The following is a 72,089-nucleotide window of genomic DNA, read 5'->3' on the forward strand; positions in this document are numbered from 1 at the left end:
AGAAAAAACAAAGTCTAGGTACTACACTCCCAACTACATCCTTTATGATTCTGGTAAATGATATAGGACTACTTGACCATTCATCCTTGACCCCTGTTGATTGTGAGCGAAATGTGGAGAGTACTTTGCCATTTCAGCATTCTCGAGACACAAAAACTGTCTCTTCTCCTAGTGGAATTTATGCCACTCCAAACTCTTCCTCTTCTCTTAATGTCATACCCCCGTATTTACCTCCTAAGAGGTTGCTACAATTAGTACTCCCAACCAGTGGAATTGAATGTTACTCAGTGACTAACTCACCTTAGTTATTTGTTTATTCTCTGTTTTATAATGGTAGTACTCCGTTTTATTCGCCGAGTCCTACTTGGAACTATCACTCTCATTTCCCTTTTCTATTCCATCCACCAACTACCCTTCTCTTTCCCCACATGTCCACTTTAAAAATGGAAATAGATGATGAGTATAAAGTACTCCTCTGTCCCACAGATAGGGTTTATACTCTCAACTCATTATTGGATCCTTTCAGACCAAAAAACATTCTTTTTGACCCTATTATTAAAAAAATAGAATTATTTGTCCCAAGGGAAATGATTAATGAACAAGAACTAAAAACCTACGATGAGTACTAAGCTACTCACTCCTACGTCTCTCTTAAATCCCTTATGGCCAGCTCTCCAAAGAACAAAATCACTCCTTCCACCGGCCATCACCAGAAAAATCCAGCTCATGAATGGCCGAAGCTGAAAGGTCATGAGGGAGCTTCGGCCTCTTTTACTTGTGAAAGCCCTAGAACTCCTTCTAACTTGAAGGACACACCACCTAACTCACCAGCCTCCATAGAATCTTTCAACACCGCACCCTCATCAATCTCTTTTGACTCCATTACTCCCCTACTCAACTTGAGCAAACTGGACATTCAATCTAGTGAAGAATCGTCAGACTTTGAGCTGGAATTCTACTCTCATGAGGAGAAGAAAGTGCTCTTTAAAAAGAGGAAGGGGAGAAGATTTACAGAGGAAGGGCCAAGAAAGAAGGTTTGGAGCCCTAATTTGGAGGGTGATTTAAAGTTCGTGCTTAATCCGGAGGAAGTGGGGGTGAAGAGAGCTCTGAATTTGGAAGGAATGGCAGAAGCAAAGGGGAATAGGAGCAGCCTAGACAAGGTTGAAAGGATGTGTGATAAGGTGAGATATGGTTTAAGCAAGGAAGATGACCTTTGGGAGAAGTTCATGGAGACGGAGGAAGGGGGAAATTCAGCTACGAGGATTCAAGTTCTGAGAATAGCAGCCAAAGAGGATACAATCAACTCAGATGAGGAGGTAACTAGCAAAGAGGAAGCCCAGAACGAGGCAAGGAAGGAATGTGATGATGGTGCGGCTGGCCTACAGCCTCTGGAAGGAAAATGAGCATTCTCAGTTGGAACTGCAGGGGAGCTAATGACAGAAGCTCTCTAATTTCCCTAGTAGTTAAATTAGTTGCGGCAAGGTTTAACGTAGATCTTATTTTCTTGTGTGAAACTAAATGTAATTATGACTCTCTAACTCCAATTTTTAGTAGATGGGGTTTTAATGGTAGTACGGGATGCGATGCAGTTGCCAGCAAAGGAGTTTTGTTCCTTTTTTGGTCAGATAGGGTTATAGAAGCCCACCCCTTCGTACTTTTGTGTAATATAATTTTAGTAGGAGGCTTTAACTATTATGTTGCGTGTGTCTACGGCAACCCATATGTGGCTGAACGTTCTAGCGTTTGGACCAAATTGCATGATCTCATGACAACCTATCATGGTAACATTGTGCTAGTAGGAGACTTCAATCAAATAGAGTCTCTAAAGCAAAAAATAGGAGGCTGTCGATTCATTCCTGAAATGAATTTGTAAATTAGACAATAGAAAACAAGTTAATTAAAATCCCAAGTACGGGATTAAAATTTACATGGTTTAATAATAGAGTGGAAGGACCAATTTACGAACAATTAGACAGAGCCTATGGAAACGATGGTTGGAAAACTATGTTTCCCGATGCCATTGCATGGAATTTTCCAATTATGTTCTCTGATCATGCTCCAGTAGTCCTCCAGCTCCACAAGACGAGAGGATTAAAGCGTACGACATATAAGATGGAAGCTTGGTGCATGAAGTAGGAAGAAGTAAGGAAGATGGTAGAAGACATTCGGAAGCAGGGTGTCCAAGGCTCACCACTGTATAAAATAAAAAGAAAATTTCTCAATCCAGATAAGATTTAAAGCAATGGTGTTTGGACTTCAAGCATAGACATAATAATTGGAATTGGCAAGTTATTCAGGAGCATTTTGAAGCCCATCAAAAGCAACAGGATCAAGACCTAACATCCATACCATCAGAAATAACAGCTAGAAAACAACTCGAAGAGGAAACCATCCAAAAGTGGTGGAATTAGAGACAGAGGGAAAAAATCGAAATGGGATGAGTATGGTGATCAATCTACAGCTTTTTTCTTCAAGAGTGTTAAACAAAGGACGGTAAAATGGAAATAAGAGCTGTAAAAAAGTCCAATGATGTTAGGATCACTAATGCCGAAGAAATAAAAGCCCAATTTCAAGCTCATTTTCAAGATTTATATAATAGGCTCCCAATTTCAGAAGAACAAGCCCATCAACGTTTGGGCCTCATAGATAAATGGTTGAGGGATGTCCCGTCTCTAAGCCCGGCAAATAAAGACTGGCTTTCAAAGCCTTTTACAGAGTTAGAAATCAAAGAAGCTGTTTTTGCTCCAAATCCTCTCAAGTCGCCAGGTCCAGATGGGGCTCCACCAATGTTCTTCCAAGAAAACTAGACTTCTATCAGTTCAGATATTATCAAAGCAGTCCAACATTTCTTCAGAACTGGAAACTTATTAAGAGAATGTAACAAGACGTTCATAACTCTTATCCCAAAGAAGAAGCAACCCTCGAGGTTGGATGAATTTTGACCAATTAGCTTATGCAATTCCGTGTACAAGATCATTTCGAAATTCTTGGTGAACAGACTCAAGAAGATTCTTCCGGAAATAATTGGTGAATTCCAAAATGCTTTTTTACCGGGTAGGATTATGATGGACAACTGCTACATAGCACATGAGATCTTAAGTCAGGTAAAAGCAAGAAGGAAAGGAGGCATCTTTGAGGCCATCCTAAAGATAGATTTAAGAAAGGCTTATGATCGAGTCTATTGGGACCTGGTGGACCGCATCTTAATTAAAATGGAATTCCCAGTTGAATGGAGAAATTGGATTCAAAACTATATTCAAACAATTACCTATGCGCTTCTAGTGAATGGAGAAGCATGAGATTTCTTCACGCCAAAAGCTAGCCTGAGACAGGGAGACCCCATATATTTTCATCTTGGTCATTGACAGGGTAAAGTCGTACCCCCTAATCAAAAGTAAATACCTAAATCCTCTAACTAAAGTAGATAGGGAAGTAGGGTCGAACTCCACAGGGAAACAAGTCTTTTTACTCCTAATTCTTTATTATTATCTAAATTATCTAAGTAACCAATATTTTTGGGAATAAATTCTATACTACGAAGAATAAGTTTAGGGAGAAAAGGAACAATAATATGAAAGCCTAGGGTCACAGGTTCACCAATAATTAATATTCCGGGATAAAACATAATAATTAATAATTAACATTGCACAAATAACATGATTAACAGGCTCTCGCAATTTATTAATCAACATAGATCTAACAGGCTCTCGCAATTTACTAGATCTAAGTTCCTATTGAAAATAGCCTTTAATATTAAATTAACATCTGCTCTATTCTTCAATTCAATATTGCTAAACATTCACAATCAAATTACATCTGCTCGATTCATAATCTAATTGCAAAGAATTAAAACAATTCAATAAGAAATTATCATGCAATACCAATAATCAATAATAACAAATTATCCCTTCATATTAATTATGGATCCCCATAAACCCTAGAATGAAACTACTCACACATAATCCTAACTAAACTAATCAAACAAATAAAATAAGACATAATCAAAGAAGTAAATTAAATAGCTGAAATTAAAGGAGAAGAAATTGTTACCAAAGGAAATCTGGATTAATGGAAGTAATTAAGAACAAGAGTTGAGAGATAATTTTAGAGAGAGAAATATCCTAAGTAGAGAGAGAAAATCTAAAAAGAAGGTAAATTAAAATTTCGTACATAATTCGTACTTAAATATTCCTCAAAACAAAAATTAAAACTAAACTAATCAGGTCTGAGAAAAACACGCGCCCGATCGGGCTAGAGGCCACCCGATCGGGCGCGCCTTTTTCTTCGTGCCCCTTCTCAGTAGCGCCGCCCGATCGAGCTAGATGCTCGCACGATCGGGCGCGCCTTAGGCCACGCACCAGCACCATGCATGCCACGCCCGATCGTGCTAATCCTTGCCCGATCGGGCCCTTGATTCACTTCGAGGCTCGGACTTCGATTGGGCTTGATTCCTCGGCCCAATCCGAATTTCCTCTCCGGGTCTTGAATACTCGGTCCTAGTACCTCAGTATCCCGATAACCGAGCTCTTAATCACTGGCTCAATGACTCTAACCGGCCTTGGGCTTCAAACATGGTCGTGCTCTTCTAATTCCCGTAGTCGCTCCATGAAAAACCCGAGAAAATGCTCAAAAGGTGCAATTCCCTACAAAACTCAACAAAGACTACGAAAACACTAGAAAACACTAATTAGTAATAAAAGTGGCTCGAAAGAGCCAAAAACACTACTAATTATGACCAAAGGACGGGGGTAAATTACTATATAAAATGGACATATCAGTCATGGAAGTGCTTTCAAGAAAGCTGATATGACTACTAAGAGAAGGAGACATTCGAGGCATCAAGATATCAAGAAGGGCTCCTGAAATAAATCACCACTTTTTTGCAGATGACGCTCTACTCTATTTCAAGGCAACTCCGTCTTCATGCAAAACAATAAAAAAAGTATTGGTTTAATTCTGTCTCATCTCCGGAGAAGTGGTCAATGCACAGAAAACATTCATCATCTTTAGCTCAAATACCCAATCAAGATTCATTAGAATCTTAAGACAACCACTAAAGGTAAAGAACTCTACAGAGCTAGGAAAATACCTAGGCTGCCCTATGGATGTAGATGGAAGATCAAGCACAAAATTCAACAACATCCTAGATAAAATTCAACAGAAAATCACCTCGTGGAAGTTCTCAATGTTAAACCAAGCAGGTAAGTTAGTTTTAATTAATGGTATCTTGGTAGCTCTAGCTCAACATGTTCTTTCCTTGTAATAGTGGCCAAGGACTATAATTAAGAAAGCCAACAGTCTCCTACTAAGATTCTGGTGGAGTTCAAAGCATGGGAATAGGGCAATTTGTTGGAGAAGACAAGAAGTTCTCCAGTTGCATAAAAATGAAGGAGGCCTTGGGCTAAAAAGCGTGGAGCACATCAACTCTAGCCTGCTCATGAGACAGGGATGGAGATTGTACAAGAATCCAAGTCTTTTATCAAGTAGAGTTTTTGCGGCTGAGTATGGTGGGGATCCAATTTGTTTCAATTTAGAGGAAAAAAACCCTTTTTTTAATGGGCATATTAGGCAATGTTTCATGTAAGAACCGCTGCCTTTCATCATGAAAGGCACCAAGCGTTTAGGTACTGGTGTCTTTGTGGTTTTTATACTAGAAATAGTCTATTGCAAAAATTAAGAAACTAAAATTTGTATTAGCAACTGACTAGTTAGTAGCAAAAAATTAATTTTAGTAGTTGTTAATCATTCACAAAAATATTGGTCTCCGTAGTCGCTAATCCACTGCAAAATACTGTAGTCTTAAATCTTTCGCTAATATTTTGTGATGGGCAATGAATCAGTTGCTAAAATCTTACAGTTAGTCCTTAAATGACAGTTGCAAATTAGTCACTAATATTTTGCGACAGAGAATGATTTAGTTGCTAAAATTTTAAAGTTAGTTGCTAAATGGCAGTTGCAAAGTTGTTGCAAATTTGTCGCTAAATTTGTGACTATAACAAAATTAGTCGCAAAAATGGCTTTGCGACGAGGTCTTTAGCAACTAACCAAAGTAGTTGCAAATCCGTCGCAAATCCAATTTTGCGACAGATTTGCAACTAATTTGACCGTCGCTAATCCTCCTTTTTCTTGTAGTGAGAATTTTATCATGGATCATATAATTTATATTGATGCTTTAAGCATGGGAAAGGAGCTATGTAAGTGTCTATGTACACGAGGAATAAATTATAAGTTAGTGCCTTAGTGCACTTAAGGTTTTTTTAACAACGAGGGATAGAATTTGTAGCGCTTAATGCGTTTAAGGTGTCATTGGCACCGGGGTAGAATTAAAAAGGGTTCAACATTAAATATAATGTGGTCACTAATTATTTAAGAATTAAATTGGTATATTTGATTGTTTGAATAATTATTGTTGATTGAATGATTACGGTTTGAGAGTCATCACTAAGTTTAATAATCTGTAAATAACGTTAAGTGAAACAGATTATGCACCAAAACTCTAGAAACGTATATACCTTGAGTATGAACATATGGGGGAGTTATGTGAATTTATATTTGATCATAACTTCTTCTAGAGTACAGGACGCTGTACATTTCTTTTACTATTATGATGCGCAAGAATTCCGCCACTTACAAGTGGTTATTGATGCTGGCATGGTTAGCTCCCATGTCAGCCAACATAGATTAAACAAGTTTAGGATAAATATATTGATTGTATGTTAGTCAAAAAGCGCACATGAATATGAGAAGAATAAAGTAGAGGCCTATTTTTAAGGCAGGTTTAATCTCTTTTAGGTTGGATTTGTACCTTCATCCCCGAATATCCAATCACGATTCCAGACCAATATAGAGTATGCGATCTCATAGATCGTGAAGGGGTGTAACCTTCACCCTGTGAACGGTTTACAAGTTTCTAAAACTTGTTGGCGACTCTTTTGTTCTAGCTTCCTTCCCTTTGGACGCCACCATACTTAAGTGTATGATCATAGTGGGGCTCAAGTGTGGGTTGCTTAAAATATTCCCTACACGCTATCTCTAGCAACGCATCCAAATCACTTGCGCGTAGCAGGCGCTTGTGACCTTAAATGCGCGCACAACCTGCTGCGGCAAAATACTCAAAACCTTAAACGCATTCATTCCCTATAAATAGATGCTTAATACGAAGCTTAAACACACAGAAAGCAACCCAAAAAACTGGCAAGAACTTTGTGACCTTGTGTACTACAAACTCTCTTGTCCTAAATACTCACCCCTCTTATTACTTGTCCTTACAGTGGAGGTTCCCGAACAAGAAGGAGTCCATAAGTATTCTAAACAAAGATTTGGCAAAGAAAAGTGGTTAGTTTTCCGAGCACTTAGATAAATCACCTTCTTTTTTTATTGTTTAAATAACTTTAAATCAATTAATTAGTGTTGTTTGATCACTTTAAATAAACTTTTAATTAACTGATTTCACATAGTATCTTGTGTTAGTTAAAGACTAGAATTGAATAATTAATTGTTGTTCTATCACATAAGCCAAGGCGAATCTTGTTTACTTTTGTTCTTTTCACGAACTTGAATTAAATAAAGAATAACGAATTTGCAATGTAATTCCTACGTGATTAATGCTTGTAAATAAAATCAACTAACTTAGCTTTAGGTATCATGTTGCATATATTGTTTGATGATTAAATTGTGAAAAAGGAAGAACTAATAGAGGCCGCAATAGGGCTAGAATAGAGATTCCCCCTATAGGGAACGTTATTTTAGTACCCTCGCTCCCAAACTCATTTCTGGTATAAGTAGACAAATTTGGGTATGGGTAAACTTATGATTCATGCTAAATATCCCTTGAACTCTACTTGGGAGAAAGGCATGAACGAGGTCTATGAGTTTTCCCAAAACTCATTGGCATGAGTTTTCCTAAAACTCATTGGCATTAGTTTTCCTAAAACTCATTGGTGTCTCCTTACTAGTTTCTTAAAAAAAAAAACGTAATGATAGGATCAACTCTAATTCAAGGTCTCCCAAACAGTCAGGAATTCATGTCCTAATACACCTTTAAAAGTGTAAAGTCCTAGGCTTTTAAAGGGCCATGGGCATAAAGGAGAAGGATCCCCTACGATGGGCACACCCTCCATACATCTGACAAGCAACATCATCAAGGTTGTGGAGGTATAAAATTAGTTTGAAATTAAGCACGCATTTGTAGATTGAAGCATGAATGGTGAACAACAATGGAGGAGAGAGAAAATGGAAGAAGACGAAAATGGAGAAGAGGGGGTTATACTCTGAGACTGAGTGTAGAGAGTGGCAAAAGTTTTGGTTAGTAAAGAAAAATTGGACCGTAAAAAGATAAAACCAATGCAGCGAAAAGACAAGGTATGCATACCCATGTGCACATGTAATTTAAATAGAGGGTAAAAGCGTCCTGTTGCGTAGATAAGGAAATGAAAGGTAAAATTTAAGGGCAATTTTGACATAATAATGTTTATAAGGATTTCATAAATTTTGGGGTTCTTCTTACGAGTATTTGTGTCTCCGTGCTTTTGTTTATAAGAATTTTAGAAGTTTTAAGGTTCTTCTTATTTGTATCTCGGTGCTTTTATAGATTAGGGGTAAGAGTTTGTCAGGAAAAAAAAAAATTTAGGGATATGAGTACAATAAATTTAGAATAATAATATTAATAATTTATTATAGTTGTATATTTGTATTACACAAATATTGAAATATATATATATATATATATATATATATATATATATATATATATATATATATATATATATATATATATGTCACTCCTAAAATCCATTTAGTACTCTCTTAATTAGGGGTGAACATGGTCTAGTTTGGTGCGGTTTGGTTACTTTTCAAACCAAACCAAACCATATTAGTATTGAAACCAAACTAAATCAAACCAAACCATAATAATACGGTTTGGTGCGGTTAATTTATGATGAGACGATATTTTTTCCTAAAAATTGTCAAATAATACTTAGTAAATTTATAATAAAGTTTAATTAACTAGCTCAAAGGGATTAAATTGTACTACAAAGTTATAATAAAAATAACTATCTACTAATAATCAAGTACTAACATAGTAACACTTATTGTTTTCTTTTGATTTTCATATTTTTTTTGGTTTTTTTTATTTTATAATAAATAATAATTATTTTAATTTATTTTAAAATTATATAAATATATTAAAATACGGTATACTGGTTTGCGGTTTGATTTGGTTTATAATTTTTAAAAAACCAAACCAAACCATAGACCGTATTTACAAAAAAAATCGAAACCAAACCGTATTTTTATAAACTGTAAACCAAACCAAACCATAAAATTAATTACGTTCTTAATTATTTGATTGATGATTATTGATAATAAAATTAATTTAAGAAATCCCTTAATTACAGGAGTAGTACACTTGTCCTAAATTACTCTTATAAAAAACAAATCTTACCTATGGGCGGACAATTGGACAAGAGTGTACTTGAACATAAACATAGGAGTGTTCATATAAATCTATCCAAGTATATCCATTTTAATTACTGACATAGTGACACCCATCAATATCCAGACAAATAAATCTAAACGGATAAGTCTCCATATTTAGCACCCCATACCACGTCAACACTCCATCATACTTACCCTTTTGACCCAATCACCCCTCAATCATTACCTTTCAACCCCTCTGATTCCATCAAACCAATCACCCCCATCATATCCCCATATTCCCCAACACACGGAATAAAACCTCCAATAATTCATATATACATACACCCATCATTTTCATCTAACTAATCACTTCTTTATTTTGTTTTAATTGCTAAAACAAAAGAAAAACAAAAAGAAAAGGAAGGAAGATATTTTAGAAGGTGATTTGATTTGATTTTATCAAGAATGGAGGTGCAGTTGAAGAAAAGAGAGAATGGTAATGTTTTTGAGAGAGAAGGAAAAATGATGGAGTCATCGAGTCCAGAGGCGAAATTAGGGATGACAGTGGAGGATATTTGGGATAATCTAGAAGCTCAACTTAGTCCTACTGATAAACTTAATGCTTGTTTTGAGAGTATTCCTGTTTCTTCCTTTCCTCTTGCTCAAGCTTCCAAAGGTTTGTTGCTTTATATATATATATATATATATATATATATATATATATATATATATATATATATATATATATATATATATATATATGATTTTTGATGTTTGATTATGTTTATGAGTGCTTGATGAATTATAATTAAAACGTTGTTCGATGATAATTAATTAGATGGAATTATTTAATTTGATGATGATTGATACTACATATTATAATTTCAGTTATTTTAGGTTTAGATCATGAAAATTAATATTGTTATGAATTTTGGGTTTTATTTTGTTGATTAAATTTTGCGATTTTATATATTAATCCCCCGATCACTTTCCAACAATACATTTATTAGGGGACAAATGAAAATTTTATTTCCTCTGTTTTAAAAAAACAAATGATAATTGTATTCCGTAAAAGTTGAAATAATACAAGTATTACATAGTGTATTGAGACGATTCTAACATAAATTCACGTAACTTATGTTATAATTTTTATATATTGTGAAGAAAAATGATTATTGGCACTTAAATAATTGGAGCAAATATATATATATATAAATAACTAATCAGTCTACTTTCTCCGCTCTCTTTTAGTTGCAACATGTTTACATTTGCATTATTCACATTTTTTTTTTTTTTATTTCTTTTAGTGTGTTCTTGTCATATTTGTTTCGGTTATACTTTTGACTTATTGAGAAGTGTAAAATTCAAATCGTTGTGATGAAAAAAATAAAATAAAATGGAAGTACAATATTTGTTCCATTGTTGTTTGTTTTGTAAAAGTGATGGGTTTGGATCAAAAAGTTTTAGTTAGTCTCATCAATTTGATTAATACTTCTTTCATTCTATTAATATTGCAACAATGAACTTTTTACACTATTTATCACTCTTGTTTGATCGTATAATATGATCTATATGTTAAGCAAAATATAGTCGTGTTGAAATCTCGTTGTATTTGTCTCATAAAATGCTTTTACAGATATAGATATTTAGCATATAAAATGTGCTTTGAGATGCGTAATTTCATCGTTGTTGGAATATTACTAGAATGGAGGATGTATTATGCAGTAGTTCTGATGTTTACTGATTGAACATGCCATGATAGTACTATTTGGCCTATATGAAAGACATTCTTTACGTATTGCGCTTGGTTATTCAGAAATTTGCGATCTATTTATGTTCCAGTATGTCGAGCCAGTGTCCTAATTAATTATGTGTTATGCAGTTGAAATAAAGTCGAACTGTAGTTTGGCTGAAGCTGTTAGCATACTTTCTCAGCATAAACTTCTTAGCGCGCCTGTTGTCGATGTTGAAGCGGCAGATGATGCTACTTGGATTGAGAGATATATTGGGATTGTGGAGTTTGCCGGAATAGCTGTTTGGATACTGCATCAGCTCAGCTAACCTCGTAGGCTCTTAGCTCAATCTCTGAAACTTAAGCTGTTTTTAGAAACGATCTGCGAAAAATGGATTAGTTATTGAGCTGCAATCTCGCTACATGTTACAACTTGTTTTGATTCATTTATATCTGAATTTTGTATGCTATGTGCATTTGGTTGCTTCAAAACTGTCTAATTGTCCTTTTTTCTTGGCATTGTTCATCAGTTTAATTTTTCTTCCACACGTTCGAGTATCATGACTTGCTACCGTATACCAATGTGAGGTGAACGTCTGTAGTGTTATCCTGTAGTTTTTTTGCTTGTTGCTAAGAAATATCGGGCTTGAAAAGTCGTTTAATTTTTCATTAATTAGTTTTGATAGACACAGTTCGATTGTTTTCATCTGTTTCTATTCAACCCTCCCTTTAGAATTACTATAGTGATCTGGGAAGGGATGTTGCCTATACATGTAACCTTGCTAATTGAGAAGTTGTTATTCTAAGTTATAGTAGTTTGTATATGTTATGTCCGGTCTGCCCCTTTAGATTTACTTTAGGGGCTCCAGGAAAAGGACGCTATGTAGCCTTGTTAATTGAGTTGTTTTTCTTCTTATTTGTAAGTCAAAGTAGTTTGTCTTTGTGCTGTTGTTGAGCCCATGAGCAAACCCACATGTGAGTGAAAGTGTTGTCCCACATTGAAAGAGTGAAAAAGTGAAGAGGTATATTGGGATGTGTATTCCATATTGCTGAAAAGAGAAAGTTGTGTCCACTTTATTATAAGGCTAAAGGGCTACTCTCCTCATTCCCATATGCTTTTGAGGTAGAACCTCCTTAGTTGTATAAAGTGGACGCTTGTGGCGGATGTAGCCAAGGCCTATTTATCAAATGTGTCCATTTTCAGCAATTGTATGTAAGCTGACTGTTACTTTTGATTTTGAATTAAGAACATAGCAGAAATCAAATTTATGGGGATAAGCAGTGATTTTAAAGTGGTTGTACCTTGCTCTCCAAAAAAAAAAAAAAAAAGAAAAAAAAAGGATTGAGGTTTTACTGTGTTCTGACAATATACTACTACTAATGAATTTTGAACTCTATTGATATTCTCTTGAGGTTTATAATGCTTTTCTGGCAGTCAGAAGATGATGAGTCAAACCGAGTTTTACCATCCCCAAAGAGTAATAGCAGTGCAGCTGCAGTTAACACAAATGGAGTAAATAGGGTCAAAAAACTAGAAAGAACCATGAGCCCAAGATCTGCTGCAATGACTTCTGGAAACTTCTTTGGGGCACTTACTGCTTCGGAGCTATATAAGACAACAACGGTGAATCTTTTTAATTTTCTTTTTTATACTTCATGCAAATGTCAGTATAATTCTTGCATCAACTAACCTTTATATAAACAGGTTCGAGATATTTCAGGGTCATTTCGGTGGGCTCCATTTCTAGCCTTACAAGATACAAACTCTATGTTGACTGTCCTGCTGCTGCTCTCAAAGTACAAAATGAAAGGTGTTCCTGTTGTTGGTGGTGCAAAGGTTGAGAATATAATAACTCAGTCTGCTGTTATTCACATGCTAGCTGAGTGTGCCGGGCTTCATTGGTTTGAAAACTTTGGAACCCGAAACCTCACTGAAATTGGTCTTCCACTGATGAGTCCGAAGGAAGTAGTCAAGGTTTGTGGTTCTTTCCTGGCTATTTTTCTACATAAAGCAAAAGGCAGTGTTGTAAATTTCTTGTTAGATAAAAATCTCTGTTCTTTAGTTTGCAGTATCATTAAATGGGTGCAAGCTAAGTACAGGGTAGTATTTATTTTGAATCTCTGAAACCGTTTCTTTTGTCAAAGGCACTAATTTGGAATACTAGGCTCCAATTTTGCATGCCGTTTGTTGTGATAAATTTTGAGAAAAGTGTCTCGGCTCTCTGAAATACCAGCACACACTACACCCCCACCCCCTCAAAAAAACACATTCCTAATTTCCTAGCTTTCAAGGCATTCTTTTAATTGACTTGCTGTTTCTATCTTCTTCTAGGTCTATGAGGATGAACCGGTTCTTCAGGCCTTTAAACTGATGAGGCTAAAGGGTGTTGGAGGGATTCCTGTTGTTGAACGCGATGGGGCTAAAGCAGTTGGTAATATTAGCATAAGGGATGTTCAATTTCTTTTGACTGCTCCAGAGATATACAAGGATTGCAGGTCTGTTATTACCCTTTGTCCCCACTGCTTCATTTAAGTTGGCTGTACATGAAAATCTATTAGGAAATGTGACAAATTTAACGTGTATCCCAGAATAGTACGAGTGTAATTCTGGACTGAGGGAATATGTCTGCTGTTTTAAGATCCTATGTAGTAAGAGCAAAAAAAACATGTGGCGATCTTAGTTTAGAATTCACCTAAAATAAGGCTTAGTCATACAACTAGAGACACCAATGAATATATATGATATGTTTGCATAAACTCGTGTTTGGCACATAAGATTATCATAAATCGAACATTTTCTTCTTAAATTTTAATGTCATAATAATTATTGTTGCAGATCAATCACAGCTAAGGACTTCTTACTTGCTTCAAAGAAATACAGAGAAGAGCACCATGAAGGATCATCACCTCCACTAAGTGGGATGATTACATGCAAAAAGGATGACACTCTCAAGAAAGTTATCCTCACCCTTGACTCTCTAAACATCCATCGTATCTACGTGGTTGATGAAGGCGGATGTCTTGAAGGTGTCATTACGCTAAGGGACATAATCTCGAGGCTTGTACATGAGCCTCGCAACTACTTTGGTGATTTCTTTGATGGAGTGATACCAATGCCAGCTAACAGTAGAGTATGAGTGACCAACCTCTTAACATGCATGTTTTCTCGATCAGATTCTGAACTCAGATCATCATCAGCTAACGGGATAGAATGATATATATGAATGACAATAATGTAAGTGGTGGTACCAGAAATGATAAATCTAGGTCTCTGGAAAGTGGCCATTGTATTTAGCTAAGCTAAGGGTTCATATCATTGGCACCCCTGTTGTATTATATGCGTAATAATAGATGGATGCTACCTAACTGATCCATGATATGAGCATTCTTGTATGCCTTTTCTTTTGTAAGTTATGGTGGAGTTTTTTTTGTTTTTTTTTTTTTTTTTTTTTTTTGACAAAGAGCAACACAAAAAACAAACAAAAAACTAGAAAGAAAGAAAAAGAGAATGACGATTTCTAGCTGAAACAGCTAACTCATGAGCAGGCCTAATAAAATCCCTGGAAGCTTTCTGGATAGAACAGGCCGAGAAGAGAGGTATGATATCCTCAATCTGCTGAAAGATCCAACTAGCAAAGATGTCCTTTGAGCAATGATCCCGGAGACTAAAGAGGACACCCAAACAGTCTGTATGAATTCGAATCTGATCAAAACCGTGATTTTGCGCCATCCTCAAAGCTAGGAGACAGGCAAACAACTCTGCTTGAATAGCCGAAAGAGCAAAACATGCCTGAGCACCACCCCCAAGACACTGGAGAGATCCAGCCTGATAAAAGCACCAACCCGTACCAGCTCTGCAATCTGCAGACTGCCAAGCCCCGTCAAAGAGTAGATCAACAACAGCCTGTTCAGAAAAAGAACCTCGTAGAATAATCAAAAGTGGGCGATGATGAAACCCAGGAGGAGAAGAAATAACCCCAGCATCCAAATCTCTAGCCGAGGAACTTCGAGACCTCCATTCTTGGGCAATCCTGAATACACAAAGGGGATCAGGAACTAATCCCCAAAATCGAACACTGTTCCTACAGCACCAAATAGCCCAAGTAAAGGCCAAAATAGAATCCAGAGTACTCCAATCTCCATGAGCCAAAGAGTGAGTAATCAGAGTGGAAAACCAATGGCTAAACGAGGAGAAATTCTCCGGAGGAAGAAGAATACCCAAAGGACCACAACTCCAAAGACGACGAGTAAACGGACAGTGTAAAAATAAATGATCTATCGTCTCCTGAGAAGTATGACAAAAAGCACACAAAGGATCAACAGGGATACCTTTGGTACATAATAAGGCTGCCACAGGGATGACTCCATATAACAACTTCCAAACAAACATCTTCCACTTAGGTAAAATGGGAAAGGCCCAGAACTTCTTCCACCACGAGGACAGAATATAATTCCCATCATAAATTACGGGGAACGAACCCTGAATGAGAGCAGCATAGGCGGACTTAGTAGAGAAATTCCCATCCCTAGTAAATTTCCAATAGACGAAATCATCCATTAACTGAGTCGGCCGCTCCAAACTCAGAATTTTAGCCGCAGTGAAGGAATCAAACAATCTATGAACCTGAGAAGAATCCCAAGTGTTAGAGTTTGAATGGATAAGAGAGGACACCAGAAGCGGAAGAACCGTTCCAGCAAGAGAATCCTTAGGGGACACAACAGAATCCGGAACCCAAGAATCCTCAAAAATTCGAACCTTGGTACCATTACCAATTTTCCAAGTAAGACCAGACTGAAGAGAGTGGAACCCATGCAGCAAACTATTACCCGCCCAAGAAGGACGAGAGAGCCTCGAACTAGAATGACGATCCAGGATAGAAGGATACCGCGCTTGAAAAATACGAGAAATAAGAAGTTGAGGATTATGCATGACCCGCCAAACCTGCTTTGCCAACATCGCAGAGTTGAAAATACCCAGATGACGAAGACCAAGACCCCCAAGCCCCTTAGGCCTATAAAGGAGAGAAGAGGGAGCCAAAGCAATACCTTTAGAGTGGGAAGAAGATCTCCACCAAAATCGAAGTAGAAGATTGTTGATTTTGTCTATGACTGTAGAAGGAATCTTAAACACAGACAAAATATGGTTGAAGGAGGCCACAAGCATAGAATTGATAATGACCAATTTCGCAACAGACGAAAGATGAAGGGAAGTGAGTCCACTCAACCGATTAATAACTTTGTCCACTAAAGGCTGAAAAGCTTTACATTTGTGTCTGCCAACATCAACCAGAAGACCCAAATAAGAGCCAATAGAGGATTCCACCCGCACATGTATAGAAGCAGCTAAGTAATCCCGATAATCAGCCGGAACGTTAGAACTAAAGCGAATGAAGGACTTTTAAAGATTGATCATATGACCAGAAATATCACAAAAATTGTGAAGCACTTTATTAACCTCTAAACAGGTATCAGGCGAAGGCTGAAAAAAGATAAGGGCATCATCCGCAAAAAACAAATGTGAGACCGAAGGAGAGCGCCTGCAGACCTTAATACCTCGAAACAAACGATCAGATTCTGCTTTACGAATCATGGCTGAAAAAACCTCCATACACAGAACAAATAAATATGAAGATAAAGGATCACCCTGACGCAACCCCCTAACTGGACGAAAAGCTTTCGTAGGATTACCATTGACCAAAACCTGATAAGAAACAGTAGAAACACACTGCTGAATTATATGAATCCAACTCGGAGGAAACCCAAAGGCCTTAAGAACTTGCCATAGAAAATCCCAACTGATCCTATCATAGGCTTTATTCATATCGACTTTCAGAGCCGCTCCCATAGTACGACCTCGCAACTTATCCATATAGGAGAGAATTTCATGCGCAACAAGACTATTGTCAACTTGCCATAGCCGACCTGGAACAAAGGCATTTTGAAAATCGGAGACTAGCTGAGGGAGAATATTCCGAAGCCGAATCGAAATACACTTAGCGATACATTTATAAAGAACATTGCAGAGACCAATTGGACGAAACTGAGAAACGAACTCCAAATGATCCACCTTAGAAATAAGAGTGATGAAGGTCCTATTCCATTCTCTAAGCATATGGCCATGATAGAAAAAATATTGCACTGCTTCAATAACTGATTGACCCACAGTAGACCAATGCGAGCGAAAGAAAGCAGAAGAAAAACCATCTGGACCCGGAGTCTTCGACTCATCAATCTAAAACATAGAAGCTTTGATTTCTTCTGCCGAAACAGGCTGCAATAGATGAAAACAGTCCATATCTGAAATTTGAGGTAAGTTTAAATCATTCCAATCAAAATCCGAAGGAAAAACTTGAGACTGAGGGGAACAGAATAGCTGAGAATTATAATTTTGGATCATTATACTAATACCCTGTTGATCATGAGTCCAAAACCCACTTGAATCCTTGAGACCATGAATCAAATTCTTTCTTTTTTCGAGCCTGAGCATAAGAAAAAAGTAAGTGAGAATGAGATTCACCAAACTTATCCCATTTGACCTTCGCCCTTTGTTTCCAATAAAGGTAAGCGGCATGGGATTGAGCAATTTTTTCCTCCCGGATAGAGATGAAGAGGTGACGATGGAGTCTTGAATCCAAATTCTGTGCCAAAGGATCCAAAGAAGCATGAAGTTCTTTCCAATTAATACCCCATGATTTTTTATTATTAACACACCACGAAAGTAATTTCGACCGAACTTGTTCCAACTTCCTCGAGACAACAAACATCGGAGAACCTGGAAGCATCATAGCCCAGATAACAGTAATAATCCTAAAGACATCCTTCGACTGTAAACACCAATTATCAATGCGGTATGGACGTTTAGAAACAGGAGGGGAGTTTTCATGATAAACAATAACCGCATGATCTGAGAAAAGGATGGATTGATGGAGCAAAAAGGCATTCGGATGATCAATCATCCATTTTTGAGAAGCATAGGCTTTATCCAAACGCTCAAACGATGCATCCCCAGAAGAACAACCATTAGTCCAATTATAGGAAGGACCGGAAAAGGGAACATCTAAAAGATTATTTTCTATTTTCCATTCCTGAAAAGCATTTAACCCGGCTATATGTGCAGAACCCCCTACCTTATCTGAAAAATATTCTACCTGATTAAAGTCAGCAATAAGTAGAATATCTGAATAAACTTGCAAAATGTGAGAAATCTCCTCCCAAACAGCAGCTCGTCCCGAAGGATGAGGTGATCCATACACAAACAGGATATGCTTTATTTCACTAGTAGTTGGAGTACAAATTTCACACAAAATTACATTAGTAGAAACCAAAAGAGGAACTACTCTAAGCGGAGAAAACCAAAATACAACCAAACCTCCGCTGAGACCCTGGGAATTAACACCACAAAAACCATCAAACCTCAAAGGGGCTAACTTTGTAACAGTAGTATCTACATCAACTAACGATTCCATAATAAACATAATATTTATAGAGAGAGAGCGGACAAGAGACAGCAAATACGGAACTTTAGGGGAGTCCGCCGAACCTAATCCCCTACAATTCCATGCTCCAACATTCACGACCCTTTAGGTGACCTTTGAGGAGGAGCCACCGATTCCTGATCAGATTGAGCTGGAGAAGAGGTAACCGAAACTGATTTCCCATGAATTCCCTTTCGTCTTTTAAGAGAAGTGAAACAGCACAAAGTTTGTTTTTAGTTGTTAAAACATAATTTCACTGTTGTATTATTATCACCAATAAAACTAATTTTTTTTTTTTTTTAGGAAAATCACCAATATAACTAATCGTATCGAGTTAATTCATAATAACTTCTTACTCCTCCCGTCCCCGATTGATAGTCACTTTTGAAGAAAAATTACGGGAATTAAGGAGAATTAAAGAAAGTACATTGAAAAAATAAATTTACATTGGTGTGCAAAAGAGTAGAGAGAGAAAGTAATTAAAGTACATGGGAAAGTAAAATTTACATGGGTAAATTAAATTTGCATAAATATTTTTGCAAATGTTAGAGAATTTTGGTAAAAAAATAATATTTATGATACTAGAAAAAAGCAAATGTGAGTAACATTTTGAGTCGATTCCGGCTTCATGCACGCGAGTTGCAGCCTGCAATCCGAACTGAGGACGGGTTTTTGGGGTTAGCTCACCAAAAATGGAAAAAGTGACTATCAATCGGGGAAGGAGGGAGTATTAATAAGTGAGTAGCTAAGCATCGGGAAAATGCTAGTCAATAACTCTAAACCACTACAGAAGTACATGCTTTCCCTCATGACTTAAATGCTATATTATAAACAAAGTTTGTATATCAATCTTATTAGTTGAGGTTGGCTCCTAAGCTATCACCAAATTTTGACAATTGCTAGTAAATTAGAGTTTGTATATATATATATATATATATATATATAGGTGCACGGTATACCTTTCACGGTATACCCAACTAACTCAAGGTTAGTTTTTGCTCTTCATTTGTTGATTAAATGAAAAACAATTATCAATATGAGAACAAAATACTTATAAATGTATGGTACGCCTGGGTGTATAAAGAAAGCGATAATGATTTAATTTATTTGTACCATGGATTTTACTTGAAATTCTGATTTGGACCAAATGATCTGCTTGATTATGTAAGAATTTGGATTTGCATTTAGGCTGAATCAAAGCATTCACATAATTAAAATCCAATTTAATAAATTACAATCTCAAATGATATCATTTCATATTCTCACATGAAGTAAAAAAAAATAATAAAAAAAACCCAATTTCTCTTTCTTAGAGCTCTGTTTCCCATTCCCTGATTTTTTTCTTCGTCCTCCATTGAAGTAGCTTGTGAGCTCTCTCCTAAGGCTAAGTTTGGGATCTTTCTCTCAGCTCCTATATGGTAGCATACTCTAAAACCTCCATTAAAGCGACTTCTGAGCTTTTTCTCCTCCATCGAATTTTACTCTAGATTTTCCATTGAAACAGCGTGTGAGCTTTTTCTCCTCCAAATATCAACTTCTACGTTATATATTCTTTTGTTTTTGAATGTCAATTTGCCGACTACCAACCACAATGACCTCTAACACTTGCCGACTTCACCTTCATAACCTTCTTCATTTCTACAATCCACCCCTACAAGAATGGTATGTTCATCATTTCAATGGCAACATCAGGCGCTTGGTTGAAAATTTAGGTTGATTAATGCCGATTCCTCACATGTTTGGATCAACAATTTAGAAAATTTGGATGAACATACGAGAAGGAGAGAGATTGAGGGAGAGAAGTAATGTAAGAGAAAAGCGAGGAAAAGAGAATGGTCTGGAGAAGTGGAGATATACATGGAATATAAATTTAAAATGATCAATTTGAAATTCTTAGATTTTTTTCCAGATAGAAAATTTGAAAGTGAATGTGGATATTTCAAATTCCATACTATTTAAAATGAAATGCTTAAATCCAAACAATACATAAAATTATTAGCTTGAAATCTTCATGCTTGGGGGTTGTTAGGCTATTGGAAGTCATCTTCATTTGCCTTTGAATATACAACTTTTAAAAAATTATTAAAAAAATGGCTATATCAAGGTTACAAGTAAAATTGTGACTTTTTAAAATGAATGACTAGTTCACAATAGAAAAATGAGAGAAATTGGTATGTAATATAGATATATAGTGGAAAGACTTGTCATGAACATGAGATATGACCTTGATGTACAAAATGATATGGCCTACTCATTCACTCCATAGGATAACATCATTGCTATAGAAGTCAAAAGTTGACTAGACCCAAATCGAACTTGTTCATTACCTATCATGTTTGAACTCGAGATAATAGTTTTGGGTTTTATGATGGTGAGCACCGTGCAGAACCAAAACCCGCCCAAACCGCATGCATCATTAATGCAGCTAAACAAACAAACATGCAATTAACAAAGTGATAAACACATAAAGAGGGAGAGAAAGAAAGAAGGGAGAATACATTCTTACCCTCGTAGCGTGCTTCACACGAGCCCAAGCACGACCCCTGAAAAGCTCAAGACATGCACTCGCGAATCCTCCTACTTTGCATACCCACACGCTCGAACCTGACTTCTATCTCGTAGCTTAACCGAGCCAAAATTAGAGTTTTACGAATTTAAAGGTTTTCTCACGCTTTTGGGCGATGCCTTATTAAGTTCTACTCAAATTGTGTAAATTTCCAACACCCAAGGTTGGTATTTAGAGGCAAAACATTGCCAAAAACCTCAATCATCTTTCCAAGTGGGAAAAATGGTAAAATGAGAAAATAAGCAATTAATTTAATTCTACCATAAACAATAAGTCAATGACAAGTGTCAATCCAAGGGAGGGGTTAGGTAAGGATCACAAGCCCTCCTCTTAGAGAGCAAGAAAGCCTCCCAAAACCGGTCATACATGTGCATGGCATGCCCCAGCCATGGGCCTCAAGGCCTGCCGCGTTAGCAGCCTTGGCCTACACCTGAGCCTGCCCTCCCAAGCCCAGCATGCTGCTGGGTTTGTCGTGCTGCGAACTGGCCTCACTATTTGGCAGCGCACGCAAGCATGCTGGCTTGGACACTTGTTGTGTGCTTGCGGGCTGGCGCTGCTAGCTAGCTTGCTCGGCTAACTCGCCCAGCCTGCACACATGTGTGGATGCTAGGCTTGCGGCCGAGGTAACCACATGGCTAGTAGCCTTGCTAGCCTAGCATGCCTAGCTAGGCCAACGCGAGGCTAGGACTTTGTGCATTAACTTGTCATTTGACTTATTTTCTCATCTTCCCAATTCATTGAAACGACTTGGTGTTCAACGCTTGGCTTTGACACTCTAAGATCGGAATCCGACGTCTGAGTTTGTATAATCCTTATCGACTAATCCATCAGATTAATTCATCCCTTTTGTTGGGTTACACGATTGGGTTTGACCCGTAGGGTCCAGTCAAGAGCAAGCTGTAAGATTAATTATATATTAATCTTACGGATCGAAAGCGGCCTCCAACTAGGCATTCCGATCATTTAATTTCACTGAACAATAAACTTTCCAAATTAATTTCGAACCCTCTATATCGGAATAATACACTTGTTCGAAGGACACCATTCCTTTCAAATGGTGACTTGATCTCAATATGACCTAAAACTAGCCCAATTTCTTAGGATTCTTGACCCGAACATGAGTCGACCCAAATAAAACTCATAAATTATTGACCTAAATGAAACTTGTTTGAAACCCGAGAATGACGCCAAACCAGAATTCAACTCTCCTTATTACTGACCCGATTTAAATTCAACTCAACTTACTACATATCACAAGAGCAAAATTGATTACAAGAGCACCATACAATTTGTAGTCCCAAAGTATAAAGTCTATAACACTTTATCTACTATTTTATCATGCATGAGTCAAGTTAAGAGTCAAAGAAATTAATAAATTAAAATGTAAACAGAAAATAGTTTTATTTAGACACAAAAGGAATATGAGTATGTATGAGAATTGAAATTTGTAGAAAGAAGGAAAAAAAAAGTTAAGTAGGGTAATGGCCTAATGGGATGGGAAAAATAAATTTAATCTAAAGGGATATTTTTTATTTTAAAAAAATAACAAAAACAAATTGTGCAGTTATAAAAAGTAATTGAATAAGACAAATGTGTTGCACTTATTTAGAAGCAAAAATACATAAATAAGGGTTAAACTTGAAGAACTACTAATTCCTCCCTTTTCACAATATCTCAGCAGGAGTTATCCCCTACAACTAGCCCCTCAAGAGATGGCGTGAGGCTCTTTTCATGCCAGTTGTTCTGAGCGTGTGGCCTTATCAGCCTTAACTCAACGGGTCGTCTGACTGAAATAACCTGCACACCCCTAGCCCCTCAAGTCTCTAGGGTGTTGATGCGCCCTGGAGGCTTGGGAGGTCAGGTAATGCTGTTGATGAGTCTGCTGCCCTATCGCGTGCATGGTGACCTTTGCTCTAGCCTTGAGAAGTGAAGAGCTCGCAGAGAGGAATTTTGATCACTCCCGTCGAAGTCTTAGAAATGACGAGGTTGCAAAGAGGAATTTTGATCGTTCCCGCCGAAGTCTGAGAAATGACGAGCTTGCAGAGAGGATTTTCTATCACTTCCGCTGAAGTCTGAGAAATGACGAGCTTGCAGAGAGGATTTTTGATCACTCCCGCTGAAGTCTGAGAAATGACGAGCTTGCAGAGAGGATTTTCGATCACTCCCGCTGAAGTGCTATCTTCTTAGATGGGTTTAAGGAATTTTTTTTTTTTGGGGCGGGGATCACATTTGCATGAATGGGATACATGTTGGCAATCCGGGCTGTCAGTTTGATTTTACTAAAGTGACATGGCGGTTTGGCTTTTCCTTTAGTCTAACTGCCCATTTACTCCGTATTAATTTCACTGTCCCCCTCTTTAATTTATTTCTTTTCACGCCTCCAATTTTTCATCTTCCCTCTTTATTATTTCGGCATTTCAAAATTTTTGCTCTTTGCTCTTCCTCTATCAAGCGTCCTTGATCCTCCATTGTTGTGGTAAGTTCCTGCTTCTTCATCTTTGTTTTTGCTTTAATATTCGCTTTACTTGCTTTTTTCTTCTTTGATTTTTTCTCTTTTGCTGACTTCTTCCTTCTTTGTTCTTCTTAATTGCAGACTTGAATTTTCGTTTTGTTTGGGCTTTTGTCTCCGCCATTGTTGTTGTACTCTGTTGCTTCTGCAACTTTTTTTCTAAAGGTACTTACTTTGTACCTTTTGTTGTTTGTATTTACCTAATTTTGCTTCTTTTTACTTTTTCTTCGCAAGATTGTGCCTTTTGATTCTTTCCAATTGTGGATGTTCCCATTTTTTCTCTTTTGTTGCTGTATTTGCATTCTTGGCTTTTTCCTACTTATTCCTTCATTGCCTCTAAACTGATTCGTTGGTTTTCTCGTGCCCCATTGCTTTTTATTTCCTTTGCGGGCCTGCGTTCCTTTGTAGATTTCATAATGTCTGACGCCTCTGATAGTCAGAATATGAGTGAGCCTCAAACGGCCACAGGGTCGGATTCCTCCTCTTCCCGATCTTCTCCTTCAGGTGAGCGCCCTGCGCACGCTTCTTCTTTTTCTCCTACTCCATTACAAACTGTTTTGCCTTCCGACCTTCTTCCCGCTGCGAGCGGGATGGGTACTGCTACGACCTCTGCTGCTGTGTCTGGGTCAGACAGTAGTCGTCCCGCTGAGGGTAGTGCGTTTCACCCTTTCCGGCGTAGACCCCGTCCTGATTTCTTTGATCCTTACTGTGAGCGGGTGCTTACGCTGGATGGGGTTCCCTTGTCCCATCTTACTCGTCTGAGGATGCGCGCAATGCGCCATCAAATCTTGGCTGATGCTGTTAAGGCCAATCCCCCTGATGTGTCTCTTATTAGCCCCATTCCCCATGTTCAGCCTTTAAACAGTTTTGCTTGGCTTAATGACATAGCTGACATGCATCGGTTTGATCATTATGTAGTGCGTGGTGGGAATACTAGGACTCCAACACCTTCTCCCTCCCCAGAAGTTCAATCAAGTAGGATAGATGAATCTCCTGGTGATCGCTCATACTTTGACTGTCAGCCTACTTATGTTGTTGAGCCCGTAACGGAGGGCAAAACTGAGTTCTTCCTTGACGACAAGTGTTATGGGCCTAAGAGCTGTGTGCTAGATTCCAATTGGCGTAAGGACGCTGAGAGGCTGGATCTGGCTGTTGTAGGGCAGAAATTTTACGGTTTTGGGGAGGGCTACGAGCTGGTTCTGCCAGCTAATGGTGCTAAGTTATCGGCTCCCCTTGCAGGTCACATTGTTGTGTTTGCCTCGCAGCTTGACTTGGGTCTGAGGTTTCCTTTAGACCCTACTTTAGAGAAGTTGCTGCGGGCTTTTAACATCTGTATATCTCTGATTCATCCTGCGTCCCTACACACTCTGATTTGCTTGCTATGGTTCCTGAGGTTTCGGAGGTACCCTGAGTCTCTCCATTTGTTCAAGTCTCTCACGAGTCTGAAGAGATCAGCCTCTAGGACTGAGTCAGGGTGGTACTATGTTGCTCCCAAAGGGAGTAGAGTCTTGTCCTACCCAAAACTTGGGTGTTTCAGGGACTGGACTGATAAGTTTTTCTAGGTGAAGGTGCCTTCCAACTTTGCTGCTCCTCACAACTTCAGAGAGATTCGCACCAACATGGCTGGGGTCACAGCTTCTCCTTCTGAACCTGCTCGTGAGACGGAGGCATTTTAGACTCTGCAGGGAGCGGGGACTGGTGACTCCAAGTTTCCCAAGGTTTGGATGCCTAACTCCATTTACATTGTGTGTAATGAGCAGCTTTCTACCATGCGTTTGTGCCATACACATGAGTCTGGTAAGCTCTTGATGTCTTTTTTTTTTTCTCCTAATTTCGTTCTTTTTTTTTTATATATTCTTGACTTTTTGTCACTTTGTATTTTTAGGCTGTGACAAGTTGGACAAAAGCATGCTCGGGCTGGCTAATAACTGGAAGGACCCCTTAACTGCAACTCCTGAGAACCCTCCTCAGCTCTTTGATACGCTGGAGGTGTATGCGGGCTCCCTGAAGGGTGAGGTGCGTTTGGCTCCCGCTGAGCTGCGGGTTGTTGTTGGTACCGCGACCACTGGTGAGCGTGCTGGGTCCATCCGCGCTGAGCCAGAGCCCTCGTCTTCTACTGTTGGGAGCAGGCGTGAGACTCGCCCTGTTCCTCGAAAGGTGGCTTCAGATTCTGAGGCGTTAGTGGCGCCTACTGCTTCCTTTGAGAAGCAGTCTGTCGCGGCTTCCGGCCGGGTGGCACCTCAGACTTCTGCTACCAAGAGGCAATGTGAACAAGCTTTTGAAGAACCAAAAGCTACTTCTACTGTTGATACCATTGCTGCGAAGGACGTTGCAGTCCCTTCTGCTGCAGCTACTGATTTTTAGCTCCCTGATGAATCTGCCATGGAGTTTCCAAGGATCCCGCCGCGTCCCTATGGGCTGAGGGGGCGGCTCCGAAGTGCCACCCGGGGTGGGCTCTCTCGGGCTACAGGCTCTCTCCAGCAGGATCGTCCAGTGATTGACCTAGAGGATGATCCTGTGTCTTCTCCCCCTGATAGGGATGAGCCTGAGGCGAAAAAGGCTCGCATCTCTCCTGGCCTAGACCCTTTTGCTTCCACTTCTGCCAACACTGGGCACCCAGGTGGGAACGTAGGTGGGGGAGACACTTAGAATTCCATTGAGCTTAATCGTTGCGTTCACCAGTTCCTGGGTGATGCCGTTGAGAATCCTCTTTCTGCGTCCTCTCTTTCTGCTGGAGGTACTTTCCGTCCTACTAGGGCCATTGAGTTTGCTGAAGTCCCAATTGACATCCATCTGCGCCCTATACTCTGCCCTTCTGGAGTTGAGAAAACTCCTTTTCGGCATTTGATGAATGTGAGGGCTGATGAGTCTTTATATGTAGACGACCCTCAGAAGGGTGGTACTCTGGGATACCGTCTGACTCAGGGGGTTAGTCTCCCTGTTGATTCTACGCGCAGCTCAGTCAGCCTTCCAGTGGCCACTGCCTGCCATGACTTGCAGAGGGTTAGTCTCTACTTTTAGTTTTTCTTTTTCTTGTTTCAGCTTTTCTTTGCTTGTGTTGCAGTTGTTGTCTTGTCTTACTTATTATCATGCTTTACTTTTCATTGTTAACTTCTTCTGTTAGCTCCTACTTTGGCTAACTCTTCCTCTCTGCTTTTACTGCAGCTTGTTATGTCTGTGGGTGATTTGTCTAATGCTTTGCTGTCAGTGGAGAAGGAGTACCAGAACCAAGGCATAACCCTTTTCCAGAAGACTCTGGAGGCTCAGCAGGCTCAGGCTGAGAAGGATGCTATGGCCAATGAGGTGACTCCTCTGAGAGAGAAGGCGGATGCCTTGCAGCTCCAATTGGGAGAATTTCAGCTCACTTAGACCAAGCTGAAGGGCTGCCAAGAGCAGTTGGGGACTTCTCAGTCCAGGGTGAAGACGTTAGAGGCGGAGGTGGCGGACTTGCAGGCTACGCACGCTACTACGCTGCAGGTTGCTAGGAGGGAGGCGCTCAAGTCTTTTGCGCTTTCTCCTGCTTTTGCCAAACTCCTTGCTGATCGCCATGATGGAGGGTGGAAAGCTGCGGCTCGATGCGTTAGCAGTTTGTATGGTGAGGGTGAAGAGAAGCAAGCTCGCTTTAACGTCTTTTGGGCCAAGGTTGAAGATGCAGGTGAAGCTGGTTTGTTCGATCTCCCTGCTGACCACCCTCGCGCTGCGGGCTGCAAGATTCCCAATCAGACTGTGCTGAACTTAGAGGTGCCTCTCTGTCCTGATGTTGCTGCAACTATTGGAGTGGAGTCTCTGACCGATGATCAATAAAGGTTATGGCGGCTGTCACCCTCCTACTCCAGTGGTTCCTCTGAGTTTCCCTCACCCAGATCTGTTGTAACTAGGTAGTTTTTGTTACTATCTTTAGGGTGTATAGCTGCCAAAGATTTATATTTCTCTGTGTATCTTCAGAATACTTTGTCTTTTGTTGCTGGGTCTGCCCAGCTTATCCTGAATTTGTGATTTACCAATATTGTTTGCTGAGTGTTTCCTTGTCCTGGTGGACGAGGTCTCAGCTTTATTTGCCTTGTATATGACTTGCTGAATGTTTACTCTGCCTTGGTGGGCAGGGGTTCAGCCTTATAATGTATGCTCTTTATGGTCTTCTCCTGCTGCCTTATTTTGTTACTCATTTCGTTGTTTGCACATTCGCCCATAATCTAATATCACTTAGCAGTATCCAAGTCTTGTTGCAGCATTTTTGCTATATTTGGTGGGGCCTCGTAGGTTGGGCCTCCCTATCCTTTCGATTTGGTTCTTTAGCGCTTTCTTGTTCCTTTTGCGTTCCGCTGCGTTTTAGTAGGGATTTTGTTATATTTTATCCTCCCTTTTCCGCCTGCTTCAAGTGTTTGTGCATTGCATACTTCATTTGGCTTTGGCTAAAGGTTTCGTCTGCATGCTGGTTGGTACACTTAGTTTAGCGCTATTTGGCTTACTCTTGCTGAGAATTGTTTGTGTCAATAAGCTTTTTTATCTATTTTGCCTGTGTCACCGGCTTGTTTTGCTGCAACTTATCTATGTCAGTCAGCTTGCATATGCTGCGGCTTGCTTATGCTGAGACTTGTTTATGTCGTTCAGCTTATTTGTGCTGAGGCTTACTTATGCCAGTCAGCTTATTCGTGCTGAGACTTATTTATGTCAATCAGCTTGTTCGTGCTGAGACTTATTTATGTCAATCAGCTTGTTCGTGCTGAGACTTATTTATGTCAATCAGCTTGTTCGTGCTGAGACTTATTTATGTCAATCAGCTTGTTCATGCTGAGACTTATTTATGTCAATCAGCTTTTTCGTGCCGAGACTTATTTATGTCAATCAGCTTGTTTGTGCTGCCTGCTTACTCTTTTCTCTTTTTTTTTTTTATATATATAAGGGCTTATTGCTTGGCTGTTCTCTCCTACTCTCTCCCCCTCGAAGAGATGTGCTGAATGGGACTAAGAGGACCTTAGTGTTGCCATGTAGCTCATCTCTTCTTTTCCTCCTCTCTCCCCTGCTCAAGCTGAACGTGTCAGGCTCCTCCTCAGGCGTCCCCGAGGAAGTGCCCTGTTTTGCTTTTCGCAAGTGAGGTGAGGTTTAAAGGAGGGATTCCTTTGTGTTGTTATTTTGTGTTAGGGTGCTTCTTGCCTCTAACACTTTACTATTATTCTTGTTTGACTTTTGCATGTTAGTATATGATGCTTGGGCATACTATATTAAACAGATTTATGCAACATACTCCTCACGCAGAGGCTTGTATTTCATTGAATAGAAATGGCTTAAATGCCTTAGTTAACATGACATAGACTGAGTAAAAGTTCATCAAGCTTAAAGCAGCCATATTTCGAGCTAATTAAACAAAGTATTTCTTTAACACATCAGCATTGAAACTGTTTCTTAAGACCTGACCTTCTTGATCTGCAAGGAGGAACGCTCCAGGGCCAACCTGCTCATGGATGATGAAAGGGCCTTCCTAGTTTGCTGACAGCTTTCCATGCTGATTTCCTCTTCCAACTGTTGTTGTCCTCCTGAGGACTAGTTCTCCAGGCAGGAGCTCCCTGTGCTTGACCCTCTTGTTGAAAGCTTTTGAAATCCTGTTCTTCTGGGCTGTCAGCTTAAGGGCTGCTTTTATTCTTACTTCCGGCAAGAAATCTAGCTCCTCCAGCATGCGCTTTTCATTCCCCTGCTGCTCATAGTGTTGTATCCTCAAGCTGGGTATTTGTACTTCCACAGGGACAACTGCATCGACCCCGTAGGTCAAAGTGAAGGGGCTTTTACCAGTTGCCTCCTTCTCTGTGGTCCTATTTGCCCACAAGATTTCTGGGACTAAGTCTGCCCACAGACCTTTGTATTCTTCCAACTTCTTCTGTAGGGCTGTCAGGATCAGCTTGTTTGCTGCTTCTGCTTGGCCGTTGCTCTGCGAGTGGCAGACTGCGGCACTTGCATACTTGGTGCCCATGTCTCCCAAGTAATCCTTTATGGTGTCGCAGTCGAACTGACACCCATGATCGAAGACTATGCACTGTGGCACCCCGAATCTGGTGATGATGTTCTTCCATATAAATGTTCTGACCTGGGTTGCCTTTATGTATTTGGTGGGCTCAGCCTCTATCCACTTCGTAAAGTAATCAACTGCCACAATAAGATACTTCTTGCCCGCTGACCCAGTGATGAAGGGCCCTAATATGTCCATTCCCCACTGAGCAAACGGGGTCGGGCTGAGGATCGGAGTCTGATCGTTTGCTGGCTGATTTATGACTGGTAAATATTTCTGACACTTGTCGCATTTTTTAACGTACGCCAGTGTGTCCTGCGTGAGAGTTGGCCAATATGCCCCTCTTCTAAAGACCTCCACTCCCAATGCTTTCCCGCCAATGTGATTGGCACATATCCCGGAGTGGGCTTCTTCCATGATACCCTCTTGCTCCCATTCTGGGATGCACCGTAGCAGTGGCTTTGAAAAGCCTTTCTTGTTGAGCTCTCCATTCATCACCACATACCAATTTGCATCTTTCTTCACCTTTTTAGCCTGTACTTCGTCATCGGGCAGCGAGCCATGAAGCTTGTATGCCAAGATGTCAGAGAACCAGGCTCTCCGACTCCCAATGCAGTTTACAATGCTACTTTCTTCTAACACTTCGACCATCACTGTTCTTGTGAGGCTTTGCAAGGTGGAGTTGGCCAACTTAGATAAGGCATCAGCCTGAGAGTTTCCTGCTCGGGGGACTAAGTCTATCTGGAAATGGACTAGCTGGGCTGCCAGTTCCTTCACTTTGGTCACATATTTCTTCATAGTGGCTTCCCTTATCTCGTATGCCCCCTGCAGCTGGCTGGCAACGAGCTGAGAGTCAGTCTGCAGGTGTACTTTGCGAGCTCCGGCTGCGAGTCTCATATGCAAGCCTGCTACCGCCGCCTCGTACTCTGCTTCATTGTTAGACGCTTTGAACTTGAACTTGATGGCATACTCGAATACGTTTCCTTCTGGAGACGTCATTATGACTCCTACTCCACTCCTCGTTTGGGCTGAGGACCCATCCACTTCCACCTTCCAGACTCCAATGTCGTCTTCCTACTCCTCATAAGAGGCTTCCACTATAAAGTCTGCTAGAGCTTGTGCCTTGATGGCTGCTCTAGGCTTGACCTCGAATTCATACTCGGAAAGTTCAATTGCCCATTTCAAGAGTCTACCTGATGCATCCATCTGTTGTAATGCTTTTTCCAGTGGGTGGTTTGTGAGGACCTCTATTATATGCGCGTCGAAGTATGGTTTTAGCTTTCTTGCTGTCGTGACCACTGCGAAGGCTAGCTTTTCTACCAGGGGATATCTTTGCTCTACGTCAGTCAGCACGTGACTCACGAAATATATTGGCCTTTGTTGTTTCTGTCTTTCTACCAGTAGAACGACTGCGATTGTTTGTACTGATGCTGAGATGTATAACTGCAGCTTTTCCCTCAGCTTCGGGCTGATCATTGTCGGGAGCTTAGTCAGATGCTCCTTGATGCCCTCAAAGGCTTCTTTCTCCTTGGCTCCCCACTTGAATTCCCTGTTTCCTTTCAATAGCTGATAGAATGGTAAGGCTTTGTCTGCTGACTTACTGATGAACCTGGTTAGTGCGGCCATTCTGCTTGTCAACCTCATGACATCCTTAATGCTCTTAGGCTCGGACAGGTTGAGAACTGCTTCGATCTTTTCTGGGTTGGCATCTATTCCTCTCTCGCTGATCAGAAAACCCAAGATCTTTCCCGAGCTCACTCCAAAGACACATTTCTTCGGGTTGAGCTTGATCTTATACTTGTTCAAGGTAGCGAATGTTTCCTCTAAATCCATGATATGTCTAGCCTGCGTGACGCTCTTGAAAATTGATTCGTCAACGTATACTTCTACATTTCGTCTTTTCTGGTGGAGGAACACTCTATCCATTGCCTTCTAGAAAGTTGCCCCCGCATTCTTCAGCCCGAAGGGCATAGCTATGTAATTGTATACTGCCCCTTCAGTGATGAATGCAGTTTTCTGCCTGTCTGGCTCGTGTAGGCTGATCTGATGGTATCCTGAGAAGGCGTCCATAAAGCTTAGCAGGGCGTGCCCGCTCGTTGAGTCTACTAGTTGATCTATTCGTGCAATGGGTAACAGTCCTTCGGGCAGGCCTTCTTAAGGTCTGTGAAATCGACACACATTCTCCATTGACCATTTGCCTTCTTCACCATGACCACGTTGGCTAACCATTCTGGATAGTCACAGGGTTCGATAAATCCTGCTTACAAGAGTTTTTCCACCTCTTCCTGGATTGCCTAGTTTTTCTCCGTGGAGAAGCTTCGCTTTTTCTACCTGACTGGCCTAATGTCCTCCTTCACATTCAGCCTATGTACAATGATCGCTGGATCAATTCTAGGCATCTCATCCGCAGAAAATGCAAAAATGTCTTTATTCTTTCTCAGCAGCTCTATGAGGTGGACCCCCACTCCTGGATCAATGTCTTTTTCGATTTTCACCGCTCTCAAGGGGTCACCTTCTGTGAGCTCGACCTTGACATGCTCCCCGTTGGGAAGTGGTCTGGCCACTTCTTCTTTTGTAGGCTCGAAGTTTTCCATTGCCAACTTTTGTTTATCCTTCTCCCTGTGATACTTTTCACACTTTCTCTTCCTTGACTTCCTCTCAGGCTGCTCAGGGAGTCTTCTGTCAGAACCTGACTGCTGGTTGGTTTTGGCGGGCTGCTTCAAGGGAGTTATGTAACATTGTTGGGTTGTCTTCTGACTTCCCCTGAGCTTTGCTAATCGCCCCTCATTGGTTGTGTAAGCCATCGCCAGGTGGTAAGTGGATACCACCCCGCCTATCTTGTGGATGAGCGGTCTTCCCATGATTACATTGTAGGGTGAGGGAGAGTTTATCACGAGAAATTCTGCTCGGACATCACGCCTTCTTGACCTCTCTCCTACCCGGACTGAGAGCTCGATTATGCCCTCTAGGGTAAGCCCCGAGCCATTAAACCCAGTGACCTCGTAGTTTACTCTCTTTAGATCCTTTCTGTCCAATTTCAGCTCGTTGAACGCACTGATGTAGATGATGTTGGCTGAGCTGCCTCCGTCTATCAGTATTCTATCCACCTTCCAGTTTGCAATTCTCATTGTTACCACCAGTGGGTCATCATGAGGGTAAATTATGCCCTTCTGGTCATACTCATCAAACATGGCTCGTGGCTACGGAGGAAGGGGTGGCCATCTACGCTTGTCATTGTCACTAATCTGATGTATCATTGCCCTTAGGTCAGCTCGCGCTCTGTTGACTGTCCCTCCATGTAGTGGTCCTCCACTGAACACATACACCCTGTCCTCTGGCTTGCTATCTTTGTCCCTGTCTCCTGCTGGACCCCTATCACCTCATCTGCGGTCAGCTCGGCCCGCTCTATCCTCCTCCCTCCTTCTAGGAGGATCATCACGCTGCTTGAATTGGGTCAAGTATCCTCTCCTGATTAAGTCCTCTATGTTGTCCTTCAAGTGTGTGCACTCCTCAGTGGTGTGGCCATGGTCCCTATGGAAGTCACACCACTTATTGGTATCACGGCTTCTGTTTATCATCCTTGGGGGCCTCTGCCACTTATCATCAGCTATGTTCACGCTGAAAAAGCCAAGAATGCAAATACAACAACAAAAGAGAAAAAATAGGAACAACCACAATTGGAAAGAATCAAAAGGCACAATCTTGCGAAGAAAAAGCAAAAAGAAGCAAAATTGGGTAAATACAAATAACAAAAGGTACAAAGTAAGTACCTTTAGAAAAAAGTTGCAGAAGCAACAGAGTACAACAACAATGGCGGAGACAAAAGCCCAAATAAAACGAAAATTCAAGTCTGCAATTAAGAAGAATAAAGAAGGAAGAAGTCAGCAAAAGAGAAAGAAACAAAGAAGAAAAAAGCAAGTAAAGAGAATATTAAAGCAAAAACAAAGATGAAGAAGCAGGAACTTACCACAACAATGGAGGATCAAGGACGCTTGACAGAGGAAGAGCAAAGAGCAAAAATTTTGAAATGCCGAAATAATGAAGAGGGAAGATGAAAAATTGGAGGCGTGAAAAGAAATAAGTTAAAGAGGGGGACAGTGAAATTAATAGGGAGTAAATGGGCAGTTAGACTAAAGGCAAAGCCAAACCGCCATGTCACTTCAGTAAAATCAAGCTGACAGCCCGTATTTCCAACACGTGTCCCATTCATGCAAATATGATCCCCGCCCAAAAAAAATAATTTCCTTAAACCCATCTAAGAAGATAGCACTTTAGCAAGAGTGATCGAAAATCCTCTCTGCAAGCTCGTCATTTCTCAGACTTCGGCGGGAGTGATAGAAAATCCTCTCTGCAAGCTCGTCATTTCTCAGACTTCAGCGGGAATGATCAAAATTCCTCTATGCAAGCTCGTCATTTCTCAGACTTCAGCGGGAATGATCAAAATTCCTCTTTGCAACCTCGTCATTTCTTAGTCTTCGGCGGGAGTGATCAAAATTCCTCTCTGCGAGCTCTTCACTTCTCAAGCCTGGAGCAAAGGTCACCATGCACGCGATAGGGCAGCAGACTCATCAACAGCATTACCTGACCTCCCAAGCCTCCAGGGCGAATCAACACCCTAGAGACTTGAGGGGCTAGGGGTGTGCAGGTTATTTCAGTCAGACGACCTGTTGAGTTAAGGCTGGTAAGGCCACGCGCTCAGAACAGCTTGCATGAAAAGAGCCTCACGCCATCTCTTGAGGGGCTAGTTGTAGGGGATAGCTTCTGCTGAGCTATTCCTTTCAGCTGGGCTCAGTTCAGAGGAACATTCTTAGAGGAAAAGAGTCGGCATGAGTGACCTCATACCACCTCTTGAGGGGCTAGTTGTATAGGGTAACTCCCGCTGAACTATCTCTCAGCCCCCAGGGTGCGCACTCATCGCCGAGTAAGCAACTAAAGAAGGGCTCATCAACCCGGCAGAGCCAGCCCGCAGGGCTGACCAGGCTAAACTCTCCACGAAGGAGATAGTACGCCTATAAATAGAGGGTAAAGTACAACGGAAAGGAGGTTAGACACTCAAATTATTACACTTTCTATATCCCTCTAAGTACACTTTCTCTCTCTAAACACTCTCTGACTTAAGCTTCGGAGGGAGGTTCCTCGAGCCACCCCCGAGGGCAGTTTACGTGTGCTGCCGTGTGTAGGATGTTGACGGGACCCAACTTACCCAGCAGAACCCTTGGATCCATACCTGGAACACTCTTTTCTCTCTAAATTAAAAACATAAGAGCCTTTTTCAAGACACAATAAAGTAAAATAAAAATAAAAAAGAGAGTCATGCAACGAACTTAGTGTGTAGTGATGTACAAGAAAAACAATATTTATTATTTAAGTACAGCTAGTGTGTATCCCGGACGATGCCCTGAATTGCTAATTTGTGTACTTCTTGCTTTAATTTAACAATTATGTTGGATTATTTGTGTAGCTAGTGTGTGTAGTGGTTTGGGCATTAACTTGGATGTCACCTTTTTTTTATTTTACATCATATATATATATTTATATTTTGATCTTGTGAAAAATAAATTAATTATATTACCTTTCATTAACTTAATAAATGAAAGGAATATTATAATATTATGTGAAACTTTAGACATTAATAATAGTTGGTTGAGATGGTAAAAGTATTGAAAGGAACGCCAAAATATATATAGTTCGATGAAATTCTTCTCTTCCATTGAAAAGGTGTTTGGTATGTGGGATTATAAGATGAGAATATGACTAATAAAGTTGTGGGATTACAATATCTCTCTCATATTATGATTTTATGATACAAATATTATTAATTTCACAACTCATTATAACCTCGTCAAAGTAATAATAAATGTAGTATTATTTTAATTCATAACAGTAGGAAAATAAATGAATACCTACAATTTGAATCATTGTATCTTTATATAAAATATTAAATTTTTTAAATTAAAATCATAAGGTCCTGTAGCTCAGTTGGTTAGAGCGTTGGTCTTATGAGCCGAAGGTCGCGAGTTCGAGCCTCGCCAGGACCATATTTTTTAATTTATTAAAAATTTAAAATGTTTTATTAATGGCCTCATTGACTCACATAATATTTTATTTTTCTAGAAAAATAATAATTTTATTAATTGTCTCACGTTATATGTATTTATACATTATAATATTTTATTCACGTTCATATGTATAATTTTTAAAAATTTTACATTTTTTATTTTCCTATTTTATATATAATATTTAAAATAAAAATTTTATCAAAAAAAAGATCATTACCTCAATTAATAAAATAGCGAGATGAGTGAACATCTCACATTTTTTTTAAAGAAAAATGATATTTTGTACACAATTAGTTTATTTTAAATAAATTTATGTTTCATACCATCTTACTTCACTCCTATTTCAAAGAGGCGAGAATAATATAAAAAAAAAAGAAGATCAAAATATTTTTATGGTATTTGTAAATGTGTATTGATAGATGGAAAATCCTAATGGTTTTAAAGAAGGAGGAGGTAAGGGATGGACACAAGTGTACAAGATATCAATTATACAAGTGATGTTTAGTTTGATATAAAAAAAAATATTTAGCTAGATAATTAGACAAATGTGTTTAGCTTTTTTCGTTATTTTCTTTATAATTATCTTGACAATGTTTTTTCAAGCAAAGATTTCAACTTGACTTATTTGATGTCTTTATGTGTAATTATGGATTCAGATTTTTCTATTAAAAGTATGATTATAATCTATAAACTCATTCAATAATTAATCCAAATTCAAATAGCTTTATATTTCAAACTTCTTATTTATGATATTACTCTCGCCTTTTTATAATAGGAGTCAAGTAAGATTATACACATCGGTGAAGCGAATCTCTAACCTCTTGAGATATCTCTACTCTCACCCCGTTTAGTCAATTTTATTCTTAAGCAATTAAGCCCATGCTCAAATACATCTCGCTAACTTGAAAAATATTAGGGCGGCTAACCCGCGCGATGCATGTGCCTACCGCACCCCAGCTAGCCAAACCCGGAGGGCTTTTGTAATACCCCGTATTTTCATACGTATTTTCCTAATTAATTAATTAATTATTATTTTCTAAAAAGGGTATTTTAGTAATTTAACTTATTATTTAAATCTTGGAGCCAAAATGATATTTGAATTTTGGCGCCAAAAGTATTTTAAAAACAAATTATTATTTTGGATAAGATTTATTATCCATTTATTTTATTTTAAAAACTAGATTTTTTTATATATTTTAGATATTTTAATTAAGGCAAAATTTATATTTTATTATTATTATAATAAGTCCAAAAATACCATTAATTTGACTAATAAATTTTGGATTTTCCTATGTCAAAAATCTGATTTTATTAGTTAAATTATTTGGTGAATATTTGGTATTTTATTATTTAATTATTTATTACAATAAATATTATTTACACAATTATTTTAATTCCTTAAAACTAGCAAAATAATTTCCTAAATACTAAATAGGAGGGCCGAAAATATGAGCTTAGGAAAGCTCAAAAATTTCGGCCATCCCATGCAGATTTTGGGAAAAATATTTTGGTAATTTGTATTTTTAATTATCTCCTTAAAATCTCCTATTTTCCTTAATTCTTATCCTCCATCTTTTTAATATCCAATCATTATATTTTCTTGCCATTCATTCTTCTTAATTATTCCCCAAAAAATTCCAATTTCCTTAATATTTTTCATGACATACATATCTTCCATATTCAATTATACACAATCTCTTCAATATTAAAACTTTCCTTAAATCTTTACTCACTTCTCCAAGTAATCCCTTAAACCCTAATTACTATAATTCTTCCTACATTTTCCTACCCTAATTATTTCATGAGCTAGCCTATAAATACCCCTTCATACCTCTCAAATTCTCCACACCAATTCTCTTCTTTTCTTCTCCTCAATTTTACACAAATTATCCCGTTTATATTTGAAGCCGATTTTTGGGCACTTCTGGTCGGTTTTGGGGTATTGACTTTTCATAAAAAAATGTTCCACTCGAAAAATCCTTGAGGTTAGGCTCAAGAATCACCCAATTCGAAGTTATAACGAAGAAGTTATAGCCTCTACAAGTTCTGCCTACTCTTTCCAACGCAAATCTAACACTACGTGAAAAAACACATTTGGCACCGGTTCAAACCCGGCCTAAGGCACCGGTTTGAACCCGTGCCTATGTGGGGGGTGCCAAATACCCCCTATTTGGCACCGGTTCAAAACCGGTGCCATAAACAGGTTTTGGCACCGGTTAACCGGTGCCAAAAATACTAAAAAAAAAATATTTATCCTCCTTTTGGCACCGGTTAACCGGTGCCAAAAATGTCCAAAATTTTAATTTTTTTTTTGTTTTTTTTTCACTTACCAATAAAATCAACTGAAAAAAAAATAACAATTCACAGCAAAAATCGAATTGGTTTCAATATATATAATCCAAAATTTACAATACATAATGAAATCCAAAATTTACAATATATAATGAAATCCAAAATTACAATATAGATCAATTACAACTAACATTATAAATAAATAAAAAAAAATTACATTATAAATCATAAAAAAATTACAACATGAACATATCAATATTCTTGCATAATATGTACACACTAATTAAAACAGAAAAAAAATGGTAAAAATAAGCTTAAGAATATATAAAAATTATCAAAAAATTCGTTTCAAAAAAAAAAATCAAAAAATAGAAAAATTGTCAAAAACGAAAAAAAAAACCAAAATTATCAAAATATAAAATACAAAATAGAAATTGAAATCGAAATATAAAAAATTATCAAAAACAAAAAAAAAAGAAACCAAAATTATCAAAATATAAAACAGAAATTGAAATCGAAATATAAAAAAAAAAACCAAAATTGAAATCGAAATATAAAAAAAAAACCAAAATTGAAATCGAAAAAAAGAAACCAAAAATTCGAAAAAAAACAAAATCAAAATCAGGAAAAAAAAAACAAATACGAAAAAAAAGGAAAAAAAAAACCAAAATCCAAAGTAAAAGGCAAATTAAAATCGAAACCCTAAAAACGAAATCCAAAATAAAAACCAAAATCAAAAAGAAAAATCAAAATCAAAAACCAAAAAAAAACCAAAATTGGTGAATCGAAAACAAAAACAATTAAAATCGAAAAAAAAGCTAGAACTTGAAAAAAAATCCCAGAAATTGTTGTTGATGTTGATGCCGGTGGTGGTGCTCGAACTTTGTGGTGGTGGCGGCGACTGTTGTTGCTTTGTATTTTTCTACTAGTGTAATTCTTCTTTCTCCTTGGTTTCTTATCTTTCTTCTCCTTTTCTTTTGTTCAATTATTATTATTATTATGGGAGATTAATATAAAATTATTATGAGTAGTTTTAATTATATAAAATCATATTTTATTGATGTTTATGTTGAATTTATTTAAAATGTTCATGTACATATAGTCGGGAGGGTTTAATTTAATTGTTTGTGATTATTTGATAACCTTATATTAATTAAGGTTATATTTATTTGTAGGGTGTTTTTGATCAAGCTACCTGAGAGTTATTTTCAAGTGTTTTTGGCTAAGCAAGGATCAAGGTACGTTAGGTGGCTAGATACCTTGGAAGTGATCGATTCGAATGAACATGTTTGAATTATTTATGTTGCTTGAATTAAATTGACTTGAATTATGGTTTATGAAATAAAAGTATGTTTAAAAGATTGGTTTAAATAATTGAATTGGAGTATTGATTTTTTTATACCATGTTTTGATTAATTAATTTATTATTCATGTTTAAAAAGGGATTGATTTTAAAAGCATGTTGAATTTATTAAAAAGGAGTTTGGATTGTTTTCATTAAAGGTTGAATTATTGGATTTAAAAGAGGATTTATTGAATTATTATTGATGCTTTATAAGCATGTTAGTAATCCCATTATGCGGATTTGATTTGTTGATAAGGCCTTGGACTTTGTATGACTGGGTCTTTCCTTAAGAATAGCCTTGTAACATAAGGAGACTAGTTTGGGGGTGTGCACACGTGGGAGAGGAATTGGTTTAATTGGTTTATTATGAGGAATTGGTTTTTATAATATGAGGAATTGGTTTTAAAATAATTGGAATTGGTTTTATTGATTATTGAAATTGGAATATTGAGAATTTGGTTTTGAATCATGAGTTTGGAATTATTGGATTGATTATTGGAATTGGTTTTAAAGCATGTTTGCAAATAAATTAAGTTAAATTATCTTGCACTTATCGTACTTAGCATATTTTGTTAACCCGTACTTCTTATTTGTTTTGGTTCACCCTGTTTATTGTAATGGTAAGCAGTGTTATTTCAGATGAAGTGAATAAAGTGATGCATGGAGTCCCGGGATTTGGTTTCACTAATTTAGGAATCTTGGTCTTTGTATTTAATTTGCGTACTCGTGACATTGGTTTATATTTATAGTTATTATTAATAAGAAGAGTTTTGAAGTCCGCTGCAAAGTATTGTTTTGTTTAGTAAGTTGAGTAGCCTTGCGTAATCACGCGGCGGTAATACGCCTAAGTCTATCTTTACAATATAATTATACGTATTATACTGGTATTTTCGTAGGGGGAGATTTGGGGGTGTTACAGCTTTTTTGATTTGGTTTTATGCCACAACTTTAGTTGTTGCCAATACGTAAACCAATATTTTTAGCATATAAATATTGTTCATAAAAATAGAACAAATATATTTAAGCATAAATATGTAAATAAATATTTTAAGGGGCATAATTGTCTCAACATTGTTCATAAAAATGAAGTAAAAAGTTTAATATAAGGGTAAATATGTAATTTAATTTTTTTAGGAACATAGTTGTCTCAACAATATTATTCATAAGTGTATAAATATTTTAAGGGCGTAATTGTCTCAACACTAAAGTAACAAATATAATATAAGGGTAAATATGTAAAAAAAAACATTTCAAGGGACATAATTGTCTCAACACTATTCATAAACCTCAACACTTCACAATTTTTTATTTTTTAATTTCTGGGTTCATTGCGGCAAAACGTCGAACACATTGTATTCAAGTTCAGTTTTTTTTTTTTTTTTTTTTTTTTGACAATAGCTGAACCACAATTAAGAATTAGAAAAAAAAACTAAATTATCTCTACAAAAATTAGCTACTTGGTGTGCTTTTTGGACTTGTTGCCTCTCCACCTTCCTGATGCAGCATTCTTCAAACTATTTCCTTATTTTGATACTTTGCAAGGTCCATAAGGTATCTATGTTGCTTCCTGTCTTTGAGTTTAAGTTTGTAATCAATGCTGCACAGTCTGTATAGATTGCAATTCTCTTGAAGCCTTTAGCCAAAGCCCATACTAGAGCTCCTAGGCACGCTCTTGCTTCTGCACAAAAGGCAGTCTATGCAATCCCGTAGCTTCCCCCTCCATCAAAGACCATGTCCCTTTTATTACCAGTGAAAACCCGTCCAATTCCCATTTGCTTTGTGGTTTTCTCCCACGAGCCATCTATTTGGATATGGAAATCATAAAACCCATGTTTATATCTCCCTAATTTGTTGCTAAAAAACCAGGGGGAAAAGGGGTTCATGGTTTCTCGTGCAGACCTCCTCTGTATCCTCAAAAGATTGAATATGCTCCCTGCATTGCTCTATGTTCCTTTTGATCATAGGCAAAACCCTGCTTTTCCTAGTCATCCATAGACTCCACAAAGTAATGATAAGAGTCTTGATGTGCTCACTATTGATTCCATCCTTGCTATATAACAGCAGGATTTGTCTTTGAATCCATTCCTTTACAGGAACATCATCAACTACATTCACAATATTAAAGATAGTACTATTACCCCATGATTCTTGTGCAAAATCACAGGATCTAAAGATATGATGCATTGTTTCTGTCTCTCCACATAAATCACAAGAGACATCCAAGTACACTCCTCTACTTGCAAGATTATCCTTTGCAGCTATTCCACCATGATACACTTTCCATAGGAAAATTTTCCATTTTGGTGGAATGTTCAAACGCCACATCACTTTGAAAAATCTTGCCTGTTCTTCATTGGTTGCATTGTTAACATGGTCCTTATTTCTTAGATACCTGTAACATGATTTAATCGTGAAAATACCTGTTGGGGTGTATTTCCAATATAGCCTGTCTTGTTGCTCTGAATCAGGCAGCTCCATTGCTACAATCTCGCTGGCATCCCTTTCCTCGAACCACTTTGCAACTTCTTTTTTCCAATTCCTAGTATTCTGGTCAATTAGATCTGAAACCTTTAAGTTCCTCGCATCTTCCAGTATGTGGTGGCTTTTAAACTCTGGGGTTCTACCATTCATCCAATCCTCTGTAGCTGCAACTCTGTTGTAATCCCCCATATTTTAACTTAATTATAATTTATTTATATATTATTCTTACAAATATTTTTATGTCAGTTTCATTAAATAAATTATTTTTTATGAAAAGATTTAGGGAAATTCTCTTTGGTGAACTCCAACTTTCTCATTTTCTAAGTGGTAAACATTCTTAAATTTTATTATCAATGGCAAACTTAACTTTTTGATTACCATTGATAAGTGTTATTTCCTTAACTATAGTTTGTTTTTTATTTTTAAAATTATATTAAAATTAAAAAATAATAATAATAAAAAAACACCAACCCCTTCCCTAACCCACTGCCCATCCCCCTCCGCCAACCCAGCCACCTCCCGGTGGTTGGAGACCGACGAATCTCCCCGACACCACCCTCACCCTATCGGAATCGGCCCCCCTCCACTGACCCCCACCCCAATTCGACCACCCATTCCCTTCTCCTCCCCATTTCTAGCCTTCCCCTCCGCTTTCCTCCCCAAATTCAACAACCACAAACCCCATCACCATTGAAATAGCAGCGCTTCTACTGTTGCTCCTCCTTCAATTCGCAAACACATCACCCACGAGCACTCTCCTCCCACCGCCGGTGATCCGCTCCCTCTTCCCCGACGAGTCCCCTTTGCTTTTGGCGCGGCCTGAAAACCTTAAACCCCACCTAAACCACCGAAAACCCAAACCCGATTTCTGGGTTTGAATGAACGAATTTGGTTTTTTTTTTTTTTGGGTTGGGTTTAGGGTTTTTGGGCCGGCAAACAGAGGATGGGGGTCGTCGGGGAAGGGGGTCGGTTTTCGGGGTGGTTAGTGAGGTCGACGGTGGCTGAGTGGTTTCGAATGGGTTATAATGGTTTTGAGGGGCCAAAAAACAAGGGAGGGGTAGTTTGGGGGAGGGGAGTTGGCGGTTTTTGGGGAGGTTTGGGGTGGAGTGAGAGTCGAGCTAGGGGGAAAATGGGGAGAGGGTATGGTGGTCGGTGGGTGGAGCAGCGGGAATGGGGAAAGGGGACGTGGTGGCAGACCGTGGGTTAGAGAGGGTGGCTGACGGGGAAGGGGCTGGGCTGTGGGTGGGGTTTGCCTTTTTTTTTTTGTTTGATAAAAAAAATTTCTAAAATAAATGTATTAAAAAAAAACCTAACTATGGTTAAATAACTAGTTAAAATTCATCATTAATGTTGTAATTGACTTAATATAAAAAATTTAGGTTTACCATTGATAATAAAATTTAAGAACGTTTACCACTTAAAAATGAGAAAGTTGGAGTTCACCAAAGAGAATTTCCCAAAGGTTTAAATAAACTAACATGTTTTTACTAAGTTACAAACAATTTTAACATTATAGCCCAAAACCCAAATATTACTCCTAATCTAATTTGGAAACCCAAAAGCCCAAATAAAACCCTCAAAAACCCTTACCCTTCTCCTCCTTCTCACGTAAAAAAAAAAAAAAAAAAAAAAAAAAAAAAAAAAAAAAAAAAAAGAGAACAGCTTTCATTCTTCTCCTCCTTTCCCCAGCTCTCACGTACAACACCACAAAAAAAAAACACGAAGCTGCCCCTGCCGCCGCGCCCGCCTGACCGTCGCCCATCTGACCGCCGCGCCGCCCAGCACAGCCGACCACTGCAGTTCGCCTCTCCTCTCTTCTCCTTCCTCTTATTTCTCTTTTCTTTATTTCTTGTTATTTTGATTAAAGATTCAATTTTTATTTGATTTCAATTATAAAATTATTGTTATTAGGCTTTAATAGTATGTATAAATTACAAAGATTATAAATTTATGGGTTTTGTATGTCTAAAGTATTCAATAAAATTTCAGATTTGGTATATGTATGAATTTAGGGGTTAAAGTGTTGATTTTTCATGTTTGGGATTGATAACGTGTTAATCAAGTCATCTAATCATACTATGTTTAAATTACATTAAAGTATAATTATCTTAATCATAAATAAATTTTCAGATTTATTAAAGTTTCAATTTTTATGAACAAGTAGTGTTAATTTCATGTTTTTATGCTTCCAAACCTATAAAAAAATTATTGTGAGTATTTTGTGATTGAAAAAGCTTTGAACTTTATATTCTAACTTTAAAAATAATTTTCAGATTTCATACCTTTTATTTTGAAGCCTCTAATTGCATTGAATTGATATATTCTTGGGTTTTTAACACACTAACTTGCTATATAATGACTATTTCAAGTAATTATGATTATGGGGTTATTTTATATACTTAAAACAAATTTCCAGATTTATTTACCCACTTTAAAGTTGCTGTAATTTGATATAAAACACTATATTTTTATAATTCTAACATATATATAAACTTAAAGTTGGGATGTTATATTAATAACTTTGATCTTTCGGGACAACTTAAAGGCTTTATTTTGATGATTTAAGAGGTTTTAAAGTAGTTTAGTATTGTTGTAATTTTAATTGCTTTGGTATTGATTTATTTCTAATTGTTTGGTTTAGGAGAGGACTTTGTAGAAGGCGACTTCTAGTTTTAAAGTGGCCAACCGGATTGTTTACACAAGGTACGTACAAGTTACGAAACCTAGCTTGTAGGTGCATGTTTAAGGACGGATCGAGAACTTAGTATCATGTATCTGATTGACTGGGTTAAATTGTCTGGTTATACATTGTGAATTTCAAATGATGTGCACTAGTTTATAATGCAAGTATTATTTGTGCTTTAATTATGCAAGGTGCGCTTAAAGGCAAAGGTATGTGATTAGTGTAAAGATCAAATTATTACTCGTTCATGATTATGTAAACAGGATGAGTAAAGGAGAAATTCAAGTCTTGTAAGACGAGGTTAAGGTTTTGGGGTGCCTTATGCACTCAAGGTGTTTATACACCGAGGTAGTATTGGAGTAATTAATAAATTTTGTTTGTCACTAATAAATCAAGAATCTAAATTGAGAATTTTCCATGTTTGATTGAATTGCTTTTGTGATGTTTGTATTGATATGTATATGAGTCATCACCAAGTCTAAACCTGTAAATCACGTTAAGTGCAAGATGGATGAGCAATAAAACTCTGGAATGGTGCACATCTGGAGTAATGACAATCAGGGGTTGGGGTACATGGGGTATTAGCCGTGTACTTTTTTCGAGACCGTCTGATCTACGAGTCTCCTATTTCAAATATTATTTTTCTAAAACTAGGAGTTAGGTGAGATCTCATACTAACTGCGGTCACGGAGTCGCGCCCGTGGTCGTTGGATATTTATTGATGTTTCTGAAGGAGGCATGGGGTTTTTCTTTATTGATGTTCCAAATGGGACATGGGTTGGACAACCTTCTCTATTGCTAAATCTAATGAAATAAATAAATGAGTCAGTTAATATTAATTAGTGAGGTCTTAATAAATTTGATAATCGAGTCATGAATTGAGTATGTATTTAATGATGCTTGTGCTTGATTATTAGTAGCATGTTAGGTATTTTCTTAATTTATTTAGCAGCTTGTATGTACTCAGCTTTGCTGACTGCGTGCTTTTGTGTGTGTCTTTCTTTGGTCATGGCCTTCGCCTTTCAATGACCCTGTGACGATCCAATTTTTACACTTGTAATATTGGGGATCAGAATAACCACAGGTTCTTACACATGCAGCATTCATCGGGTTGTGGGATCTTGAGTAGAGATTTGGTTGTTTGCATATTGTTTCTCTTGCAAGTTTGAATTTATTTTAATTCAATTTTAGTTGACAATAATTCTTTTGGGTTTGAATTTATTTGAACACTGAATTTAATCACTTACTACTTTTTTTGGGTTTTGAATAAGGGCCTTAATGGTTCCAACTTGTAATACTTATTTTGATTTAATTCCTTTGTTTTGAAGTTTACTTAAAACTGTTTTGGTTTTTCGCTGCTAATTTCTAAGATAGCCTTAACGTTTGAACACGTGGCGGTAGCACACCAGTAATTCTCTTGAAATTGTTCAGGTTATATACAGGTTTCTCAAAGGTTTTTAAGAGAGAATTATTGGGGTGTTACAAAGTGGTATCAGAGCTTAGGTTAGATTTAATTCCAACTAAAGCCAATTAGCTTAGTATGACTTAGGCGCCTATTCAATGATTTAAATTTTGAATTTTAATGACAAAATTTTTTTTATTCATTTGAAACTAAGTATGTTTTAAACCATTTTATTTAAAACAATTTTGAAGTTTATTTTGTCTACTTGGTGAGTTTTGGGTAGACTTAAGAAGGGAATGCATGCATACATCATACATATTTTTTTTTCTTGCATTTAATTATCACATGAAGTGTTATATTCTTATTTATTTAACATGTTATAATTATGTTCTAATTGATTTATTTTTATGATGTGCTTGTGTTATGCTTTTTGAATGTTCGTTGCGTTGGGTTAACGTAGAAAAAGGATGAGCGACTCAATAATCACGTCTGAAAGCGTGAGTAATGATATTAGGAACAACCTCATTGTTGTGTCTGAGGATGAGAGTGATACTCGAAGTGACGATACTGTGGAAAAGTTTGAAAAGATTATGTCGCCAACTAATCCAGATGAGGAAGACTACCAGTACTTACATGAGTTTAAAACAGCAAAGAATAAGAAGCATAAGATTAAAACCTACCAAAGAATGTTCCATGATTATACTCTTATTGAATTTCCAGATGAGAATGAGCTTGAATGGTTACAACCACCACCTAAAGATCCAAATGCTGGGAAGAGAGCTACTAGAAATCCAAATCCGCTCTACAAGTCAATTATTATTGAAGACTCAGATGACGAAAATGACCTTGATTTTGATGTTAATAATTATAATGAGAAGAAAGATAAAAACAGTAATGTGATACCTTGAGGATTATTTTGTTAGGGTGGAGTTAGCATGAATAAGGCAATTGCCATTGATAATAGTTATTAGAACCTCATTATAGTCTGATTTGGATCATTAATTTTAATAAGTAGCGAGTGCTACAGAGTCTTTATTTGGGATTGATACCTTTATATGAGCTATAATAAGAAGTTGATATTTTTTTTAAGAGCTTCATTTCACTTTTATTTGTGAGCAAGAGCAAGTTTAATTTTTGTAATCATATACTTCTTGGGGAAAATTTCTTTGTCTATGATCAAACTTAATAAGAGTGTCGCGGGATGGGGAAATTATTTTCTTAACTTCATTTTATCCTGCATATGAATCGTGCTCTTATTGTGTGGTTTTGCTTGGGACAAGGGGGTGCAATGTCAAGGTACCCTTTTGAACCAATTTATGTGACAAATGTAATATTGTGATTCAATGAATATGTGTGAATAGTATTTGGGTTTTGTTTAAAATGGAGTGCTTATTTATTTTATTTCAGGCGTAGAGCTAGAATGGCTGAGAACGCTGCCTTAGCTGATGCTATTCGTTTGTTGGCTGAAAATGTGATCCAAAACCGGGGAGACCAAGTCGACCCCCAAGCTGAAATGTTTAAGAAGCTGGCCCAGGTTAGACCACCAGTTTTTAGGGGAGGTGCTGACCCTACTTTCCTAGAATCCTCTGTTCGTGGCACTCAACTGTTCTGAGGGTATGAAAGTGGACCAAGCCGCTATGTACCTTAAGGACGAGGCTGATATCTATTGGAGACAATGATGTGACCGTTAGGGCCAAACCTAACTTTGGGTGGGAAGTATTTAAGACCTCCTTGAGGGGCAAGTTTTACCCCCCATTCCTGAAGAAACAGAAGGCTCAAGAGTTTATAAGCCTGGCAATGGGAGACATGTCAATCTCTGAGTACTATAATAAGTTTATGACCCTTTCTAGGTTTGCTCCTGAGGTAGTACCAACTAGAGAGCTGAAGTCTCAGAGGTTTGAGCCGGGATTGACTGACGAGTTATAGAAGGACCTAGCCGGAAAAGTTTTCAAAACCCTTGACAAGGTGTATGAGAGAGTTGCCCATCTGTACCATCTGAATACTAGGACTGCTAGTGCAAGTGCTAAAGCTGGGGAGAAAAGGAAGGATTTTGGGAAATCTGAGAACCAGGGTAATTTTAAGAGGTCTAAGAATGGGAACTCGTTTGATAGGGGTAACCAGAATGTTAGCAGTTCTTCCAATCCTAGCAATGGAGAGAGAACCTACCACTGTAAGAAGTGTAGAAGGAACCACCCTGGGAGAGACTGTGATGGGAATTTGGTGACCTGCAGGTTCTGCAACAAAAGGGGACACAGGGAGTATGAGTGTTACACCAAACAGAAATAACAGGGAAATGGTGGGAATGGTGGGAACACCCAGCAAAGGCCTAACAATTTTAACAACCAGGGGAATAGAGGAAATGGTCAAAATGGGAAGTTTGGGAATGGTAGCAACAATAACAACACGTCTGGCAATGGCAATGGCAACAGCAACAGCTCAGGCAACAACAACAATGGGTATCAGGCAAGAAACAACACTCCCGGCCGCTTGTCTGTGATGAGCAAGGGAGAAGCTGAGAGGTCCTCGGATGTAGTTACTGGTACTTTTTCTATTTAATCTATCTTTGTCAATACTCTATTTGACTCTGGAGCAGCTTATTCTTTCATTTCTACATCTGTTGTGCGCAAGTTAAACTTAACTGAATCGAGTCATGTTGATGTGTCAGTCAGTCTGCCTACGGGCAAACTTGTTCATTGTAATAAAATATTCATAGGCTTGCCTTTGAAAATAGGAGAAGCTATCTTTCCATCAGGCCTTATTGAGTTTAACCTAGGAGACTTAGATGTAATTCTGGGGATGGATTGGCTGAGTTTATACAAGGCTAAGATAGACTGTGAGATGCAGAGGGTGCAAGTGAATGATCCTTTGGGTAAGAAAGCGTCCTATAGACGGTTAAGGAAGCCTAAAGGTTTTGGGATCATTTCTGCTATGAAAGTGAAGAAGCTAGTGAATAAGGGATGTCCATTGTACTTTTGTTGTGTTCAAGATTTGATATAAGTGAGAATAGGCGGATGGAGGATGTGCCCATTGTGAATGAGTTTTTAGATGTCTTTCCAGAAGAGATTTTGGGAATTCCACCTAAGAGGGAAGTTGAGTTTACCATTTACTTAGTTCCAGGAGCTGCACCTATCTCCAAAGCACCGTATAGAATGTCACCGGCTGATATGAGTGAACTAAAGGCTCAATTGCAGGAGTTGTTAGACAAGGGGTTCATTAGGCCCAGTGCATCACCTTGGGGAGCACCTGTGCTATTTGTGAAAAAGAAGGATGGATGTTTGAGGCTATGTATTGATTATAGAGAGTTGAATAATGTGACTGTAAAGAATAAGTACCCTCTACCTAGGATAGATGACTTGTTTGACCAACTGAAGGGGGCAAGCGTGTTTTCAAAGATTGACTAGAGGTCGGGGTACCATCAGTTGAAGGTTGCAGATAAAGACATTCCAAAAACAGCCTTTAGAACTAGGTATGGACATTACGAATTTACAGTCATGCCTTTTGGTTTAACCAATGCACCAGCCATATTTATGGACTTGATGAACCGAGTGTTTCATGAGTATTTGGATAAGTTTGTAGTTGTGTTTATTGATGACATTTTGGTGTATTCTAAGAATGAGGAAGAACATGCTGAGCACTTGAGAACTACCCTTGAAACTCTTAGAAGTGTGAGTTCTGGTTGGAGAAAGTTGCATTTTTGGGGCATTACATTTCGAAGGAGGGTGTATCCGTAGATCCTGCGAAGATCAAGGCGGTGAGATAGTGGCCTACACCTAAGAATGTGACTGATGTTCGTAGTTTCTTGGGATTAGCTGGATATTATAGAAGGTTTGTCAAGGATTTTTCGAGGATAGTCAGACCCATGACTACTCTTATGAAGAAGTAGAGCAAGTTTGAGTGGAACGAGAGTTGTGAGTCAGCTTTTCATGCCCTCAAAGAGCGATTGACCACTGCACCAGTGCTGGTATTACCTAATGGGATAGAAGGATTCGAAGTGTATAGTGATTCCTCGAAGCATGGTCTGGGATGTGTCCTACAGCAGAATGGAAGGGTGATCGCATACACATCGAGACAACTAAAGAAACATGAAGTCAGTTACCCTACCCATGACTTGGAACTTGCAGCTGTTGTATTCGCTTTGAAGATTTGGAGGCACTACCTTTACGGTGTTTCTTGTAAGATCTTCACGGGCCATAAAAGTCTAAAGTACATCTTTACCCAAGATCACTTGAACATGCGGCAACGTAGATGGTTAGAATATCTTAGAGACTACCATGTCCATATCTGATAACTTGCTATTTTATGCGGTTTTAGGGCGTATTTGAACCTAGTTTACCTGAACAAATTTGTGTTTTGGTTCACTTTTACCCTATTATTATGCAATTTTTGTGTATCCTATGCTTCACGGGTTGTTAGTGTTTTTGTTGAGATTTTAGGTCCAAAGACGACCAAATGAAGCCCATGGTTACCAAACCGAGGTTAGAAGCAAGGAAATGATGGAAAGAATCCAAGTACAAGAGCATCGTAGAAGAAAACACGAAGAAAAGGGCCCAGAAGACCCTGCACGGCCGTGCAAGATGTTGCACGTCCGTGCAGGAGTGCAGACTTGAAGCCATCTTTCTGCCAAGGCCTGCACGGACGTGCCAAATATTGCACGTCCGTGCAGATGATGCAGCACGGACGTGCTTCCGTGATTATGAGGCAGCACGGCCGTGCAAGATGTTGCACGTCCGTGCAGGAGTGCAGACCTGAAGCCATCTTTCTGCCAAGGCCTGCACGGACGTGCCAAATATTGCACGCCCGTGCAAATGATGCAGCACGGACGTGCCAAAGGTGCACGCCCGTGCTGCAGCAGGTCGTCTTAAACTGAGTTTCTGCCTTGGTCTGCACGGACGTGCCAACTTCAGCACGTCCGTGCAGACCTACAGTTTACCCGTTTCTTGTTTTCACCGTCCTCTTATTTTAGGGGGTAATACAAATAGCCCCTTTGGACCATTTTAGAGAGGTTCCCAATTTTTCCAGATTTTCATACTCCTCTTAGTTTGAAACACAAAAATCCTCAAATTAACATAGATTTTAGTTCTTGTTTTGAAGGTTTTTCAATCCAATCATTGTAGAAGACAAGTTCGACCATTGTTAGTCAATTATTGAAGCTTCTAGTAATTTTTTCTTACTCTTTCTTTCTCTCTTCTATCTTTAATTCTTGCTTTTTATTAATTGTTTGGTTGTTCTTTGCATGTTTAATTGTTAGATTCTACTTAATTCTTAGTTTTAATTTGTTCATGAATCCCTTGAAATCTCCTAATTGCTTTAACCTCCATGGATTGTGAGTAGTCTAATTTCTAGGGTTTGGGTGAACCCTCAATGTAATAACCAACACTTGTTGCATGAACTAATTTGTTAATTGTGGGGTGTTAATTAGTTGAGTTTAAGAGGTTTCATTGTTAATTCTTGTAATTGGCCATTGCTTGAATTATTTATCTAGCTTCCTCAACGAAGGATCGAGAGATGAACTTGAGGAAGCTCCCTTATGCTTGATTGACTTGATTTGCCATGAGAATAGGAATTTCTAGTCAAGGGAATTTGCATGTTATCGTGAGGATGTTTTAACACTTGTTTCTTGCCCATAATCACGAGAGTAGGTTATGGTTTTGATGTCAAGTAATCCCTCTAGCTTGAGAGAGTAGTTGGGTGCATTTGATAACTTCCCCTAATTTATCCCCTAAATCACCATTTCTATGCATGCTACTTGTGGTCCGTGATGAAGTTTAGTGGTGTAACCCATGCCCTAGGCCTTCTTAATATTGTTAATCACCTCTTAGAATTAGTTGATTTGAATTAGAATAGTGTGACGTAATACCAACTTAAAACCCCCGACTTAATCTAGCTTGTTTAAACAATAACATTTGGTGGTTGATTCAACGCCTCTCATGGGTTCGACCCTTTCTTGCCCTTGCTACTAGTTGAGTAGGATCGAGTTAGGTCTTATTTCTTGATAGGTTGACGACGTCCTATCAAGTTTTGGCGCCGTTGCCGGGGAGGCAAAGTCACATTGAATAAGTTATTGTTGAGTGAGTCTAGATTTGTGTATATGTATATAATCTTCTTATTTTGTTTTTGTTTAAGCGTGTTTACTTTGTGATAGTCATTGCTAACGTTTTCCTTAGCTTTGTTTGACTGTGCATGACACGGAGGAGTAAGCAATCACCGCTTATCCCCGTAGATCCGGAGTTAAATAGAACTTTGAGGAACGTAAGAAGGCTCCTACAAGGCACGCCAGAATTTTCTTTAGCTTATACGGATTCCGAGTCGGAGGACAATCTTGACAACGAGCAAGAGATGGCCAACCCACCGCCTCCTCCACTTCTACAAGACTATGACCACCCCGATGCATTCCAACTTCGGAGTGGCATACTTCTTCCCACCACCAATGCAAACAACTATGAGTTCTCTCCTCAACTCATAAGGATGATCCAAAGTGAACAGTTCGGGGGGAGTGCAAATGAGTGCCCTCTAGCTCATTTAGACAACTTCCTTGAGTTGTGCACTACCATCAAGCAAAACAACCTCACGGAGGAATTCATTTGGATGCACATGTTTCGGTTCTCTCTTAGGGACAAGGCTAAGTGTTGGTTGAGGTCCGTGAAAGAAGGATCCTTAACAACATGGGAAGAGGTTATTAAAGCATTTCTTGGGAAGTTTTGTCCGCCCGAAAAGACCGCGGAATTGAGAAGGAAGATTACAAGCTTCACTCAAGAGGATGATGAAACCTTAGGTGAAGCATGGGAAAGATTCAAGGATCTAAAGAGGAAGTGTCCACACCATGGGTTGCCTTTATGGATGATTATTCAAAGCTTCTACGACGGTCTCACTCCTACCTCAAGGGCCAATCTTGACAACGGAGCCGGTGGTAGTCTTAAAAAGCTACCGGTGCAAGAAGCCGAGAATATGATTGAAGAAGTTGCAAGGCATTACGCCTATAGATATGATAGAAGAGAAAGTCAACCGAAGAAGAAAGGTATGCATGAGTTGAGTGCAATAGATCTCATTGCCTCAAAGTTTGATATGCTAGCTCACAAGCTAAACCAAGCAACCTCCTCAAGCGGTACCTCCTCTTCACAACCACAACCACAAGTCATGTCTTGTGAGACTTGTGGGGGTAATGATCACATGGCTTCATATTGCAATGCTACTAATGAGCAAGTTGCGGCCATGAACCAAAGAAATGAGCAACCTTTCAATCAAGGTTGGAGGCAACAAAACCAAGGGTGGAGACAACCCAATCAAAACCAACAATCCAACTACAACAACCCTCCTCAAAACATCTACAACCAAAATCAACAAAATCACCAAGCCCCATACCGCCATCCAAACCAACAAAGACAGCAATTCAACCAACAACCTCCTCCACCCCAAAAGACTTCCCTTGAGGCCGCTCTTGAGTCTTTCATAAATCAACAAGGGAAGAGCAATGCAGAAATGAGCTCCAACATCCAACAACTTCAAGCGCACAACAAAATAATTGAGAATCAACTAGCTCAAATTGCACAACAAGTTGGGAGTTCTACCTCCAATGCTAGTGGTCAATTTCCAAGCTCAACGGTTGTGAACCCAAAGGAGCATGTCAAGGCTATCACATTGAGGTCCGGGAGAGGGTATGAAGGTCCGGTAATGAGTGAAGATGTGCCACAAAAGAGAGATGAGGGTGTGGAGGTGAGATGTGAGAATGATGTTGAAAATGAGGTGGTAGAAGTTGAGAGAAAAGAAAAAGAAAAGAGTGTTGAGGGAGACACAAAGAAAGGAGAGGGAGTTGAAGTTGAAGTGGAGAAACCCCCAATGAGAGTCTACAAGCCACCTATTCCTTTCCCTCATAGGTTGGTAGAGAAAAAATTGAATGAGAAGTTTTCAAAGTTCCTTGAGGTCATGAGAGGGCTCCAAGTGAACACTCCCTTTCTTCATGCTATGTCACAAATGCCTACATATGCGAAATTTTTAAAAGATCTCTTGTCCAACAAAAGTAGGCTTGAAGAGAGTGCAACCATCTCCCTTCCAATGGAGGTGAGCGCAATCATGCAAAACAAGCTTCCCCGAAAGCTTGGTGACCCGGGTAGCTATGCAATTCCGGTGAAGATTGGAGATATGGAAGCCATGGATGCTCTTTGTGATCTTGGGGCAAGTGTAAGCTTGATGCCCTTCTCAATTGCGAAAAATTTAAAAGTTGGTGAGATGAAGCCAACAAGAATCTCAATACAATTAGCCGATCGTTCGATTAGGTTACCAATGGGAATACTTGAAGATGTACCGGTACAAGTGGGAAGAGTTTTTGTACCTTGTGACTTTGTGGTGATGGAAATGGAGGAGGACAACAAGGTTCCTCTCATTTTGGGAAGGCCGTTCTTGAACACGGCGGGAGTGGTAATTGATATGAAACAAGGCAAGCTAACATTGAATGTGGGAGATGAGAAAATTTCTTTCTCATTCTCGCAAGCCATGAGGAAGCCTATGTATGAGGATATCAATAGAATCGATACTCTTGACCGAGAAGTGGAGGAATTGAAGATGATGAACAATAGCAAAGATACTCTACAAGCGATCCTCACGGAAAGTTTGTACAATGATGATGATGAAGCTAAGGGGTACAAGTTGTTGTTAGACCAACCCCTACATGGCAAGGCAAGGGAGTTTGAAGCACTTAAGGTGGAGGTAAAAGAGGAGAGGTCTACGCCTCCTCCTAAGGTTGAACTTAAACCCCTTCCCCCTTCACTTAAATACGTTTTTCTTGATGATAATGAGACTTATCCCGTTATTGTCAATACCAACCTTGATGACACTTCCCTTGAGAAACTCCTAGTTGTGTTGAGGGAGTATAGGAGTGTCATTGGGTATGCCATTGATGACATTAAGGGGATAAGTCCCACGATATGCATGCACAAGATTTTGCTTGATAACGATCATGACTCCTCAATTGAGCACCAAAGAAGGCTCAACCCCAACATGAAAGAAGTTGTTAAAAAAGAGGTTTTGAAACTTCTTGAAGCGGGCATAATCTACCCTATCTCCGATAGCAAGTGGGTTAGCCCGGTTCAAGTTGTTCCAAAAAAAGGGGGCATGACCATTATCAAGAACGATAAGGGTGAGACCATTTCTACAAGGTCGGTCACCGGGTGGAGAATGTGCATAGACTATCGAAAATTGAACAAATCCACTCGGAAGGACCACTTCCCTCTCCCCTTTATCGATCAAATCTTGGAAAGGTTGGCATCACATAGTCACTATTGCTTCTTGGATGGGTATTCGGGATTCCTCCAAATCCCTATCCTACCCGAGGATCAAGAGAAGACTACATTCACATGCCCTTTTGGCACCTTTGCTTATCGAAGGATGCCATTTGGATTATGTAATGCACCTTCTACATTTCAAAGGTGTATGATGTCTATCTTTTCCGACATGCTTGAATCATCAATCGAGGTATTTATGGATGACTTTTCTGTTTGCGGTTCATCTTTTGACACTTGCCTAAGTAATTTGATTAAAGTGTTAAAAAGATGTCAAGAGGTGAACCTTGTGCTTAATTGGGAAAAATGTCATTTCATGGTTGAAGAGGGTATTGTGTTGGGACATGTTGTTTCTAGTAGGGGCATTGAGGTTGATCGTGCCAAAATTGAGGTTATTGAGCGCCTCCCTCCCCCCACTAATGTGAAGGGTATAAGGAGTTTTCTTGGACACGCGGGTTTTTACCGCCGGTTCATTAAAGATTTTTCCAAAATCGCTAAGCCGCTCACTCAATTGTTGGTAAAGGATGCCCCTTTTGTGTTTTCTAATGATTGTTTGCTAGCCTTTGATAGGTTGAAGGAAGCTTTGATCACGGCTCCCATCATTCAACCACCGAATTGGGAGCTCCCTTTTGAACTCATGTGTGATGCTTCGGACTATGCCGTTGGATCTGTGCTTGGGCAAAGGAAGGATAAAAAGCTCCATGCCATCTATTACACTAGCAAAACTCTTGATGAAGCACAAAGAAACTACACAACGACTGAAAAAGAGCTCCTAGCCATCGTCCATGCTATCGAAAAGTTTAGGTCTTACTTGGTGGGCTCCAAAGTTATAGTCTTCACCGACCATGCGGCTTTGAAGTACTTGCTGTCCAAGAAGGACGCTAAACCAAGGTTGATTAGGTGGGTCTTGCTCTTACAAGACTACGATATACAAATTCGGGACAAGAAGGGTGCCGAGAATGTAGTAGCCGATCATCTCTCACGGCTACCGATCGTAGAAGGTGAAATTGAAGCTTTGCCAATTGATGATTCATTCCCGGATGATCAATTATTCGCAATCATTCAAGCCCCGGCCCCATGGTTTGCGGATATTGTAAATTACTTGGCTTGCTCCATCCTTCCTCCCGACCTCACCTATCAACAAAAGCGGAAGTTCCTCCATGATGTCCGCCAATACTTTTGGGATGACCCCTTGCTCTTCAAACAAGGTGTTGATGGTCTTTTTAGAAGGTGTGTCCCCGACGATGAAATTCATGAAGTTATCACAATGTGTCACTCCTCACCTTGTGGAGGACATATGAGTGCTAACAAGACATTGGCGAGAATATTGCAATGCGGTTTCTATTGGCCCTCTATGTTCAAGGACGTATGGGGAGTTGTTAAAGCTTGTGACCGGTGTCAAAGGACCGGTAATTTGTCAAGAAAGAACGAAATGCCTTTGAATAACATTTTAGAGCTGGAAATTTTCGATGTGTGGGGAATAGATTTTATGGGACCTTTCCCATCCTCTTTTGGGAACAAATACATTTTGGTGGCCGTCGACTATGTATCAAAGTGGGTTGAAGCGGTTGCATCTCCTACAAATGATGCTAAGGTAGTAGTCAAGTTGTTCAAGAAAGTCATTTTCCCTAGGTTTGGTGTGCCACGTGCCGTAATAAGTGATGGAGGATCGCACTTTGCAAAGCGATCTTTCAAGGCTCTCCTTGAAAAATACGAAGTGAGGCACAAGGTGTCATTGGCTTACCATCCTCAAACAAGTGGTCAAGCTGAAATTTCAAATAGGGAGATTAAGTTGATACTAGAGAAGACGGTGAATAGGTCAAGGAAGGATTGGTCATCAAGGTTGGATGATGCTCTATGGGCCTACCGCACCGCCTTCAAGACTCCTATTGGCACCACCCCTTACAAGCTCGTTTATGGGAAGTCATGCCATCTACCGGTGGAACTGGAACATCGTGCGCACTGGGCTATCAAAACCTTGAATTTTGATATCCAATCCGCCGGAGAAAAGAGGATGCTTGACCTCCATGCCTTGGAAGAGTTGAGGTTAGATGCATATGAGAGTGCAAAGATCTACAAGGAGAAGACCAAAGCATGGCACGACAAGCACATCAACAAGAGAGAGTTCAAGGAGGGTGACAAGGTCTTGCTATTTAACTCCCGGTTGAAGTTGTTTCCGGGAAAGCTAAAATCAAGATGGAGTGGCCCTTTCACCATTACAAAGATATTCCCATATGGCGCCATTGAGATTTCCAACGATAAAGGTGAACCATTCAAAGTTAATGGCCAAAGGTTGAAAGCATACTTCGATGGTTTCGTGCAAGAAGAAACAAAGGTAGTTCATTTAGATGAATTTGATATCCCTCGTGATTGAAAACGTAATATAGTCAAGCTAGTGACAATAAAGAAGCGCTTCCGGGAGGCAACCCGAGTATTTTAGTAATTTTACTCAAAAAAAAAAAAAAAAAAAAAAGGAGAGTAAACGTGCCAAAAGCAGCACGTCCGTGCCGATAATGGCACGTCCGTGCTTTTACAGGCAGAAAGTTGAGAAGTATTCTGCCAAGTTAAGCACGTCCGTGCCAAAAGCAGCACGTCCGTGCCAAAAGCAGCACGTCCGTGCCGATAATGGCACGTCCGTGCTTTTACAGGCAGAAAGTTGAGAAGTATTCTGCCAAGTTAAGCACGTCCGTGCCAAAAGCAGCACGTCCGTGCCAAAAGCAGCACGTCCGTGCCGATAATGGCACGTCCGTGCTTTTACAGGCAGAAAGTTAAGCACGTTCTGACTTGAGTTGCACGTCCGTGCCAATGCTGAACGTCCGTGCATACCAAGTATTTAAGGCCGAAACTGCTCGAAAAAAAGAAAAAATCCACAATTTTTTGTTCTTCCTCTCAAACCCACGGTTCTCCTCCTTCTCTCTAACCCCTCTTACTCCTCCTCTCAACCCTCAAACACTCAAATTCTCACCCAAAATTCAACATTTCCCACCATAATCAACACTCCTTTTCAACAAAAACGCAAAATACTACTCCTTTCTCCAATCTTCAACCCAAAAATCACCCATTAACCGAAACCCTAAGAAGAAAAAAATCAATTTGGGGGTTTTCTTTTGGATTGAAATTTTAACAATTGGTTGAAGGAAAAGGTTCAAGCAAGGGAAAGGAAGGCTAGGAAGGTTCATTGGCGGGTTTTACACCCACGTTAAGCTCGGTATAATCGTTCCTTCCACTTACTATTTCCATACTTGAAACTTGTTGTTTTGTGCTTATTTTTGCTTGCAATCTTGGTTGAATTGATAGTTGTTGAGTATTTGTGCTTTTATGTAAAGCATTATGGGTTTAATTGAATATTGTGAGGATTAATTGTTTAGGTTTTGTGAGTTTTTGTGATTGTGTGGATTATTCTTTGTGGTGTCCTTTGGTGTGGCTAAGTCTTGGGTTTTTGACCTTAAAATTGCTTGGTGAATTGGTTTAGTGTCTTGATCTCTTTGTGTGGCGGGTTTAGTCATTCTAAAAAAAACAAAATAAAAACAACCATGCCAAGAAGAAACCAATCCCGAAACACCTCTTCCCTTAGATTTAGGAACCCATCGCCTCCTCCTCCCGTTGATCCACCGCAAGTGGACACAATGGGAATAGTTTTCGCTGACCAGGCCTTTTCGGCCAATTTCCTTAAAATCAGTAGGAGGCGGGTCAAGCCCACCAAATTCTATGATAGTGAGGTGGCGGACGCCTTAGGGGTAGGAGCTGACATCACAATGTTATTCGAGGGAGCCGACCTAGGTTCTTGGCTAGAGTTACATGCCTTAACCTATAGGAGACTGACCCTAGAATTCCTCTCCTCCCTTTGTGTGCACCGTGACACCACAAGATCCCCCCGTTACATGACCTTCCAGCTCATGAATGCCCAACATAGAATGTCCGTAGCGAGAGTTAACCAAGCTTTCGGGTGGCCTGTTTCTGGAACTATGGGGCCTAAGGATAGGCAACCCCGTAACTATATGGCTGGTGAATTTTGGAGAAGAATCACAGGGCTGTTTGGGTATAACCCTAGAACTGATAAGGCCACAGCCATTATTCACCCTGCCTTTAGGATCGCCCAGCGTACCATAGCGAACACAGTTTTTGCTAGGGGAGACAGTTCAGGGGTCGTGTCTACTCGAGAGCTTTACTTTCTATGGCATCTGAGTGAGGGTAGTACGAGTTTAAATGTGGGGTCTTGGTTTATGGACCACCTATAAGATGTTGCCACAGGATCAGGCAACATCACCATAGGTGGTATGATTACTATAATTGTTGTTGCTCTTAACCTTGATTTTGCAGAAGAGCAGGTTGTTCCAGGTCCAACACAGTTGGATATGCAGTCGCTGAGAGCCATGAAATGGCTCACGGATGTAGAGGGGAACCACCCCTATTTGTGGTTGGTGAGTAGGCGCCCCTATGCCTACTTACCCGACCCCGAGGCCACCGCCATCTACAACCAGGCGAACTGGATCTTTGAGAGGGACTTCCCTTGGGCTCCCGGTCAAGAGGGAGAGGAACAAGGGCAAGAGCAGCAAGAGCAGCAAGAGCAACAACAACATCATCAACAACAACAATTTCAGCAACAACCAGAATTTCACCAGCAGTACGAGTTCCAACGAGGGTACCAAGAGGGGTACCAAGGTCAGGGCATGGGTGAAGGCAACCCATTCCTCACCTTCGAGCAGCAGATGGCTAATATGAATGCGAACTTTGCCCGCATGAATTCCGAGTTTGAGACCATGAGGAAGTCAAATGAAGACTTGAGGACTTCTTTTGACGGAATGAGGTCAAGCTTTGAAGGTCTTCGATCGGAATTGGGCGACTTCCGCAATGTATATCACCATCTCTACCCCGGGGGTTCGAGCTCCCAAGGGGGCCCGAACCAATGAGTTAGTATCTCCTTCCCCTTCTCTTTGTGCTTATATTGTTTCAACATTGGGGACAATGTTTATGATAGCTTGGGGGGAATGGAGTATTTTCTCATTTACCATTGGTTCATGTTGTGTTCTCGTATGTATATGTTGATTTGCATGCCCCTATTCCCATTTCCCTAACATCCAAACCCTTTGAATCCAAATTGCTTCCTTTGAAATCCAAATCCCTTGCATTGTGAATAATTCTCCTATCCCTTATTTAGATGTATAGTTATTTTATGCCAAAAAAAAAAAAAAAAAAAAAGAGAAAAAAAGAGAGAAAAAAATGAAAAAAAAAATGATGAAAAAGTGCCCAAGGATGAAACTCATATGACGATTATATGTTTTGCTTGCTTGACTCTTGAGTGATGAGTAAAAGTTTTTTTTTAGAAGAGTGTGTGCACGAGTTGGGGGTCATTTAGAGGTCTATTAATCTTGATTGCATTGGAGTATATGAAATGAAAGCCAATGAATGCTCAATTGCACGCCTAGTATAAGATATTGTCTAATTTGCTCAAGTAGGATATGTTTGAATAAATTTGTGGTCCCTTGTGCCCTTGATGTGTCCCCTTTCCTCCCCGAAATGAAACTCTATTAGGGAATTGGTTCTACTTGTATCATGTGTAATAAGTGGCGTAATAAGCCACACGTTCTCAATAAAGAAAGAGCCGCTCACAGTTAAAAGAGGCGAGGGCATTGAAAATTGAAAAAAAAAAAGAAGAGCATAAAAAAAGGGGAGAACAAAAACTACCCCAAAACTTCTAAAAAAAAAAAAAAAAAATTCTCTTCTTTAGAGGTCAACTCGTGGATGCCTCCCACACCTTGTTTGCATTGTTGTTTCTTATGAAATTCCCGAGTTAGAGTGTAGTTAAGGGGCCTTGGGTGTGCATTTTGGGAGGTGGACTAGCATTTTGAGATTTTATAACCGAAAGAGGGCTTGTTACAACTTTGGAATATCTAGGTGTGCTCTAATGAAATAGTAAAAGGCCAAAGGAAGTATCCTAGTGCAACCTTGTTTAGTTCTCCTCTCTACCCCCAACTCATGTGTACATTTGTATGATTGGTAATTCTTGAAAGTTGTTCACTTGTCTTGCTTTTGAATCACATCCCGATGAGTTGACTTGGGCTATAAAAAAAAAAAAATCGTGTGTTGTTTTTGTGGGAGTTGTGGGTGATTCTCTTTGGAAACCCTCACGAGAGATGGACTCGTCCTACTAGGCGACTTGTAGGTTTAAACGGCTTCTCACTTTTGCTAAAAGTGATCGTTCGGTTTATTGTGTATGCCTACCCTTTCTTGGTTTAACTTTTGCTTCAACCTTCTATAACAAGTTAGTTCCCTCTATTTGTTTTGTCATGACTAGTTTGCTCGAGGACGAGCAAAAGCTTAGCTTGGGGGGATTTGATAACTTGCTATATTATGCGGTTTTAGGGCGTATTTGAACCTAGTTTACCTGAACAAATTTGTGTTTTGGTTCACTTTTACCCTATTATTATGCAATTTTTGTGTATCCTATGCTTCACGTGTTGTTAGTGTTTTTGTTGAGATTTTAGGTCCAAAGACGACCAAATGAAGCCCATGGTTACCAAACCGAGGTTAGAAGCAAGGAAATGATGGAAAGAATCCAAGTACAAGAGCATCGTAGAAGAAAACACGAAGAAAAGGGCCCAGAAGACCCTGCACGGCCGTGCAAGATGTTGCACGTCCGTGCAGGAGTGCAGACTTGAAGCCATCTTTCTGCCAAGGCCTGCACGGACGTGCCAAATATTGCACGTCCGTGCAGATGATGCAGCACGGACGTGCTTCCGTGATTATGAGGCAGCACGGCCGTGCAAGATGTTGCACGTCCGTGCAGGAGTGCAGACCTGAAGCCATCTTTCTGCCAAGGCCTGCACGGACGTGCCAAATATTGCACGCCCGTGCAGATGATGCACCACGGACGTGCCAAAGGTGCACGCCCGTGCAGATGATGCAGCACGGACGTGCCAAAGGTGCACGCCCGTGCTGCAGCAGGTCGTCTTAAACTGAGTTTCTGCCTTGGTCTGCACGGACGTGCCAACTTCAGCACGTCCGTGCAGACCTACAGTTTACCCGTTTCTTGTTTTCACCGTCCTCTTATTTTAGGGGGTAATATAAATAGCCCCTTTGGACCATTTTAGAGAGGTTCCCAATTTTTCCAGATTTTCATACTCCTCTTAGTTTGAAACACAAAAATCCTCAAATTAGCATAGATTTTAGTTCTTGTTTTGAAGGTTTTTCAATCCAATCATTGTAGAAGACAAGTTCGACCATTGTTAGTCAATTATTGAAGCTTCTAGTAATTTTTTCTTACTCTTTCTTTCTCTCTTCTATCTTTAATTCTTGCTTTTTATTAATTGTTTGGTTGTTCTTTGCATGTTTAATTGTTAGATTCTACTTAATTCTTAGTTTTAATTTGTTCATGAATCCCTTGAAATCTTTAATTGCTTTAACATCCATGGATTGTGAGTAGTCTAATTTCTAGGGTTTGGGTGAACCCTCAATGTAATCACCAACACTTGTTGCATGAACTAATTTGTTAATTGTGGGGTGTTAATTAGTTGAGTTTAAGAGGTTTCATTGTTAATTCTTGTAATTGGCCATTGCTTGAATTATTTATCTAGCTTCCTCAACGAAGGATCGAGAGATGAACTTGAGGAAGCTCCCTTATGCTTGATTGACTTGATTTGCCATGAGAATAGGAATTTCTAGTCAAGGGAATTTGCATGTTATCGTGAGGATGTTTTAACACTTGTTTCTTGCCCATAATCACGAGAGTAGGTTATGGTTTTGATGTCAAGTAATCCCTCTAGCTTGAGAGAGTAGTTGGGTGCATTTGATAACTTCCCCTAATTTATCCCCTAAATCACCATTTCTATGCATGCTACTTGTGGTCCGTGATGAAGTTTAGTGGTGTAACCCATGCCTTAGGACTTCTTAATATTGTTAATCACCTCTTAGAATTAGTTGATTTGAATTAGAATAGTGTGACGTAATACCAACTTAAAACCCCCGACTTAATCTAGCTTGTTTAAACAATAACATTTGGTGGTTGATTCAACGCCTCTCATGGTTTCGACCCTTTCTTGCCCTTGCTACTAGTTGAGTAGGATCGAGTTAGGTCTTATTTCTTGATAGGTTGACGACGTCCTATCAATATCCAGTATCACGAGGGAAAGGCGAATGTAGTTGCGGATGCCGTTAGCAGAAAGTCGAGTCATAATGTCAATGCTTTGATTGTGGCCAATGAGTTGTGTGAAGATATGAGGAGATTGAACCTTGAGGTTATCGACCAAGGAGAGTTAGAGGGATTACTGAGTGCTTTAACCATCCAACCTTCCATATTTGAGGAGATTAAAGAAAAGCAACTGGAGGATGAGTCATTTCATAAGATTAGGGATCGTGTGACTAGTGGGGCGGAGACGGAATTCAAGATTCATGAGGATGGGAGCTTGAGATACAAGGAGAGATGGTGTATACCACAGAAGTGTGAGGATATTAAAAGGAAAATCATGGAGGAGTGCCATAATACACCATATTCAGTTCACCCTGGGGGTGATAAGTTGTATAAGGATTTGAAGGAGTTCTATTGGTGGCCGAATATGAAGAGAAAAGTGGCTGAGTTTGTATCCAAATGTCTGATGTGCCAGAAAGTGAAGATAGACCACAAAAGACCCATGGGAAAGGTACAACCATTAGAAATACCAGGTTGGAAGTGGGATTCCATATCCATGGACTTTGTGACAGGCTTACCAAAGACTCGTACTGGGAATGACACGATTTGGGTGATTGTAGACAGACTTACTAAGTCAGCGATGTTCATTCCTATCAAAGAAACCTGGAAAAAGAAGCAGCTAGCAAGCGTCTATGTGAAGAATGTAGTTCGGTTGCACGGAGTTCCCAAGGACATAGTGTCAGATAGAGACTCAAGGTTTCTATCAAAGTTTTGGCAAAAAGTGCAAGAGAACCTTGGGACAGCATTGAAGATGAGTACTGCCTTTCACCCTGCAACAGATGGTCAGACTGAGAGAACAAACCAAACCATGGAGGACATGTTGCGAGCTTGTGCTTTAGATTTCCAAGGAAACTGGGAGGATCACCTACCTTTGATCGAATTCTCCTACAATAACAGTTGCCATGCAAGCATCAAGATGGCACCTTTTGAAGCATTGTATGTAAGGAAGTGCAGAAGCCCAGTTTGCTGGAATGATTACAGTGACCGGGTTACTTTGGGTACAGATTTCATTGAGGATATGGTGGGCAAGGTGAGACTAATCTAGTCGCGTATCAAGGCAGCACAAGATAGACAGAAGAGTTATGCTGGCTTGAAGAGGAGAGATGATGAGTTTAGTGTTGGGAAAAAGTATTTCTAAAGGTTTCTCCAACAAAAGGTGTGATGCAATTCGGCTAGAAAGGGAAGCTTAGTGCAAAATATGTGGGTCCGTATGAAATTCTCCAACGTGTGGGGAAAGTGGCTTACAAATTGGTCTTGCCAATGGAGTTCGAGAAAATGCATGATGTATTCCACATTTCCCAACTGAAAAAGTATGTGCCTAGTGAAACCCATGTTTTGCAGCCGAAGACTATTCAACTAGATGAGTCTCTAACTTATGAAGAAATACCAGTCAAGATACTAGATCACACGGTGCGTAGTACTAGAAACAAAGATGTGAAGATAGTGAAAGTCCTTTGGTCAAACCAAGAGTACGAAGAGGCTACTTGGGAGGCCGAGGAAGAGATGAAAAACAAATATCCGGAGTTGTTTGATGAGGTGAGTTACGAGGGCGTAACTCTTTTCTTTTGAGGGGGGAATAATGCGATGTAATTTCGCGCTTTTACCTCAATTATACCATTTATTGCTTGATTTTGCACGTTTTTGCATGTTTTGGTTATCATTATGCATCATTATTGCGTTTACATACAATAAAAGTATGTAAACTTTGGCCAAATATGAGTTCATTGAGTATAAATCGTTAAGAAGCAAGCAATTTACAGCAATACAAAACGCATAAGTTTGAATACTTTTGAGGAACTATGGATTTTGGGTAAAGTTTCGAGGGCGGAACTTCTTTTAAGAGGGGTAGATTGTAATCCCCCATATTTTTAACTTAATTATAATTTAATTATGTATTATTCTTACAAATATTTTTATGTCAGTTTCATTAAATAAATTATTTTTTATGAAAAGATTTAAGTAAACTGACATGTTTTTACTAATTTACAAACTATTTTAACATTATAGCCCAAAACCCAAATATTACTCCAAATCTAATTAGGAAACCCAAAAGCCCAAATAAAACCCTCAAAAACCGTTACCCTTCTCCTCCTTCTCACATAAAAAAAAAGAGAACAACTTTCATTCTTCTCCTCCTTTCCCCTGCTCTCACGTACAACACCACAAAAAAAAGAAAAAAAAAACCCGAAGCTGCTGCTGCCGCCGCCCCTACCGCCACGCCCGCCAGACTGTCGCCCGTCTGACCGCCGCACCACCCAGCACAACCGACCACTGCAGTTTGCCTCTCCTCTCTTCTCCTTCCTCTTATTTCTCTTTTCTTTATTTCTTGTTATTTTGATTAAAGATTCAATTTTTATTTGATTTCAATTATAAAATTATTGTTATTAGCCTTTAATAGTATGTATAAATTACAAAAGATTATAAATTTATGGGTTTTGTATGTCTAAAGTATCAAATAAAATTTTAGATTTGGTATATGTATGAATTTAGGGTTTAAAGTATTGATTTTTCATGTTTTAGGGCTTGATAACGTGTTAATCAAGTCATCTAATCATACTATGTTTAAATTACATTAAAGTATAATTATCTTAATCATAAATAAATTTTCAAATTTATTAAAGTTTCAATTTTTATGAACAAGTAGTGTTAATTTCATGTTTTTATGCTTCTAAACCTATAAAATAATTATTGTGAGTATTTTGTGATTGAAAAAGCTTTGAACTTTATATTCTAACTTTAAAAATAATTTTCAGATTTCATACCTTTTATTTTGAAGCCTCTAATTGCATTGAATTGATATATTCTTGGGTTTTTAACACACTAACTTGCTATATAATGACTATTTCAAGTAATTATGATTATGGGGTTATTTTATATACTTAAAACAAATTTTCAGATTTATTTACCCACTTTAAAGTTGCTGTAATTTGATATAAAACACTATATTTTTATAATTCTAACATATATATAAACTTAAAGTTGGGATGTTATATTAATAACTTTGATCTTTGGGCACAATTTAAAGGCTTTATTTTGATGATTTAAGAGGTTTTAAAGTAGTTTAGTATTGCTGTAATTTTAATTGCTTTGGTATTGATTTATTTCTAATTGTTTGGTTTAGGAGAGGACTTTGTAGAAGGCGACTTCTGGTTTTAAAGTGGCCAACCGGATTGTTTACACAAGGTACGTACAAGTTACGAAACCTTGCTTGTAGGTGCATGTTTAAGGACGGATCGAGAACTTAGTATCATGTATAGGATTGACTGGGTTAAATTGGTTGGTTATACATTGTGAATTTCAAATGATGTGCACTAGTTTATAATGCAAGTATTATTTGTGCTTTAATTATGCAAGGTGCGCTTAAAGGAAAAGGTATGTGATTGGTGTAAAGATCAAATTATTACTCGTTCATGATTATGTAAACAGGATGAGTAAAGGAGAAATTAGCCGTGTACTTTTTATCGAGGCCGTCTGATCTACGAGTCTCCTATTTCAAATATTATTTTTCTAAAACTAGGAGTTACGTGAGATCTCATACTAACTACAGTCACGGAGTCGCGCCTGTGGTTGTTGGATGTTTATTGAAGTTATGGCCAATTTACTAAACTGGGTCCGGTTTGAGCTTTATGTACATCCCAATGATCTTGTGGAGGGCCTAATATGATTTATCACTCCTAATACAATTAGGAATGGTTTTAGTCTTCTAGATTCTTCTAGAAGGTTCTTTTCATTCCTAATTCAATTAGCATTGATAAGTTGACTTTGTTGACTTTTCAGAGTTTTAATCAAGATCAAATAGCATTTTCGAAGAAATTATATTATTTTATCCTCCAGTACGGTAAACTTATCGGATTTTCAAAAACGCGTTGAAATCAAGCTTGGCGTCCAACCCCAAGCCTTAGCGCCTGGAACCAAGCTTGGCGCCTGGCGCCAGCTAGCCAGGGTTGGCGCTAGCTCTGTTTCCTGAGCGTCAGACTCTGTTTTGTTAATTTATCTTTTTTGCCTGATTTTCTCTATAAATATCGTATTAAAAACTCTGTTTTCATTCACGAATTCTCACCATTCATCACCAATTATCATCATCTACATTCATTCACCAATTCTCACGATCATCTACATCTACATTCATCTACAATCAGTTTTAATAAGCATTCTTTAATCTTTCAATTCTTTCTTCAAAACTTTGCTTTTCATACAAAATTCCGCATTCACAAGATCTAGAAACACCTAGCCATATTCGAAGTTGCCTTCGCCCTAGACGTGAAAGTTTTAATTTCTGAGGGTTTGGTCCCAAATCTCTCTTTCAATTATTTAATTTAATTGTTTTGATTATTATTTTCCTTGAAGTTACTAACGCGTGTATTTTGTTATTAGAAAGAGGTACGAGGCATCAAAGTAAGTGTTTTAATTGATTTATTGATTTTATGATGTAGAAATCATGTTTATATTGGTATCATGATATTCCTGTGATGCTTCCTATGTTCTTCCTAGTATTTATGATTGTTAGTATCATGTTAGGGTTAAAGACTTGATTTTTATTGCTTAGTGACATGCTAGGGTTTGTTATTAATCTTGTTCGTATCATGCCTAGGATCTTGCTATTATTATGCTTTAGTATTAACATGATTATTATTATGGTTAATATGATTGTTATTATGATGATTATTTCATTATTATAATTTTATGATCATGATTATATTTTATACTTTGATTATTATGTTGCTTGATTTATATTTATTGCTTGATCGCCTTTTATGCATGTTTAAAGGAAATTTGGTACTTGTCATCACGCTTAATAAGATAATTAATAATCTTGTTTAGGGTTAACTGTGATTATAATTCAAGTGATCGCCAACAATAGTTTATTTGTGCATTAAATTCAACCAACAAAGATAAACAGGTTTAGGGTTAATCCTATTGATTGCATGTTAATCAGAAAGCGCACATGAATACGATCAGAATAAAGTAGAGGCCTATTATTAGAGCAGATTCAATCTCTTTTAGGTAGGATTTGTACCTTCATCCCCGAACCCTTATTTGGTTCTAGACCTTACGGAGTTGACGATCTCTTGGATCGTTAAGGGGTGTAACCTTCACCTCGTTAACGGTTTACAAGTTCCTAAAAAACTTTTTGGCGACTCTTTTACTCTATCTTCTTCCCTTTTGGACGCCACCGTACTTTAGTGTATGATCACAGTGGGGTTCAAGCTAGTGGGATTAAAGGCTTGAAATTATTCCCCTACAGTTTTTGGCGACTCCGCTGGGGAGGATTTCTATTTTATTCCTGAATTTGTTTTGGCAATGATTTAGAATGAGTGGATGAGACTCGAAAAGTTCTAAGTATTTCATGTGCGTAATTTGGTTTAACATTATTGTCATATGCATAAAAAAGATCTCATTGGAAAGACCATCCGTAATGAGTTAAAAACATAGGATTTTACACGTAGGAAATTTGAGAAACGTCTTTCACAACTAGGACTAAAATAACACCGCGCGAAACTGGAAAATTTTATCGTGAACAGAAAGCTGCTGAGGCATGTGGGAAGTAGCGTCAGGGGCCAGAGCTTGGCGCCAGTAATTTAATTGTAGCACCAGACGCCAGTATTGGCGCCAGGCGCTACAGTTAAAAGCTGGCGCCAGTCTCTGATTGCTGGCGCTAATTTCCCCCAATACCGAGCCAGGAATATGTGTTCTAATTTCGACCGGTTTTTCGTATTGTTTGTTCGATCCTACTTCCTGATTGAATTTTTTCTCACTTTTCTGAAACCCATATGTGTTCTACATATGGACATAACCCTCTGGGAATTTATGCTCCATCTACCCGATTGAACGCTCCGTGCAACAAAGGGTACATCCGAGATGTTGAATTCACCAAATCATGGAAGCGAGTTTTTTTTTCTAAAGCTTGCGGTGTCCCATCCACTTGCGCCAACCCTTCACGGTTAGGCTTCCGCGCGGTGCATCCGGACAATTAACCATGGACCCTCTACTGACTAAACCATATCCCGAACTTTAGAGAACTAGAGCCATGGTTAGGTTGCAAACTCATTGCATCATATTGTGCATTATTTGTTGTGCATATATATTCTATGTTTCTCTTAACCGTTTGTTGACTTATGTTGAGATTAAATAAATTAATGACTTAAAGAACTTTGCCTAATTAATTGATTAATTAATTTGAGTCAATAAAGTCTAATATTTTAATCTGAATTGACCTAGTACGACTTTAGGCATACCCAAGTTGACTAATAACACCGAAAACAGTCCCAGACCGAAGCTCCAATACTGGCGACAAGGTTTGAGCTGTAGCACCACACTGTGGAGTGTAGCGTCTGACGACAGCTATGTTGTTAGGCGCCAAGCTCCAAAGTGTGACGCTAGTCCTTTCGTTTGGCCGACAGTTCGGATTATTGGTCGAGTCATCACCTAGGGTCTAATTAACCAGTTTGCTAATTAATTTGGTTAATTTTCGCTGTCAATAACACCTTGTCGAGTCATTAATCGAGTCTTAGTCACATAGTCTAGCCACATGGTCATGACACGAGTCTTAACGCACCATCTACACTCACTAGTCTTAGCACACACTTTGAGTACATCACCATGACCATGTCTTAGGTCCATGCATGGGTCGGTCTTTCCGTCATTTGAGTTGGGGGTACATTCTATCCCTAATCCTTCATATCCCTCCATCTAAATCTTCTTCACATTCTATTCCAATCTTTTTTCACTTCCTCCATCCATTGCATGTTGAATAAAGTTTAAGTCAAATAATTAACAATAAATATCCCCAAATTCCTTTTCCACAGTACTTGGTCGAGGAAAGAAGGGCGATTAATCAAGGACAACCTCTTTGTTCAAGTCTCACTTTTTGATAAATCGATTCGTCAAAAGAGGAAGGCTAAGAAGATAATGGCAACTCAAGAAGAAGTCAATGATCTTAAGAACCAATTGGCTACCCTGACTGAGGCACTGAAGCTTCTCGCACTTAGGATCGATGACCCCGTGAAGCAACAACAGATGAACCTCATACAAGAGAGTCTAAGCAAGCTATCTAGTGACTATAAATTTCAAGGCATAAGTTCACAAGGGGTCTCGCTGGACAAGGAACTTCTTCCTCATAAGTTAAACGCCACTGATATCCCTAAATTCAAGGCAACAGATAACCCTTACTTCCATCTAAGAGCTTTCGAAACCATAATGAACATTAAGGGTATCGATAAGAAGGTTTTTCCTTCTCTATTCTCATTATCTCTGGAAACCGTTTGCCAACAATGGTACTTCTCCCTCGACAAGGAAAAAACCTTTACCTGGGAATTGATAGTAAACGCTTTTGTTGATAGCTACAAGTGCAATATTCAAGTTGAAACCGATCATAGACAACTTGAGATGCTAAGACAAAAGGAGAATGAAGATTTCACTTCTTTCTTTAATAAATGGAGGGAAAATTCCGCCAAGATGATTGAGGTCCCCACTGAAAAGAAATCTGTGAGGATGTTTATCAAGAATCTTCAAGAAAAGTATTCAAAGCACCTAAAATATCAACACAACTTGAATACTTCAAAGCCGTCTATGACATAGGTATTGAAATCAAAGATGACCTCGCAAAGCAAAAAGCTACTAACAATAGTAACCACGGTGGCTGGAAAGGAAAGAAGAACGACAATCCTTCTTCTTCCGAAAACGCCCACTCTAGTAATAATGTTAGTACCTTTGACCATAATGATGTCTTAGCCATGGACAATCAAGGATCTAAAAGTAAACCCAGGCGAGAGTTCACATCCATTGGAATGACCTACAATGCTATTTTCGATCGTCTCTATGATCGAGGATTAATCAAACCTATTGGCCCTACCGAGGATCCAACACCAGAAAATCGATCTTCGAGATGGAATCCAAACTCCTATTGAGAGTACCATCGAGGAAACGGTCATACCACTGATGAATGCTACAGGTTTTAAAATCTCATTCAAGACCTCATAGAAGCAAACAAGGTCCCATTTCCTCTAGCTAGGAAGAAGACTGGGTGATGTTGAAGCGAATGACACAAGACAAAAGGCGAGCTGCAACGACAAGATTTCATGGCCTCTTTTTCTATTCCTTTTTCATTTTTTTTCCTTTCCCCAATAAGTCTAACATAGGCACCTTTTCCTTTCCCTAGATTAATTTTGTAGATTCTTTATTTTCTTTTAATAAAATGAGCATTTATTTCCTTGCATATGATCATTGCATTACATTGCATCGTAAAAAAAAAAAAAAAAAAAAAAAAAAAAAAAAAAAAAAAAAAAATTAAAATAAAATCCGTGTCGAATTAAGCACAAGGTGTACCAATGATTTGAGGCACCCCTTGTAGCCACATCATATCTCCTTTCACCTTTCAAATATGCAATCCTTTCTTCATAAACCACTTTGAGCTTCGTCTAACGATAGACCCTTCTTTTTTCAACCTACATCTATCTATCCTTGGGATAGGATGGTGTGCAACTTTTGCAATTCTAAAGAAAGCTTGAGCAAATTCAAAAGATTAAAAAAGCAAAAAATAAATAAAAGTGTACAAAAGGGTAAGTGTTCCAATGTCTTTGATATGAAAATGTCTTCGATACGAACACGTCTCAGATTGCGTCTCTCATCGAGTGCTCGGTACCGTGCCTGAGAAACATGAATGCCAAG

The 72,089-nt window shown here is 38.9% G+C and overlaps 2 protein-coding genes and 1 non-coding gene across 3 annotated transcripts; 2 read left to right on the forward strand and 1 right to left on the reverse strand.

The window, feature by feature from the left end:
• The first annotated feature begins 9,791 nt into the window (after nucleotides 1-9,791).
• Nucleotides 9,792-14,545, forward strand: LOC110724300 (SNF1-related protein kinase regulatory subunit gamma-1-like). Its single transcript, XM_021903722.1, has 6 exons — nucleotides 9,792-10,096; nucleotides 11,303-11,469; nucleotides 12,585-12,776; nucleotides 12,858-13,127; nucleotides 13,485-13,648; nucleotides 13,989-14,545. The coding sequence occupies exons 1-6, from the start codon at nucleotides 9,886-9,888 to the stop codon at nucleotides 14,287-14,289; spliced, it is 1,305 nt and encodes a 434-aa protein (XP_021759414.1). The 5' UTR covers nucleotides 9,792-9,885; the 3' UTR covers nucleotides 14,290-14,545.
• Nucleotides 14,546-14,639: 94 nt separating this feature from the next.
• On the reverse strand, nucleotides 14,640-18,618 carry LOC110724108. Its single transcript, XM_021903505.1, has 4 exons — nucleotides 17,915-18,618; nucleotides 17,502-17,631; nucleotides 16,698-17,384; nucleotides 14,640-16,547 (listed from the first exon to the last, which is right to left on the reverse strand). The coding sequence occupies exons 1-4, from the start codon at nucleotides 18,616-18,618 to the stop codon at nucleotides 14,640-14,642; spliced, it is 3,429 nt and encodes a 1,142-aa protein (XP_021759197.1).
• Nucleotides 18,619-35,667: 17,049 nt separating this feature from the next.
• On the forward strand, nucleotides 35,668-35,741 carry TRNAI-UAU. Its single transcript has one exon. It is a non-coding gene; the product is annotated as a tRNA-Ile (tRNA).
• The last annotated feature ends 36,348 nt before the right edge of the window (nucleotides 35,742-72,089 follow it).

The sequence above is a fragment of the Chenopodium quinoa genome, unplaced genomic scaffold (genome assembly GCF_001683475.1).
Source record: "Chenopodium quinoa cultivar QQ74 unplaced genomic scaffold, ASM168347v1, whole genome shotgun sequence".
Lineage (NCBI taxonomy): Eukaryota > Viridiplantae > Streptophyta > Magnoliopsida > Caryophyllales > Amaranthaceae > Chenopodium > Chenopodium quinoa.

Excerpts from the sequence above, each read along its gene's own strand:
- LOC110724300 (XM_021903722.1), top strand. The coding sequence starts at position 9,886 with ATGGAGGTGCAGTTGAAGAAAAGAGAGAATGGTAATGTTTTTGAGAGA. Across the intron at positions 12,777-12,857 it reads AGCTATATAAGACAACAACG|GTTCGAGATATTTCAGGGTC; the intron begins GTGAATCTTTTT and ends TTATATAAACAG. Across the intron at positions 13,649-13,988 it reads GAGATATACAAGGATTGCAG|ATCAATCACAGCTAAGGACT; the intron begins GTCTGTTATTAC and ends TTATTGTTGCAG.
- LOC110724108 (XM_021903505.1), bottom strand. The coding sequence starts at position 18,618 with ATGGAATCGTTAGTTGATGTAGATACTACTGTTACAAAGTTAGCCCCT. Across the intron at positions 17,632-17,914 it reads ATGCTTCCAGGTTCTCCGAT|GCTCGAAAAAAGAAAGAATT; the intron begins GTTTGTTGTCTC and ends TCTTATGCTCAG. Across the intron at positions 17,385-17,501 it reads TCTGTTCCCCTCAGTCTCAA|ATTGATGAGTCGAAGACTCC; the intron begins GTTTTTCCTTCG and ends TCTATGTTTTAG.